The sequence below is a fragment of the Eurosta solidaginis genome, chromosome 1, assembly GCF_040869045.1.
Source record: "Eurosta solidaginis isolate ZX-2024a chromosome 1, ASM4086904v1, whole genome shotgun sequence".
In the NCBI taxonomy this organism is placed as follows: domain Eukaryota; kingdom Metazoa; phylum Arthropoda; class Insecta; order Diptera; family Tephritidae; genus Eurosta; species Eurosta solidaginis.
Window position 1 is genome coordinate 10,761,350 of NC_090319.1, and position 72,089 is coordinate 10,833,438.

A 72,089-nucleotide genomic window follows, 5' to 3' on the forward strand; every position below is an offset into this window, starting at 1 on the left:
CCCTATACTAAGCATTTGTTGAAGTTTTCAGCTTCTAACTGATAAATTGAGCAAGTATAACAAAAAAGAACTCTTTCCTGCAAAATCGGTTGTATGGGGGATATATGCCATAGTGATTCGATCCGCTGGTTCCGACAAATGTTCCAATGACAAAGTTTCATTAAGATATATCAAAAATTGAGGGACTAGTTTGCGTTTAAACAGACGGACGGACATGACTATATCAACGCAGATCATCATCCTGATAAATTCGGTATACTTATTCTCTTTTAAGGACTTACAATTTTGAGATTCGTAACAAACTTAATATACAATTTAGCTTTCATGAACGGTATAAAAATGTTTAGTAGCACAAATGCTATGCAGGAGCTTCACGGCTGCTCATCGCGGCTATCAGGGACACGTTCGCGTGACTAAAAGTGACTAAATGCAACACATATAGATTCATATGTACATATACATATGTATGTATACTGGCAAGTACGAAAAGAGCTGCTCAAATGGTTAAGAAATTTTATTAGTTATTTTGTATTTAATATATATATTTTTTAATTTGAAAAAAACTGTACCTGGTTTTCAAATATTTTGAAAAAACTTTTCCTTTTTACTAAGAATTGTTTGTGTATGCAGTTTTTTGTACAATTCAAATATGTAAGTATACACCTTTGCCAGTTTAATTCAAGTTCAGAAAATTCGAATTTAACGTCAGAAAGTTACAATCAAGTTTAGAAATTCCGGTTCCAGAAAATTACATTTCAGGTTCAGAATTTCCAATTTAGGTTCAGAAAGTTGCAATCCTAGTTTGAAGACCTACAATTCGAGTTCAGAATTTCTAATTTTAATTCAGAAGATTACATTTCAAGTTCAGAAAATTGCACTTAAATCTCAGATAATGCCAATTCAGTTTCAGAAAGTTCCAATTCAAATAAAGAAATTATAATTCAAGTTCAGTAAGTTACAATTCAGGTTCAGAAAGCTATAATTCGAGTTCAGAATTTCCAGCTAAAGTTCAGAAAATTACAATTAAAGTTCAGAAGATTGCAATTTAAATGTATACAACTACAATTTAAGTTCAAGAAACTTAAATCAAGTTCAGAGTTTTCAATTTTAGTTCAGAAAATTACAATATTTCAATATCGAAACTGTGGAATTTTAAATCTTTTTAATTAAAAAAAAAAAAAAGAATTTTAATTCTTAATCACTTTTACTGCTATTTGTTTTACTCGCTGGTGTATGTGTGTGAGTACATCGATGTATGCGTTCACGTGCCAAGACAATAATAACACATATGCTTGTGAGCACCCAGTTTTGGGTGAATCCTACATCACTATATGCGTTCTCATTAGGATGGCTCGAAAAAAGAAGTTACAAACAAAACCCCCCTTTCTTTGAATCTTATGTTAATAGGCACGATATTTGTTATTACACGGTTTTATTTAGCTTGACTTGATAGGCTGGTTGGTTGGATGGCTGGCAGGCACGAATTTTGTAATTGAAATTTAATTAACTTCCCGATAAGCTACAAGGTTGAAACTTGGAATATAGTTCAGAACCCGATGACAATGCTATAATAAGAAAAAAAATACCCGCTTTGTGACGCAAGGATGGAGATATTCACAAAAATCGTATTTGTGGTCCGATTTGGCTCACATTTGGAACACACAATACATACAAGAATAGAAAGCGACCAATAAAAATCGCCGCTAGGTGGCGCAAGGATCGAGACATTCACAAAAATCGTATTTGTGATCCGATCTGGCTCATATTTGGAACACATAATACATACAAGAATAGAAAGCGACCGCTAGTTGGTGCAAAGATCGAGATATTCAAAAAAATCATATTTGTGGTCCGATTTGGTCCATATGTGGAACATGTAATACATATATGAATAGAAAGCGACCTATGATGTCCGATTTGGCTCATATTTGGAACAAATATTACATAAAGTCCGGTAGAAGTGACATCAAAATATTTTGGAGTTGGAGGAGGGACAAGCATACGTGGCGCAGAGTGGAGGAAGGATTATGTGTTGAGGACTTATATTGTAACAAATTGTCAGGAAAGAGTCCTTGTAATAATGCGTCAGTAAATGAACTAAATAGAATGAGAAATAATGGACAATTAAATAAAGACTAAAAACTTGAAAAAAAAAAAAAAAAATTTAGTTAAACGATTTTATTGAAAACAATACTTAGATAAAGTAATAATAATACTAAAAGCTGGAAAATAATTAGGTAGGTCCTAGGTACTAGTCATTACACTCCTCATCAACAACGCCTCACATTTTTAGAAATTTCACGCGCCCTACGCTTTTATTTAATTGTCTGATCAAGGCTCTAGATTGATGAGAAGTGTGATGACTAGTACCTAGGACCTACCTAATTATTTTCTAGCTTTTAGTATTATTATTACTTTATGTAAGTATTATTTTCAATTAAACCGTTTGACTTAAAAATTTTTTTTAAATTATTTTATCTTAGGAACATTCTAAAAGGAACCAAAATTTGTTTTTATCATATAACATCGGCTTTAAACATGTGTCATTATTTGTGTCTTGAGAAGTTCAAGACTTCCTTCTAATGATATTTTGAGCATTTGATTTGTGCGATAAAAGCTAAAAAGACCATAATAATGAAATATCTTTAAAAAATCTTATCCGATTTATATCATCGGATTATTGCAGGGTTGTCACCAAACTTTTGAACATAAACATACATTTTTAAAAAATATTTTAGTTAAAGTCAAAAAATGTTCCAACACAGCGATGCGTGGATTGAACATTTCAGGAATCACTCTTACTTCATCAGACCCTTGATGAGGGATCGGCGGGTGCCAAAAACATGAAATGCACGTGTCGCTGTGTTCGAAAAAGTTTGTGACTGTACCTAAATTTTTCAATACCCAACTTAAAATTAAGAAAAAAATTTGATTGTTTTCAGAAGAAGAACAAAAATATCCACCAAAAACCTTTCATCATTAGTTTAAAATTAAGGGCTGGACTTTTACAATTTTTAATTCATATCGGGACCGATCCAATCTATTGCTCATGTTCTAGTTACCTGTTTTAAAGTCACGAGAGTATGTTAGCTGTTTGCTCGTTAAACAATTAATTGTAAAAAGCGTGGTGTTTATTACAGGATAAATAAGAGGAAACACGAGAAGACGCCTTTTCCTAATTGTGTTATAATTACAAACTAGCAAACAAGAAAAAATGCATAAATTTAGTTTTTAGCTAAGAGGTCTTAAAGTCTAAAAATGTGCACAATTCTGGTTTGGGGGTATTTTCCTTCCGTTTCAATAAATTCAGCGTTGCATATGAAAAAAGGCTACGCAGAAAAAGCTTAATTTAAACTTTTGGTAATTTGGAAAGTATGAAAAAGCACTTTTCACTTTAAAACTGTAAGGAAAAACTGTGTTTGATTAACAAGCAGCTGGTGAAATCGAAAAATGTGTCAACATAACAAAAAACATGCATTTGTGTGGTTGATGTACAAATAAACAATAACAACCAACCACAATTGTCTGGTCATAGACATAATTATTTGGTGTTTAGTTTTGGCCGGCTGCGCCATCTAACATAGGAAAAATAAAAAAAAAATTCGATAGATAATTCCCTATAATAAAAACCCCTTTAAAAACCAACGAGTTACACGCACACATATCCGTCCCGCCTAAAAAGATGAGTACTGGTGCATATATGTAACATATTTTTATTATTTTTTATATTATGGTATAACATACATGGCTAGGCCATGTTATGCGAATGAAAGATGATGCTCCGGCCAAGAAAGTGTTTCTATCGGAACCCGCCTATGGAAGCAGAGGTAGAGGGCGGCCCCCACTCCGTTGGAAGGACCAGGTGGAAAACGATTAAAACTCCCTTGGTGTGACCAATTGGCGCCGGTTGGCGGAGCGAAGGAGCGACTGGCGCGCCTTGTTGGACGGCCATAACCGTTTAGACGGTTAAGCGCCAATTAAGTAAGTAAGTAAGTAATAACATACATACAAATATATAATGTCCTCCTGCAGCTCTTACTTCCTTCAAATGCTATTAATGACGAGGCCCAACTTATAAGCATGTGATGCCAGAAGGCAGTGCCCAGTTAATATTCATATCGTGAGCTTAAAGTCTTCTCTCTTTAGAAATATAAGAAATTTTGTGCGTCTGACGTCGTAGGATTTGCACATGATCTTAGAAATTTAGCAGCCCGCGCTTCTGCCCAGGCCTTTCCTGCTTGATAGATAATATGCATAAAGGGTTAGCCCTTTTGATTTCTCCCAAGCGGCATGCGACATTTATCGTCGCACCTTCATTTAGCAACTCATAGGCATTTTCTTGACCTTCTAATCTTTATGACCGTGTACCCAGTATAGTTGTATGGTCCGGCCTCGGCGTATTTTCTCCAATGCTTCTTTGCATTTCGGGATACTTCTTGTCGAAGTTCTGTGTGAGATTATTCGGTTTAGTCCAATTAGATACATTATATTTCCTAGTAAATAATACTAGGTCGGTTATTTCCGCGTTAGCTGTTTACTCGACTCCATATACCTGGGTTGTACAATCAAGTGCCCTATCCATTAGAGAGTTTATTGTTGGTAGACATTGCGGCTTATGAAGACAGAAAAGTCATTTGCATATACCGAGAGATTGACTGGTCCTCTCTGGAACTGCCTAAGCAAATAGATGATGACCAGCCTCCACAGCGTTGGTGATAATACCCCAGCGAGCGGCGTCCCTTTGTTTACAGATTTTGTGGCCTCGCATAGACCCCGTTGCGGCGTGAATTTACTTATCTTGATACTTTGTACTATTTTCATCGGAACAATTAATTTGTTTTTAATCACTGATATCTACTGCTGCTTTGTATAAACAACCTATAAACTCTATAAGCTATCAGACGGCTTTTGTTGTTCATGCGATTATGAAATCATTGACATTTATAAAATTCATCTCATATCATTTTTAGCTCATATATTTATGAATGGAGGGTAACAGCAAAGTAGAATATTGAATGAATGGCCAAAATGCAAACAAAGTGAGCTCATCTACAAACAGATGATGTATACATATTTATATGTATGTACATATGTTTGGGCTCGTGCGAGTTTTTGTGAATTTTGTATTGATAGTAAAGAACTACATACATAGCTTTGCATCAGCCGATATTTTGTGTGATTTATAGCACCCGCGCTATTCAGCTGCTATGTATGTTTGTATGCTTTAAACTCGATTAATTACTCATCTCTATGACAATATACTGTTATGATGCTAACTTTGTACTTTTCGCAATAAAAATTGATTCGTATTTTTATTTTTATATTCATTTCAGGGTGTCTGCTGTATGCTAGTATATTTTTGTTTTTTTTCACGAGACACCTAATATAACTTTATAACTTTAGTACCAATTTAACACAGGGAGCTAATGAAATAATTTGTAAAATTTTAAAAAATTTTTCGGAGCCGATTTCCTTGATAACAGTAACTTGTTTGTATCCCGTTAATTTTTTTTTTAAATCCAATACGTTTTGTTACTTTTTTTTCTAACCGGTAACTTTTTCGATACCAATTTTCTTTGTAACCAGTTAATTTTTCAATTAGAAGAAAATTTTTCTAAGCGGGGTCGCCCCTCGGCAGTGTTTGGCAAGCGCTCCGGGTGTATTTCTGCCATGAAAAGCTCTCAGTGAAAACTCATCTGCCTTGCAGATGCCGTTCGGAGTCGGCATAAAACATGTAGGTCCCGTCCGGCCAATTTGTAGGGAAAATCAAGAGGAGCACGACGCAAATTGGAAGAGAAGCTCGGCCTTAGATCTCTTCGGAGGTTATCGCGCCTTACATTTATTTATTTTTAGTTAATTTTTTGTAACCAGTAATTTTTTATAGTGAGTAACTTTTTTGTAGCAAGTTACCTTTTTTAAATAGTTACTTTTGTGAGCACTTACGTTTTGTAATCAGTTCCCTTTTGTAGCTGATTACCTTATTTGGTCCCGGTTTCTCTTTTGTAACTGTAACTTTTTTGTAACTGGTTACTTTATTCTTTTGTATTCGATTACTTTTTATAGTCAGTTACATTTTGTGAAACCAGTTACTTATCTGTGTTCTCGGTTTCTTTATTATAACCGTTAATTAATTGCAACAAGTTACTTTTTCTGACAGGCTAATTATACTCAGCTGAGCAGAGCTCACAGAGTATATTAATTTTGTTCGCATAACGGTACCCCGTAATTGAGATAGATATAGACTTCTATATATCAAAATGATCTGGGCGAAAAAAGAAATTCATTTAGCCATGTCTGTCCGTAAACACGACAAGTTGAGTAAATTTTGAGGTATCTTAATGTAATTTGGTATGTAAGTTCCTGGGAACTCATCTCAGATCGGTGAAGTGAGCGAAATCGGACTATAACCACGCCCACTTTCGATAAACCGAAAAAGTGCGATAATTCATTACCAAAGACGGATAAAGCGATGAAACTTGGTAGGTGGGTTGACCTTATGACGCAGAATAGAAAATTGGTAAGAGTTTGGACAATGGGCGTGTCACTGCCTACTTTTAAAAGAAGGTAATTTAAAAGTTTGGAAGCTGTAATTTGGCAGCAGAGTATGTAATGTTCGATTACACCCGAACTTAGCCTTCCTTACTTGTTTTTATGATAACCCCATTTTTCTGGCCAGTTACTCAACCTTTTTGTATACATTTATTTTTATTTCCAATTAATTTTTGCTATCCGTTATTTTGTGTAACCATTTACCTTTTGAAACCAGCTTCTTTTTGTAATCTGTTACTTCTTGTAACCTGTTACTTTTGTAACCTGTCACTTTTTTTAACCTGTTACTTTTTTTAACCTGTTACTTTTTGTAACCTGTTACTTTTTGTAACCTGTTACTTTTTGTAGCCTGTTACTTTTTGAAACCTGTTACTTCTTGTAACCAGTTATTTTATTTATTATTATTTGGTAATCATGAACTTTTCGTAATCAGTTACTTTTGGTGACCATTTACTTTTGTAACCAGTTCCTTTTTGTAACCCATTTGTTTTGGTAGCCAGTAACTTTGGTAGCCAATTACTTTGTTTATCCAGTTATTCTTGTAACCTGTTACTTGCTGTAATAATGTAACCCGAAACTTTTTGCAAACATTATCTTTACGTAACCAGCTACTTTTGGTGACCAGTCACTTTTTATTGCCAGTTACTTTTTGTAACCAGTTACTTTTTGTATCCAAGTTACTTTTTGTAACCAGTTACTTTTGGTAGCTATTTTCTATGTGTATCATGTGTACTCAACATTTTTGTAGACAGTTATTTTTATTTCCAATTAATTTTTGCTATCCATTATTTTGTGTAACCATTTACCTTTTGTAACCAGCTTCTTTTTGTAATCTGTTACTTCTTGTAACCTGTTACTTTTGTAATATGTTACTATTTGTAACCTGTTACTTTTTGTAACCTCTTACTTTTTGTAACCTGTTACTTTTTGTAACCTGTTACTTTTTGTAACCTGTTATTTTTGAAACCTGTTTCTTCTTGTAACCAGTAACTTTTTGTATTCAGTTATTCTTGTAAAATATTGGTAATCATGAACTTTTCGTAATCAGTTACTTTTGGTGACCAGTTACTTTTGTAACCAGTTCCTTTTTGTAACCAATTACTTTTGCTAGCCAGTAACTCTTGGTAACCAATTACTTTGTTTATCTAGTTATTCTTGTAACCTGTTACTTCTTGTAATAATATAACCAGAAACTTTTTGCAAACATTAACTTTTCGTAACCAGCTACTTTTGGTGACCAGGTAATTTTGATTGCCAATTACTTTTGGTAGCTATTTACTATGTATATCCAGTTATTTTTGTACTTGTTACTTCTTGTAATCAGTTACTTTTTATAACCATTTACTTTTTATAACCAATTACTTTTTTTATCCAGTTATTCTTGTAACCTGTTACTTCTTGTAATAATGTAACCAGAAACTTTTTGTAAACATTAACTTTTCGTAACCAGTTACTTTTGATAGTTACTTTGTGTGGAAATCTTTTTCCTAAATTTTTGCAACCAGTTACTTTGTGTTTGCTATACGTTTTGTAACTGGTTACTACTTCGTCTATCTTTTTATTTACGGTCATTATATTAAAGGACTTTGCTGGAGAAAAATAACGCAAAACTAATACAAACTATAAATCGACAAAAAATTATGCCAACCACACAGTTTGCCCTACTCTACAGCTGTTATTACCAAAATGTTTAATTAATATTAAACGACAATCAAAAACCATAAATTATACAAAAAGCACATAAGCAGCACATACATACATACAAAGTTTGAACAAAGTCAGTTTACTTGGCGCTGCGCCAAAATAATGTACTAAAACACTCCAAATAACGCGGGACAAATACATAAATCCAACTAAGGGAGCGCAGGAGTCTAAACGGCGGTAGAAAATATGTTTGTGTATTAAAGTAAGCGTCTGCAGACAGCGTTGTTGCGAAACTAATGTAACGGTATTTTGACAGGAACTAAGCAATTTGTGAATAGATAATGGCTAGGAAGATCTAAGATTGAATTTTACAAGATGGAATGTCTTATATTGCAACACGTTAACAGCAAAGCAAAGACCTATATAACGCTGAATTTTTTATGTACTGCCCTTGAATATGAAACTGGACAGAAAGCAGAGAAATTGGCAGAAATATTGGGTTCATAACTAGTCGATTTATGATCCTCTGAACGCGCTTCGAAAATCTTTAGGAATTTCTTTGGGCTAGCTCTTTTAGAGATGACGTTATGCTCCGATGCGGCGATATATACCGAGCGGGGTCCTCGTCACAAAGGCGGGGAGACGCTCTCTTTCCCAAGGACTTTAGACTAAAAAGCCTGGTGGAGGAAGCGATACACTTCTGAAAAAGTGTTAAGAGTTATTTACTCCGTGACTGACCTTAGTTGCGAACTTTCCAGCTTTCCTTTGTGATGTCGCAAGCGATGTTTAACCCTTGCTCAACCAGCTGCTTGGAGTTTATGAAGTTTTGTTTTAATTGTGAAACGTTTGACTTAGAGTGACAGAAAGTGCCATAGCAGATAATGCGGGATTTCCTCCTCTTCAAAAAAGTGGAACACGAGAGTAACTGTTCGATCTGATGCAGTTGTCATAAATATTCCTGTATCCAAGCATCTTTATATTGCTGGAAATGAAGTGATTGACAGCCTTTTTAAAAGGTCTGCAGAATTGATAATGGTGGAGATTATGAAGAAGAGAAGACGAAGAAGAAGTAAGAAATGAAGAAGGGCTCCAATAAAAGGAAAAGTTTTTCACTGCCAGCACTTCGTATACGGGTGTGAGCTGAGCTGTCATACTGGCTTATGTGCTATTTGAGCATTAAAAAGAGTGAAAGTTATTTCGTTTCTTCAAGCATAAACGTTTCTTGACAAGCAGTTAAGATTATCTTAGCTTGGCTTTGTTGAAAAGTGAAACACAATTTTCCTAAACACGAATTTCTTAAAATTACTACTAAAAATACCCTTATGCAAATCTGGGGTAAAAATAAGTTATTTTTAAATTAAATTTAGGAAAATCGGCACAGCAGATCCGCTGTTTTGCACTTTTATATGAAGTAGAAATACAGATTAAGATGAAATGCGTGTATCAAATTATATCATGACTTCTATGAAAACCACTCGGGTCAGTTTATTCCAATGAGCTTAGTCAATTATCTTTACAGTTCATACTTTGTGACTGGTACGATGAATATGCTGCGTTCTTTTTAAAAATATCGAACTCTTACCATTCATCGGCATTCCCACACATTTGTATGTTTTTTTCCTTACGATTCTAGCAGATAAATTAAGTCAGAACAACTTCAACCCACCGTGATAAATTTATGTAATAACTGAGTACATTTACAGCAATTTATTGGAAGAAATCGATGAGTTATGTACCTGCAAAAAATGCTATTATACTAAGATGAATCTGGGATCAGTCGCAAAGGAGTATGCGACCAATGCCTTGTCCTATGAAGAGACTAATTGTATCCATTTATACTGGAAAGGGATCGATAGGACCAATCCCTTTGTACCCGTATGGGAACATATTGTGACGAATATTAGTGACACTAAGTGAAATTCACATCACTAAACTGATACTAAGTAAATAAAGCCACAACAACAATAAAACGAGCTGCCACACTTATATGTACGTAAACAAATTAATCATTATATCTACACATATGTTCATACAAGCAGCGGAGAGAAACGCACAAACACATGCATATATCTGAGATACTCCCAAAAGTAGGCAATCATCGGTGGAAGTATCACTCACATATACACGCGCATATGGGTATGCGAGAAGCTATAATTGTGCATCTGTAGTTATAGCTGATGAGTTTATAGCTGGTAAACAGGTAGTAAATTCTAGAAGATAGAAACGCCTAAAAGTATGCGAACGAGACATCAGTAGTCTAATAAAGACCATTTTGCATTATTGAACATTGGAGTTATTTATTCAACAGTTTAGTGATTCGAACGTTAGCAGATGGTTGCAAATAACCGGAATTGCACTAGATTCGTCACAATATGAAATGGGCTACATAGATTTCAAATTGACTAACCAACTGTACCCAAAAGAAACTAAAGGGGATCAATTGTGCCTTAATGTAGACAAAAGAGATCAATCGGAGATCAATCTCTTTAGGGATTAATCGCACGATTTTTTGCCGGGGTATTTTACACAAAGCTAGAGCATTGCCAAATAAGACGCTGCTCGTATAACAGAAGGTAGAAGGCTAATAAGCAAACGAATTGGTAAATAATGTGCGACGACCTTTACGACGTTGGCCATAACTACCAGCAAAACACGAAAAAAATATTTTGGTTTTTTATGGCTAAATATAGACTAAAAGTCTTAAAGGAAAGTATATTGAGGATAGCAGAATATCGTTTAAGAAATAAAAAAAATATGTGGAAAATGTAGTAACGAAAATACAAAGGAAATAATAATATATTGCGAAAATAGAATTTATGATTGAAAAAGAAAAGCATTTTGTTGAAGGAAATGCACTTGCAAAATTTCCGTAAAGTAGCTATTTATTTTCGTAATTTTCCGCAGTAATATGATTAACGGAACAATCCCAACAGAGCTATAAGCGCTGGAAAGGAAGTCGTTAGCAAAAAGAGCAGGGAAGAAACATTTAGGCTATGGCAAGAACGGTGGGAAAATGAACAAAGAGGAAGATGGACAGCGAAACTAATAAAAAATGATTGAAACATGGTGCACCAGAAGGTTCTGCGAATTTTAAGTTCGTTTACAGCGAGGTAGACGAGGGCGGTGCCAAACACACTTTCTACAAATGCTCGCAATGGAGCAAAACCGACAATTGCTCGAGGATAGAGGCGAATAAATCACTGTCGACAATGGTACAGCAAAAATGCGTCGCTGCCTAGAAGAGTGGCAACAAATCAGTAACTTTGTAGAAACCATACTCAGAGCAAAACAAATTGGGACGTAGATACATGAGCAAAAAAGGCTATTAAAAACGAGAAATATGGATACGATTCATAAAGGTTAGGTTGAACTGGCTGGTCAATAAAAAAATCACAGAGACTGAATGTGTCCATAGTGTTACTAGAATTTGTTTGACGACCAAACGTAGAACTCAAAACAGGACTTATATTATATATTATAACCACGTCCTCTTGGCAAATACCCGTAATTTTCTAGGACCTATCTTAATTGCAGCCTCGAGATATTTGCAACTCTGCTGCCTCTTATAGCTGTAGCCTCGACCTGGCGAGCGAAGAATACGAACACAGAACGTGCTCAGCCGTTTCTTCCTGTAGCTCGCTCTTCTGTCCACCCTTTTCCTGCTTGATGGGTTATATGCAGCTCCTGTCGCATTTTCATTTCTCCCCAACGGATAGTGACGTATAGCGTATATTCAGCGAGTGCTGCACCCTCCATTGCCAACTCGTACGCCTTTTCGTTACCTTCTATCCCTTTACGACCGGGATCCCAGTATAGATGTATTTTCCGGCCTAAGCGAAGTTTTTCCAATACTTCTTTGCATTCCGCCTGAAAGATGCTGCAGTAATCTGTCAGCCTATGGGACCTAATTGTTTTTGGGTCGGCACAGTAAACAGCAGACCCGATCCCTTCCACTAGTAAGTAAGTAAGTAAGTAAGTATACACGTACACATACTATGTATAGTTCTGCCATTACTGCACCCTGGCACCAACCTACCGGCTCAATTGTGGCCCAAATTGATGTTTTAAATTTGATTATATACGTACTGAACTATTAAGTAAATATATTAAGGAAGATACATATGTATATTAGGTTGTGACACTCCATTAACAATGGATGGATGAGCTTTAGTAAGTTCAGCGTTTGATTAGCATTTATCTGTTCTGATGCAGAAAGAAAGTGACCAGCGGGATCCCAAAGTCTTCACTTCCAGACATGTTGAGATCGCCAGGACCTACCCGGGCTAAGAGATCAGTCTGACAGCCGCAAGAGATATCCGTATGCCCTAGAGTCCTGATAATTTTTTTCAAAAAGCAGTTAGATGCCACTGCAAGTTGGGTCAAGCAATCTCCTATATCTACCGCATCTTTTATAGCAGCGACCTTCGGTTGGAGGACGCTACATTCATTGGGCAACACGAATTTCGGGCTAACGCCGAGATCATGTAAGAATACCATCCTATTGTCCAGCCTGGACCCCTCGATGAACAGATTGACCAGACTCCCCTCATATAATAATTCTCCACTCTATCCCTCCCTTGAGGAAATACATATGTGTGATAAATGTTCCTCGTCACGAAGCCATACAGTCACCGGGGATACGCACATTTTTCTCGGGATATCAACCGGATACAGATTCAGTATTGCGTATATATCTTGTATGAAGGGCGCCGCTTATTCCAGCCATTCCAAACCGCTGTCGGGCTTCCAACCTTTCGACCGTGGAAGAAGTATCTAACGCTTTCCACCAAACTAAAACGGCATAGAAGAGAGTCGGCTTGATCATTAGATATACAAACAATGTACAACCCTTGAAGAGAGCCCCCAGCATTTTTTAATATCACTATGGCAGCAGTAGAAGGCAACCGAAGCATTTCTGACACTTGCTTGCAATTCGCAATTCGCAGAAATAAGTTAAAATAAAAACAATCCCACTTAATGCGGGTGGGAGGAAGTTTAACCTTCAAAAAATGAAAAAGTCTGCAGAAGCTGAAAATCAAGCAGGTGCCAAAAAAAATAAATATAAATTATTAAGGCAAATAGGTTTACTGAGAAAGTGCAAAGCACATACGGATTTAGAAGATTTGCGTCAGTTATTTACACACATACACACACAACATATACAGCCATCGCCGGAAACGTGCAGTCATATATGCAACGGGGTTTAGTTTAAAAAATCCAGTAAATATTTTTGTAACTCGGCTTGTGCGTCAAAATGACAATCAGCAAAAAAGCGGTCGGGTTGGTGCAGGCATGCCACACATCTTCCGCCGTTTTATATGAAGGTGCAATCAAAATTACGCATAAGTGGACCATTCTGGAGGAAGCGTGCTTAAGCTGCAGTCGCATCAGTATATATTGTGGTGAATTTTAACATCACTGAATAAATGCACAACAACAGGGACATTAAAGCAAGCCGCATAAACACATTGGTCGTTATTTACACACATTACTCACGCACACACATGTGGTCATCGGCAGAAGTAGTTACTCACCCATACACACGCATATGGCTATAAGAGAAACATATACTACAAATAGGTATACTATACATGCATATATAACCGAGCAAGGGCTACAATTGTTCTGGAATACAGTTCGCGAAATGGCTGTACATTGGGGGAGGTGGATGAGCGAGAGGACTGAGAGTGTAAAGGCGACGCAGGCTGAGGAATCAATAATCAGTTTGATTTAAACACGCAATTAGTTGTGGAGTAAAGTGTTATTGTGAAGTACTGTCAAAGTAGTCTAATAGAGACCATTTTGCATTACTGAATACTGGAGTTATTTATTCAACAATTTAGTGATTTAAACGTTAGCAGAAGGTTTCAAAAAAGTGGAATTTCCCAAAATTCGTTACAATATCTATGCTATCACCTTTGCTGTGGACGCTGCTCATCAACCAACTGCTCAGACAATTCGATGAGGGACCCGTAAAACTTACGGCTTACGCAGATGACGTTGCAATTGTCATAAGTGGAAAGTGCCTTCCAACGATTAGTTCTTTGATGGATCGGGCGCTTCGCGATATTCATACCTGGGCATCTAATGTCGGGTTGAAAGTTAATGCGGAGAAGACGGGTATGTTCTTGCTTACAAAGAGGTACAAGGTCCCAAATTGGACCATGCCTAAGTTAGGAGGGGTGACCTTACAGGAAAAACCCTGCACAAAATATTTAGGAATCATCCTAGACAGTAAGCTGTCATGGAAACTCAACGTGGAGGAGAGGGTCAAGAAGGCCTCAACGGCACTCTATGCATGTAAAAGAATGCTGGGGTGTACGTGGGGCCTATCGCCCTCTCTTTCTCATTGGGTTTTTACAGCGATTGTAAGCCCTATTCTATACTATGGAGTTCTTGTTTGGTGGAAAGCTACACAAAAAACAACATACCTCAAAAAATTAGAGGGGGTATGCAGACTATCGATGCTTAGCATTACGGGAGCCCTGAAAACAACCCCGACGGCTGCACTGTATGCCATTTTGCACATCCCACCTGTAGACCTGGTAGCAAAGAACAAAGCGTTAACGACCGCAACCAGGCTCGGTGCTTGGGGCAGCTTGAGCGCCGACCATATGGCCATAGTAGTATAGCGTCATCAATCACAAGACGAACAGACTACATGATTCCCTATCTGCGCTTCGAGGGAGATCTTAAGGCCAAAATAGAGGTGGACGGTTGGCGAAGGGTGCGCAAATGGCGGAAGAGACATGTGTACACCGATGGTTCCAAAGTATTGGAAGGAGTAGGGTCTGCGGTATACTGCGCTGATCCGGAAATAAGCAGATCCTACAGGCTGCCGGATTACTGTAGCGTTTTCGAAGCGGAAATATTAGCCGTAACCAAAGCAGTAGAAATAGCTTAAGCTGCAACCGTGCTAACTTTTATATTGACAGTCAAGCAGCAATTAAGGCAATAATTTCGCATATCACAGCATCTAAATGCGTGTTAGAGTGTAAGCAGTCTCTGGAGAGAATCGGGACAGGGAGAAGCATACATCTATATTGGGTCCCAGGGCATATGGGAATAGATGGGAATGAAAAAGCGGACGAACTAGCTAAAAAGGGCGCATCCCTTGAAGCTTGCTCCGTAGATGTCCCAATTAGATTGGGCGAGATTAAGCGAAGGCGAGAAGTGCACATGATCGACCAAGCGTGAAAGGCGTGGGTTCAAGCGCGGGGCTGTAAAGTGTCGAAGATTATGTGTAGGTCTTACAACATTAGACTAAAACAGTTGCTCCTATCATTAAAAAGAGAGGACTGTAGACTCATGACGGGTATTCTGACTGGACACTGCCTTCTGGCGTCACATGCCTTTAAACTAGGCTTGGTCAGTGATAGCAGATGTAGGAAGTGCGGGTTGGAGGAGGAAACGATCGAGCACATTCTGTGCTCGTGCCCTGCACTTGCCAGGCTAAGGCTCCAGCTATTAGGAGTGATACAGCTGTTAGATCTAGAAGCAGCAAGTGGCTTAAGTCCTAGGAAGCTTCTAGTATTTGCCAAGAGGTCGGAGTTATTTTATAACATAGGTCCTGGTTTTTGATAGGGATTTTCAGTTTGGTAGTTAAAACAAACTTTTGGTAACACTACGGACTTAATCAGTCTATGTGAGGTCCTCATGGACCAGCCAGTTCAACCTACCTACCTACATATATATATATATATAGACAGGCCGAGATTAGAGAAAAGGTGTCCTGGAATGCAAAAAAGCTTTGGAAAAATATCGATCAGGCCGGACCATACTGGGTTCCCGGCCATAAAGTGATGGAAGGTAACGAAAAAGCCGGCAAGTTGGCAAAAGAGGGTACATTACTCGTTGAATCGATGGTAAACGTCCCAACCCCTTTGGGAGATATCAAAAAGGAGACAAGAGTTTCATATGATCCATCAAGCAGGAAAGGCGTGAACAGAACCGCGGCGCTGAAAAATTTCTAAGATCGTGTGCATATTCTACGACAAAAGACTCGCAAATTGGCACTTATCTCTGGAGAGAAGATTTAAGGCTCACGGTGGAATAACTAATGGAGGCTGCCTTCGGGCGTCACATGCTTTTAACTAAGGCCTCGTCAATAGCAGATGTAGGAAGTGCAAGCTGAGGGAAGAAAAGGTTGAGCGTTCAGTGTTCGTGCTCTGCGCTCGCTAGATCAAGGCTCGGGCTTGGGCTCGACAGAATTGTCACATCCCAAGGTAGCAATTAAGCTGGGTCACAGAAAATTTTCTATATTTGCCAAGAGGATGGAGTTATTCTATAAAATAAGTCCTGACACTTGATTGGGATACTTCTGGTAATACTATGAACACATTCAGTCTATGTGAACTCTTTATGAACTGACCGGTTCAATCTTACCTAAACCTTGTGAATTATTGTGGCGAATTCTTTAAGTGCTCTACAGAAATGCTAAGTAAGCTTAAACTTGCTTAACCGACCGAAAAACTTCTAGGAAAAGTATAAATACATAGCTTACACATTCTCTGTTATTGGTTTAAGAAGATTTGAGAAAACGCAATCAATTGACCATGAAATTTTGCATTATCCCTCCATTATGGGGAGTATGAATACAAAGCAAAACGAAAGAGGACACATTAGCATAACTAAGAAAGTAAGTGTATATAGATACTTCAACTTGGACAATGTTTCCAGTAGCAGTGAATTTATGTACATATATTATGAAAATTTCACTCAGTTGGTTCTAATTATATAATTCATTTTCAATATCAGTTTCACACTGGGGCTTTGTGAAATTGAATTTTTTTAATGAAATGTTTATTATTTCCCTTTCCCACAGGGCCAATTCATAAACGAACATCTATCACCAGCTAAAAAAAATATTAACGTTTTTTCCAAAACATTGTTGAAAGCAGCTTTTTCAGCAGCTTTGAAAATAGAAGAAAAAAATGCATCCGAAACACCAAGCGAAACAGACCATGGTATAAAAAAGGTAATACTCTTGATTTTTTTGAAGTCTCTCATGATCTCAAAATTTAGCTAAGCGTGGCCCAATCCAATATAAATGTGGTATAGGGTAATTTTAGAATAAATATTGGTTTTCTTTCACAAAATGTTTATACAAAGAGCGACCGCAGTGGTGTGGTAGCGTTCTTCTTACCATACCGAAGATCCTGGGTTCAATCCCCTGGGAAAGCGACATCAAAGGTTTAGAAGCAAGATTTTCCAATAAGAAAACGGTTTTTATAAGCGGCGCCTACCTCGATTTCCAATTTTTGTTCTGCGTGACATTTAGATTTGACGTTTGCATACATGTTTTACATTATCGCAACGTATACTTCTTTCGGTTAGGGCAAAAAACGCCGGTTGTTTGTGTGCGCTAAAAAAACGCAGTGCGGTTTTATTAGGTTGGCATGTCCGGCAGTGAGTGTTCGAGTGTTTTTCTGTCATGATAAGCTTCTCAGTGAAATCTCATCTGTATTGCAGACACCGTTCGTAGTCAGCATAAATCACTAAAATTAAAAGCAGCGTGACTAAAATAAGAGAAGCTCGGCCTTAAATCTCCTTGGAGGTTTTAGCGTCTTGTATTTATTTTATTTCATACTAAGAGCATATAATATTTGCAGTACTGAGAACTTAAAAGATAAAAACAGAATAGTCGGAAATAAACACCTTTCTAGTTTCTCTATTCTTTTATGCAAATATATTTATAAAATTTTCAAAAGACGTTAGCAGAAACTGATTGCGAATTTGATAATAAGAATACATTTCTAGAAGCATTACTCTATATTTATATATATCAGACTTGAATCTTGCCGGTTGCTTTCCCGAAAAAATTCGCGAATTTTGAAGCACACAAAATACAAATGCAATAATTTCTGAAACCAATAATAATATAAACTATTTTTTTTTTTTAAGTTGGGATGGTAGCGCGAAATGTCATAATCTATTTAACAATAGTCTAATAGGTAGTAAATATGGCAACCGACAACTGACAATAGTTACCTTCATTCTTATACCATAAAACCTACTAGATTTTTGACTCGATTAGGCATTCAATAAGAACATAATAGAAAATTTGTATTTTGTATGGAAGATTGAGTTCAATAAGCGCTTAAATGTAAAAAACTTGACTAATTATATCATTAAATCTCTATGTGAAATTCGTATTACTTGTTTATTGACAAATGTCACGTATACGCCATGGTGCAGCAATTTTAAATAATTTTTTCTAAAATGAAGAAAAAGATGGCCATGAAATGCCCACAACTAATAAAATTTCGAACTAAGGGGCTTTTGATACCTTCGGGACAGAAAATGAAACGAAAGCATGTAAAGAAAATTACTAGTAAAGTACTGCAGTGAAAGAGTATTACTTCCCTAATTACATACAATCATTCATTGTCGGAAACCTACTTGCAGGTTGCGTTTTCGGCGTCCGCTCTCACTCCTACTTCTGAGCGCTCTGCAGTTTGTTGGCAGTGCATTTACGAAGAAGCTTCCACAAGGAAGGAGGCAGTTGGGTGAACTTGAAAGTTAAACGTGGCCATATAAAATCGTTCTTACGATGGTGAGGCTAGTCCGGAACGTATCGAATAAATTTCAGGCAAAAGATCATCAACATCGGCAAAACTACCCAAAATCTTTGGAGAAGCCTCTTTATTGCAACAAGAAGAAGTAGAAAAAGTAGGAGTGAAAGTTGGAGTAACAGCATCTCATCCAATTTCCGCGATATTGTTTTTAATTGCAATAGAAATTTGAACGATCTCCATACCGAATGCCGACTACGATTGGCATCTGCCTAAACATTTTTCTTATAGGCTTGCAATCTTTCTTCGCAGTACTAATATGTTCGATTTTGGCCAAACGGCGTTACTGTTTCAGACAACAAAATTTCAAGGTTTATGTATCTGATAGATTAAGCTTTCCTAGTTGATAGTGGTGTAGAATTGAGTATCGGCGTAAGAATCTTGTCGTAATATCTGCCTTAATAGATCAGTTTGACTGCAACTTTTGGGGAGTTTAATTCACAAAGGTGCTAACCAACAGACTTTTCGAAACTGCGTTTTTCACAGATTTTGGTATGATATAGTAAATATTTGAAAGCGTTACAGTCAATAACTACGAAGTTATGCGACTTTGAAAATCATATATCTGCTTATTATAGAATGTTTTATACATCCTTCCTCGTCCACCGTTTGGTCGATATGTCTGTACTCAAGTATTTTAAGATTTTAAAGTCATAAATTACTGCACATATCATTGAATGTTATTTGGATTATTTTATCACTTCTAAATATTCCTATAACTATCGGGTTGTCCTATGATACCACAACATTGTACATACATAGATGGGCAGAATGCTTTAAATTGTTAATTTGATGCTCACAATTATGTGCATTATGCTAATCTATTACAGCAATAAAAATACTCTTTTAACTTGCCATGATAAATGTTTGTATGTAACCTCTTCATGTCTTGGAATCCTTTACAAATCATTATGCGGTCAAGTGTTTAAGTTGTTAACAGTCCTGACAGCTGTCTCCGAGTGTGAAATGTAGGCGTTAGTTAACGAGTAAATTGTTTAGTTTTGCTTGAGTTGTTGATAAGTGCTTACCTTACATATGTATTTTGGATTTTTGCATGAAGTTTGCTTTCTATGGCTAACTTGCGTAAGGCCATATATAAAAGAGAATAAAAATCATTGAAAAAACATTTAAAGGAGTGGTTTTTCAGTGCAAGTTCAACTCAGTTTCTAAGTTAAACTACGTTTGAACTTAGTTTGCAGTTTTACAGTCTCTTCATAGTAGGCTGAGCTTAAGCAGTCTATCTGGTAGGTTTAAACTAAAGTTAGAATATCAGTTATTTATGTTCTTTTGTAACTATCATCAAGTGAGTTTTCAAGCTCCGTATCACGCTCGATTCTTACGGGAATGCTCTGGATCATTGTGCGACTTGAGAATTCCTTTTCTGCTCTTCGCTTTATTTTGCGAATTTTGTCGACTATTTTAATATTTTTTTCAAGATATATGTTGGAAAAGTATCCTGGCGTACTATATCCAGCAGAAAGGGAAGCGCATCTTAACCCTTTCGCCCCTACTCGGACAATACGTCCCAGCAAACTTCAAACATGTGTATAACTTTTAATTTTTATCTAATTACACATTGAAATGTGCCCAATAAAACCTTGAAGCCTTCTTTGATGATCAAAAACCGCATTCCGTTATTATTGATATCAAATTTCCCGTTACGCAATATTTTGCACAGACATGTCGCGAAATTTCATCAGTAACACATTGTATTTCAGTGTGAAATGTCTATCTGGTACCGTTTTTATTCGTAATATACCGCTTGCTGTAAAATTTAGGTGTGAATAAATATTATTCCTTCGAAATTGGAAAGATATTATAATGAAAAAAGTAAGTTGTTTATATTTATAACTGCATTGGGACATATAATCCCAATAATGCATTTGTTTGGGATAATAATATCCCAATATTTGTTTATACCTTTAGATGTGTACACATTTTTGGGCCTTTTGGTATTATTGGGACTTATGCGTCCCACCTATAAATGTTATTGGGATGATATATCCCAGGATAAGGGTAAGGATTCAGGTATGCCAAACATCTTATATTTTAGCCATATCACAGGATTAGCTGTCTTAATGATGAAAAACCCGCCTGATTTCGAAAAAAAAACTCAGGGATGAAAGGGTTAAGGTATAAAATATGATCACTTGCAGAGAAAGGGTTTAAAAATCAGCAATAATCTACAGTTCCCTCATAAAACTACGTGAGAGCTAAAACGTTTTTGCGTGTGCAACCGCTATATTGCCATTACATGTTTGCTTTAAATAATGAACTTAACTCTTTAGTATGAAGTTTTCTTTTTCTCATCATTAGTAACTTGGGAAGGCTGCCTTACAAACATGTAAAGTAGCTCTGTATTCGGAAGATTGAAACACATGATTTATCTGAGAACTGAATGCTTACACATGAACAAAAGTGCGATATTTTACGCACGTTTTATTACGAGTAAATACGACTAAAAACATTTTTTTTTCTGAAATACATTGTTGCCTAAGTAAATGGTAAAGCTTTAATAGTGTTACTCCTACCCCAGAAAATTGTCAACATTTATAGTGCATACAAAGAACATTTTATCTCACCATATTCACTCATATCACAAATCACACAAGAAGATTGCGCATTGCGCATGTAAACATTAGATCATCTCTTTTTTATGGGCAATTCTTACGTCATTTTCCTTTAGCTCTTGTTTTTTTCGCTCTTTCTTTCATTCGATCAAACAGTCAACTGTTACGTAGATGCGCGGAACGAAGCAATTTTGAACTCATGAATGCGCAATCTGGGTAGGTGATTTGTGCACTCATATTAACAGAGTATATGTGGAACTCAAGAGCGAATTGAGAGTTTCACAGAGTTGCACTGCCACACCGCTATTTTACACAGGGTAAAAGTGTAACGCTTTTGCGTTGCGGGCAGGGAACAATTTTCACAAAAGAACGAAATACCCCGTAAAGGCGTTGGCTATTTTTTAGAATAGAACAACAACCCTTGCGCGGCGTACAAAAAGCGTAACACTATAGCCAGAAAAGAAAACGCTATAAGTAGAGAGCACGTGCAAGTATGTTCTAACATGTGCAAGTATGTTCTAAAACATGCTAAGTTTAACCCTCTGAAATGACAAGTTCCATTTGTGAGTGCAATAAGACGACACTAGATAAACACAGGTGAGTGGACATAAACTAAAACAGAACAACAACAGCAGCGTATTCCGATATGAACAAAAAAAGAAAGAGAAGGCAATCAGAAGGTAAATAGAACCGAACGGGAGGAGTAAACGGAAATGAAAAAAGAGGAGTTATAAGTTAACATTTAAAGTTTTCTTTTTCTTCGTACGCGTTTTGATGCTTCCGCATCCTCTTCAGGGAGTATAGATTTTATCAAACCGCATAGGAAAGAAATGGATAATTTAATATATAAAAACTTAAATTTAAACCCAATAAAAAGTTATAACGAAAAAGAGAAAGTAGAATAAGATAATTATGAAATTGGCACGATATACCTACAAGATTAAGACTGGGATTCTCATACAATTTGTAATCTGCTGCTTTTTAATTTTTCTTAGCAGACCTACATGTTTTATGCTGACTTCGAACAGCATCTGCATTTGCCGAGAAGCTTTAATTGACTGAAATGTACTCAAAGGACTCTCAAAACTATAGCCGAAGTGTGTTTCTGCTTAGAAAAACTTTCTCTTATGTGTTGTGATATAATTTCTTACGTGACTTGAACCCAAAAATTGTGGTCTTGTAGGCAAACACGCTCCATGCTAAACCAGCCTATAATTTCGACTTGTTTTGAGGTTTTTCCTTCCCTTAAAACTTTTCAGAGTCTTTAATAATTCGTTGTTGCAAAATCTTGCTACTCGTTCAACGCCTGATATTGATTACAAAAAATTTAAGTTATTCAATATTTGTTTAACTAAACATTTAATGTTAATAAGTGTATTTTATCGCAGATGGTTAGCCATAACATCGACCAGCTATGGGCAAAGCAATTGTAGCAAGTTCACTGTGAGAAATGTCACAGCGATTAAGGTGAATTAGTATGGCTTTTTCTCACATAAATAATTGAAAGTATACATAAATAGGAATGGTAAGTACATATACGTTGGTGTTAAAATGTTTTCCCCTACAAGTACTTGGTTTATACTTCTTACATTGTACATACATACACACTTATTTCATAATTTGTTGAAGGATGTGAACAGTTAATATAGATTGAACACAGATAGTAAAACAGTGTCGAGCTGGACAAATTGTCTTACTTAAATATCGCAATGGACTTTTTCTTTTGAAAAATTTATCGATGAAGTAAATAATATTTTGTTTGACCTTTCGTTTTTGTCAAATCTGAGGCATATCGGAAATTTCAGTCAACAAGGACTAAATTTCATGGTAAGGGAAATTAGGGTTGAGATATTTCAAAAATTCGTGTTTTATGTTCTGATATTTGGAGCGTTCCATTGATTTATCGAGCTCTGTCTCACGACCAAATCTCATTGGAACGATATGGATCAACTTTATGAGAGCTGGCAGCACTACTATAAAACATATGTTTTGTTGATGGTGGTGGTCCACATTCTCTTTTCCCTAACCGGGAAATTTATTTTATTAACTTTTAAACAGTTCACACGTAAACAAACTATTTATTTTCCTTCTGATTTCTTCAAGTTTTTACACTTTCCGTGTTTTTGCTTGTAAGTGTGGCGAAATCTTTTATGTATATACATCTGTACACATATTTATTTCAGTGCTACTAACTCAAAAGTGGTTAGCTGTAAAAAAATCTACTACAGAAAACAAAGCGAACAGAACTGCTATACGGATCAGAAATTGAACCAGATAAATATCAGGATCACAGCATTGTTTTTGCATTTTCATGTTAAATTTCTATCAGTATCTGGTTCACGCCTCAATGGGACGTTACTATTGTGTCTCACTCATCCTATCGCAAAGATCCTGAGCAAGATAACTAATTTTGCATGCAAATGCAACAACAACGAGTTGAGCCAGCTAAATTCAGATGGAAGTTTGGTTCAATTTGTGAGCCAGATATTTTGTTAATTTCTTGTCTTTGGTTTGGCAACGCTGCTTTTAATAGACCCACTTTTTTCAAAAATAGATGGCGTTGCTTGTGCTTCAGCCGTTTCTGTTAAATGAAACACAACGGCGAAATCTGCCTATCACAACTCATATGTCACAACCTCTGCTTCTCAATTCTCACAATGATCCAGAATATTCCCGTGAGAAGTGAGTGTGATACGGAGCTAGAAAACTCAATGGATGATGGCTATGATACAGTAACTCAAACGTTTATTAGTTTTAAAAATAAATAAAATAATCTTTCCAGAAATAATGAAATTTTTTTGATATCTCAATAGCTAAATTCGAAGGACTATCTCCGAAAATTAGTCCTCGTTATTAGAAATCTAACTTTGCCTCACGAGCAGAAATTCACTCCATTTATCAGTTATTTCATTTACATAACATAAATAGTCAAGTCATTTTAGGACGTAAAACTAAATTTTGCGATTTTGGACTTTGAATATCTTAAAACGCTTACACGGGATATTTTTAAACTTTTAATGACTCTTTTTTTTGTACTTAATGGGGTGCTCTCGACGCTATGGCTTTAGTTTGTTATGGCTTATAGTCAGAGTTAATAAAATTATGCCAACAATATACTCACACATACTTCTCAGATTAAGAGTCATTGACAATTCCGTTCTCGTCTTTTCGCGCGAGTAGACGTGTAGTGTCATCCTCAACTCAACGTCAATTTTCGGGTTTTTTTGCGTTGAGTGGAAAATATAAAATAGGCCTCAAGGTTGGCTACTTTGCTTCCCTCGGGCGTTTTGGCGGTGTTAGGAGATGCAGTGCCTCCCTGACTTGGAGTTAGGGCGGTTTTATGCAATCCTAATAGGAATCAGTGACATTGGAAAAATGGCATAGTGCCAATTAAAAACCTAATCTTAATATTATACATACATACATAAACTAACGGAAAACCTGGCGTGACGCCTTAAAAATCAAATGTGTTTTATATATGAACGGGACTTTTACCCGAATCAGTGACAGTGGAAAAATGGCGTGGTGCAAAGAAAAAACCTAACCTTAATATTATACATACATAAATAAACTGTTGGAAAACCTGGCGTGACGCCATAAAAATTAAATCTTTTTATATACGAACGGGACTTTTACCCATAACGAGATACTGGAAAAAACATGGCAAAAAGCCATATATGAAATTGAAAGAAAATTCTCGGAAGTGAATCAAAAAAATTAATAACTGGTGTGGTGTCACAAAAAACCATGAATACATAATTGAACAAAACTTTAAAGTGAAATTAACAATTATAAGTAAAATAACGGAATAACAAGCTACTGAAAATAACGGAGCTATTATAACATGCCAAACATGACGCCATCGAAGGCGAACGGAACATATGTATAACTGTTCCCAACATTAATAATGGGATTAAAATTTCCCGTGTGTAGTGTCTCTACAACAGTCAAGCAGCTGTGTCAGCGTTTGAAGTAGATGACAGATACACCCACAAATTAAATAACCAAGACAATAAATACTAAATAAGAGGGACAATTGGCGTTTTAATGCTTTTGAGCTAGCCATATGAAATTCAAATCACTAAAAAAAAAAAAGAGTCATTGAGCGTATATTTTGAGTGAAAATCAAACTAATTTTTATTATTCGCGACAGCTGCATTCCCTATCTAGAAATGTGTTTTATAATGCAGTTATTAGCCTTATCAATCAGCAAAACAGCCTTCGATAGTGCATTTTACTCAATATTCTTGCTAATACCACATATTTTTATAAATGTACTGATATAAGTGTGTATGTTTATGCTGAAATATATGCATGAACAACAAAAATTGTGTAAGCTATTATAAGAAATAAAGAGCATAGTAAAAGTTATATCTCAGAGCTAGAGTGTGCCACGGTAAACCTTTATGTAAGCCTTAATTGGACTGGCTTGAGAGCAGGCTTTTTGTTGCTTTTGCATTAAAAGACATTCGATAAAGAAGATAAAACATTTGTTTAGTCATTTTAACAGAGGGGAAACTATTGGTCCCAAGTTAAAAATATTGTGTAAAAATTATATATTTTTGATTAAAATAAATAAATTTTCTGTTAAAATAACTAAAAAGATTTCATTGGTCATTTCAACAGCGAAGAATTGTCAATGTTATGCAAAACCATTACGCGGTGTCACAGAAATTTCTGTCATAACAAAAGCCTTCACTCTTATTTAAATATTGACGAAAATATGTTATTTTAACAGTTTTCATTGGTACTCTTATGTCGACAGTAATGATAATTAAGTTAAGGGAGTTATGACGTATTATGAATATATTTTTTTGTTGCTTTCACCGTTGAAACGGTCAGTTAAGAATCAACAATTTATGCGATGTTGTTTCAACAGCTATTAGGGAAAAACAAAAAATTAACCAAATTTCGGTTGAATTGACCCGTTGCTGGCGAAATTTATAGGTTCCCCAACACAATTGGCAACCTCACCCAATGGTGCCGAATTCTGTTTCTTTACCAGGCCTAAGTTCCTCATGGAACTAGGAGGTGGGGGCGCGATGGCCTTGAAGGTTAACATAGGTCATATTAAATAGCTCCCGAGTAAATCGGTTGTGTACTTTAATGGTGATTGTTACCGAAACGTACCGGATCTTTACCCGGCAAAGGACCATTAACATTGATAACACTCCACAAAATCTTCGGGGATTTTTTTTATCACTACAACAACAATCAGATCTTTAGTACAAATAACAATTGAAATTATTCTACTATAAGGTGCACTTTTTTCCCAGGCAACTATTATTTATATGGCTTAATCGACCTTGCTAATGCGGGCGGCTTTATTATGAGTAAATAATAGGCTCAATAAACACTTATCTGTGTTTGCAATGTTCAAAAATGAACATGAGAACTTAAATGATTATAATATATTTAAAAATAAAAAAAATTCGATTGTAGTATCAATGTGGAAAGCAAAAAGCCAGCACCGGGAGAACGTGAAAATATACAAACAAAAATCATTTCAAGCATGATGAAGTTAATATTCAGGAGTTCTCATCCCGTTGACGTTTTCCCTTATTCTGACAAGTTCTGCGTGCATAATTTAGAGGGTTGTCTATCATACAGAACTGACTTTGAGTTCTAGTACGATCGTAGTAGATTTTACTATACGTTTAGAAATATTATAACTATATAAGCGTTACTAGAATTGTTTAGCCAAAAAGATTAACGTAACTTTGTATTCCCTAACAGAATATAGACAATATTTTGCAGAAAACTAATTTATTTGAAGAATTTGTTCTATGTTTTAAAGCTCTGGCAAAGTTGACATAGCCATATCCGTATAAAACAGCGGATCCAACCAACCATATGAAAATCAATGTAGTTGGTAAATGGTGCCATACCATAACGCCCTAACCATAACCATACCACACCAACCAATCGGTTTTTGGAATTTCGCCATATCCATAACCTATACATATTTCACTTGGTGAATTCATTAAATTTTTGGATATATGATTTCTTGTTTTGGACACGTTTTGACTAAGTGACTTATTATTTGTAGAATAAGTTCGTAATTTTTTGCCGTTTCTTCTTTCCTATGAAATTGTCACATATTTTAGGTTAAGTCTGTTGACTTAAGAACTGATGCCAATTGATATAGATAAGTAAAAACATGGTTATGACTACGGCGTTATGACTATGTCAACGTTTTCAGATCCTTTATGCTCATTTAGCAGAGATATGACAGCCGCACACAAACAGCAAATTACTTCTCTTTTACCGATTGGTTTGCGAGAGAACGAACTTGATGCTTTCTTTCTTGGTCAGATAGCTTCAGCGAACCGAATATAATGTTTGTGTGTCAGAGCGAAAAATTATGAGGGAATAACGTTTCAAAATAATGCAAAATTTTTCGCAATAGAAAACATATGTAAACCTTAAACAAAGATGTTATATGTATAATATATTAGAAATAAGAAAAGCTAAAACTTTGTTAGTTAATTTGATTTTCATTAGGAGATATTTAGGCTTCTGTCCCAAGGGGGAAGAACATCATACCGGTCTATTCGAGCTCTAATTGATTGTTGTTGTTGTTGTGTGTGGGAAGGATCCTAATCGCTACAACGACAACCAATTGAATTCACTTTATCTTGGCATTAAAAATGGCCGAAATCCTGCTATGACCACGCCCACTTTGTCGATATCGAATATTTCTAAAAATTTTTAAATTGCCATAATTCTATACCATATACGAAAAAGGGGATGAAACATGGTGATTGGATTGGTCTTTTGACGCAAAATATAACTTTAGAAAAAACTTTGTAAATTGCGTGTGATACCTTCCGTATTAAGTAGAAGAAAATGAAAACGTTGTGCAGAGCGAAATGAAAAGCACGTGGAATCATGGCAAGAATACTGTCACCCTATTCCACATTCTGGTCGATATCTCGAAAACGCCTTCACATATACAACTAAGGGCCTCTGCCTTTTAAAATCCTCATTAATACCTTTAATTTGATACCCATAGCGTGCAAACACATTAAAGCGACACCCATGGTCCACCTTTATGGCGATATATCGAAAAGGCTTCCACCCATAGAACTAAGGCTCCCTCCTTTTAAAATACTCTTTAACACCTTTCATTTGATACCCATATCTTACAAACACATTCTAGAGTCACCCCTGGTCCACCTTTATGGCGATTTTTCGAAAAGGCGTCCACCTATAGAACTATGACCCACTCCCTTTTAAAATACTCTTGAATATCTTCCATTTGATACCCATGTCATAAAAAGACATTCCAAGGTTACCCTAGGTTCATTTTTCTACTTGGGGATTTTCCCTTATTTTGTCTCCAAAGCTCTCAGCTGAGCATGTAATGTTCGGTTACACCCGAACTTAGCCTTCCTTGAGACGTTTCTTTAAAAAGATGTCTGGTTAATAAATGCAATTAGCGCAGATTGGCTGTCTTGATATTCAGGAAAAGCATACAACTTAAACTACTCATAGCCACCTTGCGCAAAACAGAGCGTCATCGACAAGATATAGACGAGTTAGCGATATGCTATCGAAGCATTATACATTAGCTATCGATAGAAAAGCTATCGATAGTTATAGATTTTGTGTGGACAAATTATCGGTTTGTATTTAAGGATTTGTTACTGAAAAAGTATCGATTTGTTATTAAAAATGTATCGATTCGCTGTTGAAAGGTTGTTATCGGCGTGCTACGAATTTGTTTCAGACTTCATATCGAAAGGCTATTTATTTGCTATCAAAAAATGATCCATTTTTTGTCAAAAATTATTGATTTGTATCCGAGAGTTAAAAATTTGTTATCGGTGTGTAATCGATTTTTTATCAAAAATATTTTTTATAAAAAGCTATCGATTTTCTATTAAAGTTTTTCAATTTGATATCCACTTATTAATGACATCTCATCGGTTTATAATAAAACAGATGCCGATTAAACTTCAATATAGATATCACATCCCTAACACGTAGATAACAAGCCCATAATAAATAAATGAGAAGCCGATGGCGATACAAATCCGATAAATCGACGATAATTGCGCTATCGATAGTAAAAAATTGCTATTTTTTATACAAAATTTATTATCATTTAGGCAATACACAAGGTCTCATTTTCGCCGTATATAGCATGCTTTAATCCATTGGTCTCTAAAAATTGAAGGTGATTTCTTTTTCGCATACACAATGAGAGCGGCTTTAATAAAAATTTTTATTTGAAACCATGAAAACAACCCAAATTTTAAAATTTTACATGAATACCACAGTCTTGTGAATTGGTCAGCTGAGTTTTTAAATTAACAAACAATAAAACAAAAACTAAAATCGAAATTTCAACAGGTCCCAAAATTAAAACTGGACCCGTGTTCGAAGCCGTTGCTGAAAACAAAACTGAAACTGGGAGAAATACCAAAAACAAAGCCAGAGCTAGATCCCAAAACCAGATCTGACAACTGATTTACGAATATGAATTTTATAATTGTCTTGATAAATTTAAATCACGAACTGATCAAATTGATAGCTTTTATTTATATAAAGTTGTTGCGGCCTCTGGCCTTGAAGCAATACGGCGAATTTCTTTATAGCTTAGCGTCACTAAACAGGCAGGAATAGGTATAAAAGTTCGCATTTGCAATCGTTTTTTGGTAAATATTTGCATATTTGTTCACTTTTAATATCTAACTGAAGCTATTATCGAATAATAAAATTTTCTTTTTTCATTAATAGATTTTGTCTCTAATCACTTAGTGCCATTGAATTTTTAGACCGCGCCATTATATATGGACATATTTATGTGTATGTACGGAAAAGTATTTGCATATAAAATTGTGTTCCACGTAGTCTTAGTGCTTATCGCTGACTTTGCTCGAAATATGAGCATTATGATATGGCATTTCGATGAATAATTATATATATAATTACACTAATATTTATACATCAACCGTCAAGGAAATCAATGGGTTTCCCCCAAATAGGTCCAGGATCTTCTTTAAATTTCCTTTTAAAGCTAAAGTTAAACAAATTCAACTGCAAAGAAGGTGTCATTTGAGCTTTAAGTGAATTGGAGCGGAAGCTAACATTAAAGGTATAAGAAATAATGGAACATGATTCGTAATCGGAAGTAGAATTCAAACTGAAGGCTAAATTGGAACCTAGCTTTAAGTGAATGCATAACAAAAAGAGTAACAACAGCCTTGAAATTGAAGGCTGAAGCAAAAGCGGAACTAGAATAAAACTGAAACAACAGGAACTGGAACCTAAGCTTCTATCGGAACTGAAATCGGAACAACGAAACTTAAACATGAACCGAAAAATTAAAAGAAAAATTTTGGAAAGAAAAAATTGGAACTTCAAAATCTGAACTAAAATTGACTTAATATTAATTTAAGCCGAATGTGAAGCCGGAAACTAAACTGAGGCGGAATCACAAACCTGGATAAGGTATACGAAGAGAGGCAGAACCGGGACGAAAACTAGAAAACATATGTGAACTGGAATATGTAGCATCCAAAATTTAAAAGGCGAACAGAAAAGATACAGGAAACGAAACGATACTAAACCTGTACCGGAACCAAAATTGATACCGGAACAGAATTATAACTTGAACAAAGAAAGAAAAGAAAGATACTGAAACAAAACAAGGAACCGGAACTGGAACAGGAACAGATACAGGAACCGAAACGAGACCTAGAATATATACTGGAACTGAAAAAGTAACTGAGACTAGAACAAGAAAAAATACTAGGAATGGAACTATAACTGAAACTAGAGCTAGGAAAGATACTGGAACGTAAAAAGTAACCCTAACTGGAAGTAGAACAAATACAGGAACCGAAACGAGACCTAGATAAGATACTGGAATTCACACAGTTATTGAAACTAGAACTAAAAAAGATACTTGAAATGAAACAGTAATTGAAAGAAGAATTAAGAAAGATAATCGTCGAAAAAAGTTACTCAAGCTGCAACTAGAGCAGGAGCGGAATCGAAAGCAGACCTAGTATGGATACTGAAACTGAAACACTAACTGTGCCTAAAATTAGAAAAGATACTGGAAACGAAACAGTAACTAATAGAAGAACTAGAAAATATACGAGAACCGAAACGAGACTTACAATAAACACTGGAGCTGAAACCGTGAAAGAATGTAAAATAAGAATAGATGCTTAGCTCAAAACAGCAATCCGAACAGGAATTAGAACAGATATTGGAAAATGAATATAAATGAAAACAGTCTAATGCGCAAGTATTTAAATATGTTAATAGAAATCCAAAGCGTTGCTTTCCATTTTCTAAAAACAAACTGCACTAGAGTTGTACTTTAAACACTTAAGTATAGTTTTTGCAATTGCATTTTCTTACTTTTGCTTACTTAGCTATTTTTTACGCTGTGATTTTTGCATTTGTAATTGAAAATTACTATATATTCAGGTCAAATAATCAGTAAACAGAGCATGTAATTTATTGAATATGTACAGAATTTCATTTTACAGTGATTAATATTAATTATAATGCTTGTACGTCAAATGGACGCAAGTGGGAAATAGTTCAAGTATAATGCGCTCCTTAAATTTATGGGAGCTCTGTATATAATTAGACTTTATATTATTATTAGTTATGGCGTTGAAATTTCTTAGAAATAAATTTCTTTAAAACGCTGTATAGGTATGTATATATATTCTTTATAATTATACAGATATTTTTTAAGTAGTTATCATTTTATTATTCAAGGGGAAATCTGGTGCTACTTGATCTTTTGTTACATAGTTGATAACGAGCGCTTTGCGCGATCCAATGATTGCCATTTGATTAATTAAAATAATAATTGGAGGATTAACCAAAAACATTACTTACTACTACGATACATTTTCAAACTGTTACTCATAATTTCTTAAATTATTGAACTAACTCATCTTAGTGGTGATTAATTAATTCTTTTTTGATTAAGCATGCATTTAACTCACTGTGCCATTGTTCACTGATTTCTTTACCTTACTATAAATAAACTTATTTTTATCATTTTCTGTCTGATTATATATTACTTAATTTAGTTCGTTATGATTAGGTTAAATAATTATTTTCCAGGTATAAATTAAATGATTATTAATCGATTAATTCAATAATGTTTCAAGAGGTCGATGGATAACACAGTCTAACAAAAAGACAAAATTGAAAATACCTGGGTAGTGATGCAATTTCTCTTGCAGTTCCTGAAGATGTAAAAAATGACTGCAGATTTCCCACGGACACCCCCAAAATTAGGACTTACGAGTAAAAACCCGTTTTTTGGTGACTTATGAACCTAAAACTTAGGTGGTTATAAACAAATTTTTAGTATATTCCCTGATTTTATTAGAAAACATATTAAGAAGAGAAGGAGTTCGGGTGTAACCGAACATTATATTTTTTTTTTTATAGCTTATTTTATTCGTCCACGACCCTTTTACAAATTTTTTATATAAAAGTGGGCGTGGTCATTAACCGATTTCGTTAAATTTTGTTCAAAGCATTCCTCGTAGTAAAGGCAACCTCTCTGCCGAATTTTGCTACGATAGGTTTCACGATTTTTAATTTATGATTAATAATATTTGTAAAATCTACTTTATCACAAGTGGGCGGTGCAACACCTCTTTAAAAAATGTTTTTCATATTTTTATCAAGAGTCTCAATATCAGTCCACACGTCAAATTTCAACGTTCTAGGTGTATTATTTAATAAATAATCAGGTCTTTGTGTTTTCCAAAATGTTATATATATAAAAAGTGGGCGTGGGTATCATCCGATTTCGCCCATTTTCAATACTAATCTATTATGGGTCAAGATAAGCTCGCGTACCATATTTGGTAAAGATATCTCAATATTTATCAAGTTATTACGCACGGACGGACGGACATGGTTCAATCAAATTTTTTTTCGATACTGATGATTTTGATATATGGAAGCCTATATCTATCTCGATTCCTTTATACCTGTACAACCAACCGTTATCCAATCAAAGTTAATATACGATGTGTGCCAAGCACGCTGAGTATAAAAAATATTAAATATTATCAAAACGACTCAGAAATGTGTACTTTGCCCATTGTTGTCTAAGTGCAGCACCACACTTCGCAGACTTATATAATATAGCTATTAATTATATATTAATTAATTGGTTTGCCTTGCTAATTTATTATCGAAAGACTATCGATTTTCTATAGAAAAGTTATCGATTTTTTATGAAAAATGTATTGATTTGATATCGAAAATTTATCGTTTTTTTATAAACAAGTTATCAATTTGCTATCGGAGTGTATCCAATTTGTTACCGGCACGTTAGCGAAAAGTGATCGATTTCTTATCAAAAAGTTAACCATTTGATATAACGATAAAACTTCAATACAAAATCCATCACACATCTTTAGCCCGTCGATAAGAAACCGATAAGAAACCAATAAGAAGATAATAACGATAAAATTCCGATAAAAAAACCTAAACCTGACGGTAAAAATTCGATATTGATACCAATTAGGAACTGACGAAGCTCTTCCTAAAAAACTGAAATTATTTGTTTCTGGTAAAGTTACCTCGGCTTTGGTTTAATGTCAACCTCGGGACGAGCTCTAAACGTTTTCCAGTTTTAGTTCAGAAAGCTTGAAGCTATTTTTTTTTAACTCGGATCGAAAAAAAATATTATTAAAAACCATATTATTTTTTTATTTATAAATTTCTGGCTCTATATTAAAACGGCCTATTATTATTCCTATTATTCGATTTCATCTTATATCAAATATACGAGATGATTGTCGTTACCATTGCCTCTAAAAAGGTAAAAAAGGAATTTAAAAAAAAGGAGTAGTTTCTGTATGTACTGAATTATTCTCTTGTTGCTGTTATTTTACTGCACTTTAAACCACTATTAATTTCAATTTATTTATCACCTTCGTTATCACCAGAGGCATTAATTTGTTTAAACCAGGGATCCAAACTGTTATGACTTTTGTAATAAATGTTCTCCAAAAAAAATTATTTCTAGACTTTTATTTTTTTATTCCAAAAGGAAATATTAAATCCGGACTTTTATCTTATAATTTCGAAAATAAATGTTAAATTCGAACTTTTGTTTCTTAAGGACAGAATAGAAGCCCGGCTCTATATCTATGGAAGGGCTCATCCAAATGAAACGATTATTTTTCACACAGAAACCTTCTTGTTTCAACAGAAAGCGCTGTGCCTGATTTCAAAACAATATATCAATGGGATCAAACTTAATGGCGAAAAAAACAGGCGCAAGTTCACTATCGAATAGTGTAAAGGGCCCATTACTGATACTTAGCATAGACTTGACTTGGCTTGGTGTAAACTTGGCAACTTAGCCACGATTATACTCCACTTAGCGCATAAAATCTGGCATCATAATCAATAAATGTCAATTTGTATGACAAAATGTCGAAATGAAATGGGAACAAACAAATGACATCTCAAAATGTAAACGTCACTTAGAACTTGCGTAGAAAATCGAAATTCAACAGACTTCTAAGTAAAGTTAAGTGTTGCTAAGTTTTGAGTAATCAGTAACATGCAATGTTCATTTAACAGAACTGTAAGTGACAGTTCTCAAGTCAAGACAAGTCTATGCTAAGTATCAGTAATGGGGCCTTAAGTGTGTGTTACGCTAATTGGTTATAATTTTTGATGACAGATTTCTAGTATTAGTAACGAAAGGTTTGAAGTGTCCCTACAGGTTTCAAATCCAGATATTTGAAAGCATCGATTGGTATAATATTAATTTCATTTGAGCCGCTCTTTAGTTAAGGGACAGACTTTTATTCTGTCCAAAAAAAAGTATGTATATATACAAAACAAAAGCCCAGACTTAAAATTTTTGAAAAAATTCCGAAAAATAAAAAGGAAGGATGACTCCTCATGGAAATGTTATGGATATCCCGAGGTTCCATAAACTTTCCACTAGGATAATTTTTAACACAGACTCTTTCGACTCAAAAAATATGTAACTATTAATATGTGTCCCTGGTTTAAACTAATTAAAATTAATAAATATTTTACAACACCAAATCTGGAAAAAATAAATGTTTAAAAAGATGTAGAAGGGATTTTGCTTTGTAATTATTTTATTTTTAATCAAATGTAATACATAAAATAAGTATATGTGTACATTAGACCATTTCAGAAATTTATTTTTATACAAAGTCTTCTCTGACTCCAATTAGCGCTAGCACTAGCAGACTGATCAGACGTTATTCTGCCCTAAATTTAGTCTATCTGTATACATTGCAATAAGCTTTTCCTGTCTAACTCTGCCCTCCCCCCTCTTCACTTTTTCTTAATTATTTTATTCACTCCTTCCTCCATATTTTTCGTTTCATCTATCTCTATCTCTTTCTCAGTCTCCTTCCCTCTTGTCTCTTCTCTCAAGTTTTTCCCATTCTTCTTCATCCCTTATTGCCAGTCCCAGAGCATGGTATGTATTTTGTTCCAGTCCCATTCCGAGTCCCAGTCCCACTCCGAGTCTCAGTCCCAGTCCTAGTCCTAATTCCAGTCCCAGACCGTCTCTGGTTTACTTCCCGGAAAAAAGGATTGTTAATACTAATATAGGCAAATTTATATACCAAATTTCAGGCAAATTGAATAGGACGTATATAAATAGATATGTGGGTATTATTAATTCATGTCTTTATTTCGGCTTCGCATGCATATTTATCAGTTTTGCCAATTTAATGCGACTAAATCGAATATCAAAATGAAAATTACTTTAAAACTCTCAGCAACAGCCTTCATTTGATATCCATATTACACACATATTCCAGGGTATCCGGGTCCACGTTTTGGCCTATATCTCCAGCCTCTAGCCACCCAGCGGTATAAGAATTACTCGTACTAAAGCACACATCAACAGCTTCAATTTGATACCCATAATGTAAAAATACATCCTATTGTTAACCTGATCCACGTTTTGGCCTATATCTCGAGACCCTAGTCACAAATAGGTATGAAAATTACCCTGTACTAAAGCACTCATCAACAGCTTTCATTTGTTATCCATATTGTATAAACATTTTCTAGGGGTACCCGGGTCCACGTTTTGGCCTATATCTCGAGACCCTAGTCACCAATAGGTATGAAAACTACCCTGTACTAAAGCACTCATCAACAGCTTTCATTTGTTATTAATATTCTATAAACACCTTCTTGGGGTACTCGCGTCCACGTTTTCGCCTATATATCTCGAGACCCTAGTCACACACGGGTACGAAAAATATCCCGTATCAAAGTACTCATAAACAGCTTCCATTTGATACCCATATTGTACAAGCATATCTCAGGATTACCCGGTTCCACGATTTGATCTCAAGACCCTAGCCAGAATAGGATAAAAAGTATCCTATGTCTGTCTCCTGGTTCTAAGCTACCCCTCCACCAATTTTCATCCAAATCTGTTCATTCGTTCTTGAGTTATAAATAGTGTAACTAAGAGGCCGGACAGGATCTACATGTTTTATGCCGACTCCGAACGGCATCTGCAAGGCAGATGAGTTTTCACTGAGAGCTTTTCATGGCAGAAATACACTCGGAGCGCTTGCCAAACACTCCCGAGGGGTGACCCCGCTTAGAAAAATGTTCTTCTAATTGAAAAACCTTATTTCTAAAATTTTGATGTTGTTTTGCCCGGGGTGTGAACCCAGGGCATACGGTGTGGTAGGCGGAGCACGCTACCATCACACCACGTTGGCCGCACTATTTAATGGATTTTATTATACATATAAACATTCCTCTTCAATCACTCTATCTATTAAAAGAAAGCGTATCAAAACCCATTGCGTAGTTTTAAAGGTTTAAGAATTCAAAGGGACATAGGGACAGAAAAGGCGACTTTGTAGTGATGATAACTTCTGAAAGCTTGCAAAGTCCTCGCAAAGCTCGCACTAAAATGAGGTTTAGAAGCGTATTTCATTTGTATTACGGCCAGATACCCCTAGAAGTTGTACAGGGCTGCGATAGCTTCAAGTCCTTGGATGTGTCCCACGGGAGTTTCTCACAATATCAAAAGCATATTTTGCCCACAAAAAAGTAAATATACGAGTGTCATAGAAGTTCCCACTCCAGAGACCGTTTTCGATTTGTGAGCCATCTATTTTTCGAAAGCTTCCTCATAGGAAACAGAATCCTAAATTTTGTACCGTATGCTTTCATTGGACAGGTACATTCTGTTTTTGATGTAATACACTAGCACTTCTTTTTGAGATCCGCGCTAGGTTCTGCGTTTTACGCCGATTACTTAGCGTCCTCAATAAGAAGCCAAATAGCAAAATATTACTTTGTAGTCTAGGCTAAAACTTTAAGTGCTAGTGATCGCGGTATGGATAAATTTTCGATAAAAATCGATAGTTTTAGATGATTAATTGTTTTTCCCATTCTTCTTCATCCCTTATTGCCAGTCCTAGAGGGTGGTATGTATTTTGTTTCAGTCCCATTCCGAGTCCCAGCCCCACTCCCAGTCTCAGTCCCAGTTCTAGTCCTAATTCCAGTCCCAGACCGTCTCTGGTCTACTTCCCGGAAAAAAGAATCGTAAATATTAATATAGGCAACTTTATATACCAAATTTCAGGCAAACTGAACAGGACGTCAAGATCATTTACTAAAGGAGAAATTAATAAAGCAACAATTGAGAAAGAATTAGCAGCCATTCATTGGGCCATAACATATTTTAGACCATACGTTTACGGTAGAAAATGTTTGTCAAAACAGACCACAGACCCCTAACATTCCTATTTTCGATGAAAAATCCGTCATCAAAATTAACTGGAATCAGATTAGATCTGGAAGAATATGATTTCGAAGTGGAGTATATCGCAGGTAAAGAAAATTATGTAGCCGACGCATTATCACGCATAGATATTAAAGACCTAAAACAAATATCGGTAGAAGCGTGTAAAATATTAAAAGTTACGACTAGATCAAAAACTAAGAAAAATTACAACAATAAAGATTCCAGTAGTAAAAATGAAGAAATAAAAAGTCACAATGAGAACCCAATAATATTTGAAGCGCTAAATAAATGTGAAGTAAAGAGACTAGTCCAGCTCGTTTTCGATCCTCCGAAATTACGTTTCAAAAAAGGAAAGAAAATTTGTAGCGAAATTAATATAAAAAATGTAATTGTTGAGGCGAAGATTGATTTAGGTCAAAACTTTGCCAGGCGTATAAAAGAAGCCGGCAATATAGGAACTAGAATATAGTTGTCCTTAGGAGACAAATTGTTTAAAGATAATTATGCCCGGGTAGACACATTTAAAGAAATTGGTACCAAAGTTCTCAAAAATTTCGATGATTAATAGTTGAATTCCCGATAACGAGTAGAAAACACAACGATAATAAAAAATATAACTTTCTGATAGCGAACTCATAGCAAAATAATCGTCAAATTTTCGATAATAAATCGATAACAGCCGATAACTCATTGATAGAAAATCAATAATTCATTTATTATTTTTTATATTGAAATTTTTATCACTCGTCGATTACAAACCGATAACTCGTTGATAAGACATATATAACACGCCAATGTCCCGTCGACAACAAGCCGATAAGTCATCGACAACAAACCGTTAACACTTCGATAGAAAATTGACAGCACGCCAACGGATTTCTTCCTCATAAGTAATCGGTTTGTTTTTCTGCTTCCTTTGATTTCCATTACTTAATTGGTTGTTTGATTTCATTCATATAAAATCTACCACGTACATTGTTACCACATTATGCTACAGTGTTGTAATTAACACTTACGCTTACATTTTGGATTTCCCCATACCGTTTCGACAGATGTTTACACAACCACAAGACTTACTAGGGGTTGAAAATTTTGGTTAAGAAAATTTCTTAACAAACCATGCTAGCTAAGGTTGTGAACGCCACATTTTGGGGTGAATGACCGAAATCCCGTTTTTGACCAATCTTGTTGTCATGCCGCGGCGTGATAATTTTTCTACCATAGGTAATTGTTGAATAAATAAGTGTGTAGATAAATTAACGCTTTCTTAAATGTTTTTATAAATATCTAAGTATTTAAGATAGAATTAGGAATTAGTAGTTAAATTCTTATCACTTCATTATTTTGGCTTGCTTTTCCATTTGTCACTGTAAACCGCTTTTATTTTTATTTAATTTATTTATTTAACCTATTTATTTATTATAAGATTATATCATTTATTTATTTAGGTACAACCATTTATTTATTTACACTACTTTGGATTTGCCTGAATTTATTCAATGAAATTTTAAAATCCGCTATATCAACGTCAAATTTCTTTATCACGGTCAATGAATACTTATTTGCTGTGTCGCGCATCTAACCGTTCAATGTGCTTTTAGCAATTCGGTTCGAAAATTCTCCTTCAACTGCTGGCTTTACGCTTGCTGACTTGTTGTCTAGTTGCAACTTGGAATAACTTTGTCAAATGCCGGCAATTGCATTTTGTTGGTAGTAAGTCGAATTTTCAGAGATTTTTTTGTCGTTTTCCTATACAGTTGCTTATTGTTTTGTTCTTGCTTCAAAAAGCTCCAATAAAGTGCATGTGCTTTCTCCAAGTTTTGGGGGTGCGAAAGCTGTTCATTGCTTGTCTGTGCTATGTGTGTGTGATATTTGTATACCCAGTGGAGTAGAAATATCGGTTAGAATTCGAATAACTAAAGCAGAATCGCTTCTAATAGAAGCCCCGATATTAGTCATTGTATTGAGCCGGAAGTAAAAACGCGATTTATATTAAGAGTGAATGAAAGCGAAACGTGTATTAGTAAAAGCGCCTTAAAAGGAAAAAAGGGCAGTAAAAACTGGTCTTATAGTTTTTGGACTATAATTAAGACACATCGGTTATTTAATAAGAGGAAACATAATAGATCATTAAATTAAAGGTGGATACATTCTGTTATTCAGTGAAGGGGGAATGCGCATGCATATCAACTGGCTAAGTGCCACCTTAGCCCATGCATAATGGATTGACGGGCTTTGATCGAATTTTGAAGGGAATAGAATTGTACAATTTGGTATGACTACAGGAACACTTCGGGATTGTTTTTAGAAGCATTTCGATTCGATTTTTACTCGAGAAATTTCAGGATCACTTTCGGACTCGTCTCGAGACTATTTAGGGAACAAATTGGAATAATTTCAGGGCCACTTTGGAATTTTTTTAGAATAATTTCCCATCTATTTCGGAATTATTTTAAGATTTTTATAGGATTACTTCGGTATTATTTTCGGCAGTATCTTCCAGACTAATACGAAAAAATTTCTTACAGGCCTACTTCGGGACTTCTGCATCATTTCGAAACTGTTTTCGGAATTATTTTCAAGACTATTTTGGAATGAATTTGGAACAATTCCAAGATATAAGATATCAAAAAGCGCAGCTCTCTGAGAGTGTTTATAGTAGAGCTGCAAAAGTATCGATATTCGGCATACTTGATATTTTCGATATTTAAGAGGGAGGGTATCGATATATCGCGATATATATCGAATTTTTTGTTATAGTGAAAAGCGCTTACTCAATTTAAAAGCAATATCAGGTATATATCAGACATTTATGTAAATATAATATATACGTAACTTCGAAACGATCATAAAACACATTTTGCATAGTTGTCCGCGATGGTAGCTTATACAGCGAAGCGAGGGTATATACAAAGTTACGCCACCCTTTGTCATCCACTATGGGAAACGGTCGATCGTCTGCGGTAGCTAAACCCCAGTAGGGTGCTGGCAGAAGCCTTTTACGTGATGATGGATCTTCATATGTTTTTATACTCAGTTGAGGAGAGCTCACAGAGTAAAATAACTTTGATTGTATAACGGTTGGTTGCATAGGTATAAAGGAATCGAGATAGATATAGACTTCCATATATCAAAATCATCAGTATCGAAAAAAAATTTGATTGAGCCATGTCCGTCCGTCCGTCCGGTAACACGATAACTTGAGTAAATTTTGAGGTATCTTGATGAGATTTGGTATGTAGGTTCCTGAGCACTCATCTCAGATCGCTATTTAAAATGAACGATATCGGACTAAAACCACGCCCACTTTTTCGATATCGAAAATTTCGAAAAACCGAAAAAGTGCGATAATTCATTACCAAAGATGGATCAAGCGATGAAACTTGGTATGTGAGTTGAACTTATGACGCAGAATAGAAAATTAGTAAAATTTTGGACAATGGGCGTGGCACCGCCCACTTTTAAAAGAAGGTAATTTAAAAGTTTTGCAAGCTGTAATTTGGCAGTCGTTGAAGATATCATGATAAAATTTGGCAGGAACATTACCCCTGTTACTGTATGTATGCTTAATAAAAATTAGCAAAATCGGAGAACGAACACGCCCACTTTTAAAAAAAAAATTTTTTTAAGTAAAATTTTAACAAAAAATTTAATATCTTTACAGTATATAAGTAAATTATGTCAACATTCAACTCCAGTAATGATATGGTGCAACAAAATACAAAAATAAAAGGAAATTTCAAAATGGGCGTGGCTCCACCCTTTTTCATTTAATTTGTCTAGGATACTTTTAATGCCATAAGTCTAACAAACATTTACCAATCCTTGTGAAATTTGGTAGGGCTTAGATTCTAGGACGACAATTTATTTCTGTGAAAAAGGGCGAAATCCGTTGAAGCCACGCCCAGTTTTTATACACAGTCGACCGTCTGTCCTTCCGCTCGGCCGTTAACACGATAACTTGAGAAAAAATCGTTATATCTTTACTAAACTCAGTTCACGTACTTGTCCGAACTCACTTTGAATTGGTATAAAAAATGGCCGAAATCCGGCTTTGACCACGCATACTTTTTCGATATTGAAAATTACGAAAAATGAAAAAAATATCATAATTCTATACGAAAATACGAAAAAAGGCATGAAACATGGTAATTGGATTGGTTTATTGACGCAAAATATAACTTAAAAAAAAAACTTTGTAAAATGGGTGTGACACCTGCCATATTAAGTAGAAGAAAATGAAAAAGTTCTGCAGGGCGAAATCAAAAGCCCTTGGAATCTTGGCAGGAAAACTGTTCGTGGTATTACATATATAAATAGATTAGCGGTACCCGACTTATGATGTTCTGGGTCACCCTGTTCCACATTTTGGTCAATATCTCGAAAACGCATTCACATATACAAATACTACCACTCCCTGTTACAACCGTCATTAATACCTTTAATTTGATATATATATCGAACAAACAAATTCAAGAGTCACCCCTGGTCCACGTTTATGGCCATATCTCGAAAAGGCGTCCACCTATAGAACTAAGCCCCACGTCCTTTTAAAATGCTCATTAACAACTTTCATTTGATACCTATATCGAACAAACAAATTCTAGAGTCAACCCTGATCCACCTTTATGGCGATATCTCTAATGGCGTCCAACTATAGAACTATGGCCCACTCCCTCATAAAATACTCCTTAATGCCTTTCATTTGATACGCATGTCATACAAACACATTCCAGGGTTACCCTCGGTTCATTTTCCTTCATGGTTATTTTCCCTTATGTTGTCACCATAGCTCTCAACTGAGTATGTGATGTTCGGTTACACCCGAACTTAACATTCCTTACTTGTTCATATAACAATTAATCTTATTTGGCGAGCTATGTGAATCTAAATTTGCAGTTGTATGCGATCGTTCTAGATGGTGAAACAAATTGGACGTATTACCACTAGTTGTATAACATTTTTTGAAATAGTATTACTGATTTTGTCAAAATGGGTCCAAATGCTTGACTTTGTGCTTCGTAGCTTTTTGGCAACAAAATTTTCGTCTTCAAACTCAATGATGTCTTCTGTTGCGTGTATATCTACATATACGAATACATGTATATATGTGGATATAATAAAAAAAAATAACGTAGCTTTCACATTGAACTTTTGTAAGAATTTTTCAATATTCAGAGCCACCAACTTGTTAGTTATTCATATAAAATAAACACAAATCTGACATAATGTATGTAATTTTATTTATTTATGTTTTATTTGTCTTACCAAAGTTTTAGACGCTGGTAATTCTGCCGCTAGAAAAAGGAATAAGAAATGGGAATAAAGTACTCGATATTTAGAAAAAAACATCGATAATCGCACCACGAACCTGGTATCGATGTATCGATATTTATATCGATACTTTTGTAGCTCTAGTTTATAGTGCCTTCAGAACCATTTGACCTTTTTCAGTGGGCTGACTTCGTGGTGGAAAATGCCCTAGACAATCTTACTTAACTGGGTCGCTGCTATAAAATATTTCGAAAATCCCTCCGATTGTATTTGTGCCATAAAACGGTTCTCATAAAAATTCAGCAGAGGCTGGTCAGAGCAGGCAAGAAACGTGTAAAAAGCAAAAAACATGGCAAATTGGGAAATAGCTAGGCATTAGTTTCCTCGAATATACAGATATATTTCAGGGGGTGGGTACTTCTGAAAAAATCTATTGGATATCTCATAGCTTATGGTATTTTTCTTAGTTTTGCTTAAATAAGCTCTCGTCTAGCAGCGGTTTTAATGGACCCGCACTGTCTAGGCTGCATTTTAGTAGAACCGCTAACTGTTACTAGCCCAGCGGCTACCTTTAAAAAAATGCGACATTAATAACCACTTCCACGGCTTGGAAAATCTATAGATCTGAATGCGCATATTCTAAATGCAACGCCGCGCAAGCAGCTATCCACGCTATAACCGAACATTTAGAGGAGGGATTGCCTTCAATGATTTTCCGTTCAACGTCTTTCTGGACGTAGCCACAATCAAGTTCCATCTACATTCCTTCAATGTAGAATTCGTAATACAAACGCGAACACTAGCGAGAGTAACCATCCAATGAAGTCTTCGGGAATGCTCCTTAGCACGGTAACCAACAAGGGCACTTCTCCAGCAGCTGCTTAATGGTGTGGACATTACAAATGAAACTAGAAAGGACTGATTACCATAAACTGATGACAGCCACATTTTTTGGGCAGACTTCCCATAACACCAACCTTTGACCCTGTATAATGTATTAGAATACATTTTCGAAATCGGTCAAGTCGTTGTCCCATGAACGGATGACCAACGAACAAAGTAAATTTTTTGACGTTAGTTCCATTGACCCTATTGCACGTAACCGCATCTTAGCTGGTATTTTGCGGCATATTGATTGCGAAAAGAAAAATGTACCAATAAGAAATAAAAGTACCAGCTAAGTTGCATTTCAATCAGTGAAGTGAAAGTCAGTTTTTACCAGGGTGCTTCGCTAATTTCATATCATTTAAGAGGGGAACACCCCAAAAAAGAACTAAACGAGAGTGACACAATTTTCCTTGTCGCACCTAATTCGCGTATAATAAGCGCCAAAATACCAGATAAGTGGCAGTTTGATCAGTGTAATAGTTATAAGTCAGTTTTTAGGGGAAGTTCGTATGAAACTAGAGAATCACCCAGAAAAACCACTTAGAAACGCGCGAAAAAGTTGTTTCTCTTCGCAAAAATTTAGCTCATAACTCTGGGAAAAATTCCGAAGGTTCTTTGCTTAGTTCACCTTAATTAAAGAGCCCTCTCTTACTTCCCCCTTCTACACCCTCACACTTTTCACATAAGCTTTGCAGTTATCTCTATAGATACACATGTCATTCAGCAATTTATTCGTAATTATTTTTTAGCATGTAAATTGCCATCACAATAAATAATATAATTTAATGTTTTAGGGCGAATTATAAACTTTAAATTTAATCTCTCACAAAGCTTGGAAATTGTGATAAACTTTAGAAATCGTTACAAATTGGTTGTTTAAGCTGCATGGGAAACTGCAAACTAGTGCGATTGATTTCAATAAAGTGCAGATAAAAGCTTTGGCTGATTAACATATCACTGTGAAATTAAAATCATCTTTTGGTTCGCGCTTTGCTTTTTCTTCAAGTTCTCTGTTAGAATTTGAATGCTTAAAGTTATCAACATAACACTCTGCAGTTCTATGTTAGCATTGTTGAAATGTAATTAACATTATGTTATCAACAGCGTATTAATTAAATAAAATTTTTAACTCTGCTTTACCTAAGTACAGTTAACAAAATAACACATATTAAACATTCTTAAAATCTAAATATCCCACTTACTTGAGTGTTTATTGCCAATTTCACGTTTTAGTTCCTCGGTGCGATTGCGCAGCTGCGGTGCCAAAGGATACTGAGCGAATGTCAAATTTAAATTTCGCATTTCAGCGCTGAAACTTTTCATCATCAAAAAGCAGGTTTGCTCGCCTACAACATCTTCACGACTATTGGGTTCATAGACGGCAATGGGATTAGACCAATTGTAGCTAGAAAATTGAGGCGGTAGCGGTAATGTTAGAAAAGATTTTGAAAAACGACTTGCATTTAGGATTTTATTATAAAATTACCGTTTTAAAACTTCAATCGTCATAACGGACAGGCTTTTAAAACTAAGCAGGCCACTGCGCAATAGCATGTAAAATTCATCGGCACATGTAGTTTTCTGAACCTCAAAGCTGTCTGTGGCGCCACCTACGGATATAACCGGTGTACCGTTACTATTAAAGTATTTTGCAATTCGACTGACAGCAGCTGAAAAAATATAAACCAAACACTCTTCAGATTTTTCATATAGGGCCATAAGAATTTTTCTAACAAAGTTAATGTCACTCGCCATATATCTGGTAGCTGTCAAGTAAGCGCAATTTACATGCGTACCACTTCCTTATTTCACTTACCCAATGCATAATCACAAACAGGACCAAACACCACATGAGCACAACTTTTTGATATACCATCCATAGCTTTAAAAGTTGCATACGATGCATCACACTTCACATCATCTGTCATCCATTCAAAATTTATTTGCTTTGGTAACAAACTATTATTACGTACATATTGCTCGGCCAAATGTAATGCGGGCATGGAACTACGCATTGATGCGAGATAAGTATCATCATCGGGTAATAGTAAAAGGGCACGTAGAGTACAATTCAATCCAACATCACTACAAATAGCCTCACATGAACGTGCGGTTACATTACGACAAACAGCATACGTTGTATGGGGTAATGCCAATAGCAAGTAAAGTAGTGTAGATAATAACAAAAATTTTAAATTGCACAAACGTTTGTAGTGAGAAAAGTTAAAATTATGGCCAACATGGAGGTGCGGAGATGATAGCAATGTAATGCCCCAATGCTGCCGCTGCTTCACTGGTGGTTGTATGTTAGGAGAAGCGTAATTGTGGTAGTTGCGTTTGGTATTGGTTGGCTTGGGTTTGTTTGCGTTGCGCTGCTCGTTGCTGTAATCCTTGCTTAAACTTCGGGTATATTCTATAAAATCAGTACATTTACGACTAGTTTGAGGGCTTTTTACTTCGTTTTTAAGCTGCTGTTGTTTTGTATGTGGCATTACATACATGTTGTTGTGTAGAAAATCCATGCTTTTGAGTTGAATACTACTTTGAGGGCTGATTGAGAAACTTTGTTTTAATGTCTCACTAGTATGGTGTTTATGTTTCTGTGCATGCAATGAATACTGCTGCATTGTTTGAGTTTCGCTTTTTAGTTTTAATCTCAGTCGTTTTGGTTTAGCACATTTCTGCTGCGCTGTTTTTCGCTTGCTAAGTGATTGCTCAATTCATATTGACTCTGAACTTGTGTTTTTGGTTTATGTAGTAGAATATCTTCAAAATACTGCAGTGCTCTGACAGAGCCGCTTACTTTATATTGACTTTGATGTCGAGTTTTTAGGCTATGTATGAGAGTTCTTTGGCAGGACCACACTTTTATAACACAATTTTGCGTTGCAGTCAGCGCTATCACCTCAAAGTTATGGTGATTATTATAAAAACTATTACATTTAGCGGAAACATGTGGTTTAGTTTTGTTTTGTAAGCTTTTGTGAGCATTGACTTTATTTTCAGGAAACGGCAAATATTTTAGTTGTTTCTTGTTGCTGCGAATGTGTATCATGTTTGCTAACTCTATGTAACTTACTTCTATTGCCAGTTACTTTATCACACAGTAATCTAGTTTTTTGTAGTGAGTCGCTTTATTTCTCATATTTGCATACAATTCTCCTACGTTCTTTTGTTGTTATACCAACATTAAACTTTCTCATAATCTCAGCTCCTCTTAAAGCATATGCCAACACTATTAGACCATTCACAATTTTGTCCCTTCTAGCACAAAAACTTTCATGAATATGTCACTGTAAATTACTTGGCATTCCAATACTCCCTCTGACATGCTAAACTTTTTCAGTAGCCAAGTTTTTAGTTTAACTTCCACACATTTGATATATCTTCCTTTGCTGCTCCGTCTCATCCAACTATTTATTATTGGTCAATTTTCTCAAGTGTTTTTCATTTAATTGGTTTTTGTGTTTTTGTAAACGTTTGGCATTTTTTATGGCAATTGTGGCTAAGTCATGCTCTTTTGCACTTTTCTTTATGTCCACATACTCATAGCTTTGGTGCATTGCATTTGCATTGACTTTTGCATACTGTACACGTTCTATCATCACAACTGTAACTTTGTTGAATTACTTATTACAGTCATTTGCAATTAAAGTCTCACCATTTGATATCTCAGGCTATGCGCATAAGTTGGTATGTTCAAATGAATGATTTATTTCATTTGTTTCATAAATATGTATGTTACTACCATGCTATATATTTGCGTACGATTCCTTCATAATAAAGTATAACATAATTATCCTAAAAAATTTTTCAATATTTGCTTTAATATGCATGTTTTGGTATGTGTTGGTAATAAGTTAAGCTTTTTAGTCAACTTTTCTTTAATTTTGCTTTTGCATAACTTGGTTTCAGCTATTCGTTCTATGTGCTTAAGTTTCAAATTTCTTTAAACGCAAATTATCGCTGTGTTTTTGCTTTCAATGTCATCAGAATTTCTTCAAGCTCAAGTATCTCTAAATATGCCGTTTTCTAAAATGAAAAAAAAAAAAATAAAAATTGGTGACACAGAGTGATAAATAATTCCAAAATTTGTTTTACAAGTTGGTTAAAAATAAAAAAACGTTTTGAAAATATTTAAAATTTTAAGCTGGTAAATGAATAGTTAAAAATTGAATTGCTGACTTACATCGAAAATAATATAAGCAAAAATTCTCTTGTATTCGGACTTAAATATGTATTAAATCTAAGACACTCAAAACAATGTAAAATAAAAACATATTTTATGCCGACTTCGTAAGGCAACTGTAATGCAAATTAGTTTTTACTGAAAAGCTTTCCTTTGCAGAAATACACTGGGAGTGTTTGCCAAATCACTTCCGAGGGGCTACCCCGAACAGAAAAACTTTTTTCTGAATTTTTTATGTTTTTCGGTCCGGGAGTTGAACCCGAGACCCACGGCAGAATACGCTACCACCACACCATGGCGGACGCCGTGGATTTAATGGCCGCATCCCACCATATCAACTAACTGTGCACTCAAAATATAAAAATACGAAAAATGAGGAAGCGCAAATCCATAAACAAATGAGTTCAGATCAATCATTCCGGAATAGTTGTATTTGTAACAGAGTTTTGAAATTTTTCGATTTTTTACATTTCTCTCATATTTCGCTACCAGTTTTCGATGAACTTAAAATTGCTACCTGTGTAAAGGACTACGCAGTAGTTCGTGTTAAATTTTGGGAGTATATTTTGTATTCAAATTAATTTGGTTGCTTGGCAAACCCTTCGATTGTGTTTCTGCCATGAAAAGTTTCTGAGTAAGAAAGTCATCTGCCCCATCAGTTGCGTTCAGAGTCGAGCAAACACGCGTAGGATGACCAATAATTGAGAACAATTAAAAACAGCAGAAGCATGGATCATGACAGCATCCGATGAAGCGGCGCTTGAACTGTTCGAGAGAAAAGTTTTTCGAAAGATTTACGGACCTTTGCATTGGCGATGGCGCGTATCGAAAGAGTTTTAATAAGTAGCTGTACGACCTGTACGCAGACATCAACATAGTCTAGCGAATTAACACGTAACGTCTTCATTAGGTAGGCCATTTTATGCGTATAAAAGATTACGCGTCGGCTAAGGAAGTATTGAAGCAAAGGAAGAGGGCGGCCTCCACTCCGCTGGAAGGACCAGGTGGAAAACGATTTAAATTCACTTGGTGTGACTGATTGGCGCCAGTTAACACAGAGAAAAAGCGACCGGTGCGCATTGTTGAACTGCTATAACCGTTTAACTGTTAAGCGCGAATAAAGTGAGTAAATGTAGGGCTCGATTAAATTTTTCCTAGAGGACGAAGTGGTGGAATTATCAAATCACCTAATGCGTAGCTATAATTACGAAACAAACTTTACTAGCAGCTACTCCACCAAATATTTTCATTGACTTATAACTTTTAAGCTAAAATATTTACTATTGGTGAACTTGCAGATGATGACGTTGTGACATTTAAGCATTTATGCTTTCTACCGTAGCCATTAATCCACAATTTCATCACCTGCGCAATTTTGTTAATAGCTTTTGTGCTTAATTTCATTAAACTGAAATGCATTGAATTAACTACACGGTCAAAGATTTTAGTTTATTTTTATACTCAGCGTGCTTTATATTAACTTTGATTGGATAACGGTTGGCTGTACAGTTATAAAGGAATCGTGATAGATATTGACTGCCATATATCAAAAACATCAGTATCGAAAACAATATTTGATTGAGCCATGTCCGTCCGTCCGTCTGTCTATCCGTTAACACGATAACTTGAGTAAATACTAAGATATCTTCACCAAATTTGGTACACGAGCTTGTCTGGACCCAAAATAGATTGGTATTGAAAATGAGCGAAATCGGATGATAACCACGCCTACTTTTTATATATAAAACATTTTGGAAAACACAAAAACCTGATTATTTAGTAAATAATACGCCTAGAATGTTGAAATTTGACATGTGGACTGATATTAAGAGCCTTTATCAAAATTTCAAACAATTTTTTTAAATGGGCGTGGCACCGCCCACTTGTGATAAAATCAGTTATACAAATATTATTAATCTTAAATAAAAAATGGTTAAACCGATTGTAACAAAATTCGGCAGAGAGGTTGCCATTACTATAAGGAATGCTTTGAAGAAAAATTAAATAAATCGGTTAAGGACCACGCCCACATATATATAAAAAAATTTTAAAATGGTCGTGGACGAATAAAATAAGCTATGTCTTTGCAAAAAAGAGCTTTTTATCAATGTTATTTCATTTCCCAAGTGGATTTATAACAATAAATAGGAAAAACTTCAAATTTAAAAAAATGGGCGTGGCACTGCCCTTTTTTTCTATGTTTCGGGAGCCTTAACTCGAAGAAAAATTAACGGATCGTAATAAAATTGGGTACACAAATTTCCCTATAGCAAGAAATATTTCTAGAAAAATTGGACGAAATCGGTTAAAGACCACGCCCACTGGGTGTTTCACTGCCCCTTTTGTGAGTAAGCAATTGTCTATGTTTCGGGAGCCATAACTCGAAGAAAAATTACCATATTGTAATAAAATTGTGTACATATATTTTCCTTATAGCAGAAAATATTTCTAGTAAAAATGGTTAAAGACCACGGCAACTTAGATACAACATAAATTTAAAGCGGCCGTAGACTAAAATAATAAACTATAACTTAGCAAAAAATATTTTTGAATCAATGATATTTCACTTATCAAGTTTTATTATACGAGCAAATGGGGAGACATTTTTTTTAAACGGGAGGTGCAACGTGTTATGTTGAAAAGTAATTTATCTGAAATGAAATGTTCAATTGAAGCTCACGCTGGGTATATAATGTTCGATTAAAACCGAACTTAGCCTTCCTTACTTGCTTAAACCTAGCAAAGTTTTCTGCTGATTTTAAGCTTTTTAATACTACTTTAAAACCCACAAAATAGATTTAAGCAATTTCTAAGATACATAGCTTGGTTTTAATCCTAGTCCAGATACTAAAAAAATATAATTTTCGATTAAAAGTTTAAAACTAAAACCAAAAAGTTTTACCCACACCGCGCTTTTAAACTTTTTTGGTTTATATTGTTACGAATATTAGCAACACTAAGGGGTACTGCCATCTCTAAGCCGATGCTAAGCAGCGCCTTGTATACATTCCATAAATCAATCATTATGTATCTACATAAACGAATCAATCATTATGTCTACACATATGTACGTACACGCAGCGGAGGAGAGATGCACAAACACATGCAGATATCTTATCTGAGATGCTCCCGAAAGTATGCAATTGTAATTGTGGTAGTGTCGCTCACAAATACGCGCGCATATGAGAAGCTATACACGTGCATCTGTAGTTATAATTAAATGGCAGTAACTAAGAAAATTCTGGAAGCGCCTAGAAGATGCGACGAGGAAATCGCAGAGTATAAAAGCACGAAAGGTAGAAGCGCTACCATCAGTTTCGATTAAGCACGCTAATTGTCGGGCAATAGTAGAGTTATTTACTGTGCAGTACTTGAATAAAGGCCATTTTGCATTATTAAATATTGGAGTTATTTATTCAACAGTTTAGTGATTCGAACTCAGCAGAAGGTTGCAAATAAGAGGATTTGCAAGCAAATTCGTTAAAATTGGTGTCAGAAGAGGAATTGCTGAATAAATTCCGAAGATTGGGAATAAAACTTGGACATGGAAAAGTTGAGTGAATTGAGGATCCAGCAACTGAAAAAGGAGTTGGAGAACCGTGGTTTGAATATAACCGGCAATAAGATTGAACTTCAAGCACAGCTACGAGAGGTAATGGAGTCGCAAGGAATTGATGTGGACGAGTATGTATTTTATCCTTATGGGGACGAGACAACAACAAATATTGAAGAAAAAAACGAAACATCGTAGACAGTTACGGGCACAGACTTGAACATGATTTTGGCTGCAATATCTGCACAAATATCGACAGTAACATCAATGTCGTCGCAAATGTCAGAAATGTCTTCAGAAATAACATCGAAGATTGAAGCACAAGAAACGTGTATGTCAAAAATCTCGACACAGATTACATCGAAGATTGAAGCACAAGAAACGCGTATGTCAGAAATGTCGACACAGATTACATCAAAGATGGAAACACAACTGAAAGAACAAGAGGCACGCATAACAGTACAACTCGAAGCGCAAGAGGCGCGTATATCATCAAAACTCGAAGCGCGTATGGACGAGAAAATAACGCAGTTTGAGGAAAAAATCGAGGAGTTGCAGCTAAATCACTCAGTTGTTTCAGCAAGCAATACGAAGGTAAAAACTCCATCTTTTGACGGTTCTGTTCCTTTCCAGGTGTTTAAGATTCAGTTTGAGAAGACCGCAGCAGTGAGCAACTGGAGTGCTGAAGATAAAGTTGCTGCACTATTCGTGGCATTGAAAGGATCTGCTGCTGAAATCCTACAGACTATTCCCGAGGGGGAGCGGAACAACTACGAAACATTGATGAGTGCTCTAGAGAGGCGATACCGAAGCGAACACAGGAAGCATATACACCAAGTAGAGTTGCAAAACGGCTACCAAAAAGCTAATGAGACTTTGCAAAAGTTTGCTTCGGATGTTGAAAGGTTGGCTCATTTGGCAAATGCGGACGCACCCGTGGAGTACACCGAGAGGGTAAAAATCCAGAGTTTTATAAATGGCATACGGGACGTAGAAACGAAGCGAGCGACATATGCAAACCCAAAACCCACATTAGCAGAAGCGGTATCCCATGCACTGACTCAGGAAACTGTCTCACTTTTGAGTAAGCCAGCGTACAAAGCCCATCGTGTAGAAGTAGAAAGGCCAGAGTGGGTAGACGCAATATTGGAGGCGCTGAAAGGATCGCAAAAGCGGAGTTAAAAAGTTATCAAATGCTTCAAATGCGGAAAGCCCGGTCACATTGCACGTCATTGCGATCTTGATAGTGGTTTCAACAGCATGGTTGGTCTTAATAACAAAGCTGGAGGAGATGAGCAAGAGCGTGTAAGATGTAGAGATCGAGAGCTAGCTCCAGCTGTTGAATGTTCTGTGATATCTGTGTAGCAAATTGGTAGAAAATCGAGCAGTCTTACCGTCAGGGGGAATGTGGATGGCAAAGAACGTATACTGACTGTAGATACGGACGCATCTCATTCCTTAATTCGATCTGACTTGGTCAACAGGAGAGTAAAACCGTTACCTGGAGCAAGATTGCGTACGGTCACTGGCGAGTATAATCAAGTCCAAGGAGAGGTATTAATTGGAAAGGTCATGGTTTTACACAAATTCATTGTGGCGGAGATTGTTGATAAAGTCATATTGGGAGTGGACTTCTTGGTTGACCATGACATCAAGATCGATATGCAAAGAAGGGTGATGTGTTATGAGAACCAGGATGTGCCACTTAACTTCAGTTTGGAGAAAGGGTTCAGTAGTAATCGAGTACTGATGGAGAAGACTCGATAAAGACCACGAAAATCAAAGGAAAAGGTCGATAGATCGAATGGGCCAAATAAAGCAAAATCAAAAGTACCTGCGAGAGAAACACTGGCATTGACAAAACCTAATGGACGCACAAAAACGAAGCAACGAATTTCCCAGAAAAAATGAGAGGGTAGTTTCAAGCCGGAGCACACTACTGTTGTGAAACGTGGGAACGATACTGATTATGCGAAGCCAATCCGTCAAGCGCGAGCTCTACGAAGTAGTTCATTGGCCAAAAAACAGAGTGTGAGGGAACGGCCCAGAGTAATGAGTAGTAAGATCAAACACTGGCATGATAAGGACTTTAATTCGGAAGGTTTCTTGGAGGGAGATTTGGTACTGCTATACAACCCTCACCGGCGGAAAGGTATTCCAGCCAAGATTCGGTGCAGTTGGAAAGGCCCGTACAAAGTTGTGAAGAAGATCAGTGATACCATCTACCGCATACAAACCATTGGGAAACCACGGGGTAGAAGAATGGTACATTTGGAGATGCTAGCGGTGTTTAGATCGGGAGATTTGTCAGATCGGGGCGATCAGATTTAGTTGGAGGGCAGTGTTACCAATATTAGCAACACTAAGGGGTACTGCCATCTCTAAGCCGATGCTAAGCAGCGCCTTGTATGCACATCCATAAATCAATCATTATGTATCTACATAAACGAATCAATCATTATGTCTACACATATGTACGTAGATGCAGCGGAGAAGAGATGCACAAACACATGCAGATATCTTATCTGAGATGCTCCCGAAAGTATGCAATTGTAATTGCGGAAGTGTCGCTCACAAATACGCGCGTATATGAGAAGTTATACACGTGCATCTGTAGTTATAATTAAATGGCAGTAACTAAGTAAATTCTGGAAGCGCCTAGAAGATGCAACGAGGAAATCACAGAGTATAAAAGCACCAAAGGTAGAGGCGCTACAATTAGTTTCGATTAAGCACGCTATCTGTCGGGAAATAGTAGAGTTATTTATTTGTGAATTTATTGTTTTTTTATTATTTTTTTATTTATTGTGAAGTACCTGAATAAAGGCCATTTTGCATTATTAAATATTGTAGTTATTTATTCAACAGTTTAGTGATTCGAACTCAACAGAAGGTTGCAAATAAGAGGGTTTGCAAGTAAATTCGTTACAATATTATAAACTATATTTTTAATATATTTGAGAATAATTTTAGCGCAGAAGTTTGAAAAATTAAAATTGTCGGCACTAGCATTTGAATCAAAATGTTTTAATTCAAAACCAGTCATATGGCTTCGCTTCGTTTTAAGCTTTGCAAGGTTTATATTTAAAACCAAAAAAAGTCGTAGATGTAGACAAAAATGTTTAATTAAATTATTTGGGAAAAATTTAAACAACGTGGCATCAGGAAAACTAAGGCATGACGTGGCTGAATGCGTTTGTAACACTTCAACCATCATAGGAGTGCGGGTTCAAATCCCACTCCCGGGAGAAAAGGCTTTGAAGAGATTTACAAGGTATAATCGTCACGTTGTTTAATTTTTTGCCAAATTATTAAATAAATTATAAATTGCTACAAATAAATGTTTTCATAAATTTAAAAGCAATGATGGCAGTCCCTGTGTGTACTTCTTCTACATATGTTTAAATCTTGTGAAACTTTTGTCATATCTCCGTGTGGGTGATAATAAGAACATTCGCAAAATACGTATATGTGACATGGTCTATGAAAAGGTGGTTTATGACTCAAAAAAGAAATTGCGAGAAACAGCTGTTAAGGATAAACAATGCATTTCTTCAGTTTCTTAGTAGTTTTTCTTTTGCATTATGAACAGTCATGCCCAAAAGGCAAAGCACAAACCAGTTTCTGACCGGTTTTTTGGCTCCATTGCCATCGAGATAGATGCTATCAAAAAACTCTGAGGATGCTTCACCAGCCACCAAAGTGGCATCGAAAGAACCAAAGGCTTCATCGTCTTTCATTTGTGCTCTTTCTCTCTACATTTTTAGTACACTTCTAAGCAAGTTAGGATTTTCTAGTTTTTACCACGCGAAAGAGCGTCTCAAAAACTATCGAAACAAAAAAAAAAAAGGAAATTTTTTTTGAGTCATAAGCCACCTTTTTATAGACCGGGTCACATATACATATATTAAAGCTATTTAAAAAGAGTGCATTTAATTTGGTTCCACATATTAAGTAGGTAAACAGATCTTGCTTGCTGATACTGTGAGGCCAGCGCCGGTATTAACGCAATTTCTTAGCGCAATTTCGTAAAGTGAATTTATGGCGCTGCTCCAATTTGTATGTCAGTTGTGAGTCTGATATTAGTGTTATTGGCACTGCTGTCGCTATTGAGTTAAGTTTTGGCCAATTTGTATATGTTCAAAACAGAGTTCGTACTACATTACTCGTAAACATTAACTGAAATGAGAGCTGAAATGTACTAGTTATATATATGCAAAAGTGGGTCTTGTTGTAAATGAGGCCAAGACGACGGACTTGCTGTGCCAAGAAAGAATGGGCGAATTCCCGACTTGACTGCCATGTCACTACTGACGGATATAAATTCGATATCGATCTTTGATTATGAATTATCGCATTTTTAACATTTTCAATACCAAGCTATTCCGGGCCCATTTTTACTCCAGTTATCGTGTTAACGGACGGACGGACATGGCTGTATTAAAATCTTTTTCGATGCTGATATTTTTTATATATGGAAGTTCTTAACTATATCGATTTATTTGTAATTGCCTTGCGTACAAGTAAACGCTGGGTACTAAAAATAAAAGAAAAGAAATTTTTAGTTCTTAGTAAAGTAGAAGTCAACCGGCTAAAGTTCATGGAGCAAAAGTTGTTTTGTGTGCTTAATAGTCTTACAAGGCTGCGCAATAATACATATACATGTGGTTCTATATGGAACTAATTTTCTTTCGAGTTATGGCTCCCGAAATATAGAAAATTTCTTAGTCATAAAAGAGGCGTTGCCACGCCCATTTTTTAAAATTTGAAGTTTTTCCTATTTCTTGTTATAAATCCACTTGTGAAATGAAATACCATTGATATAAAGCTCTTTTTTGCAAAGATATAGCTTATTTTATTCGCCCACGACCCTTTTAAAGATCTTTTATATAAAAGTGGGCGTGGTCCTTAATCGATTTCGTAAATTTTTCTGCAAAGCATTCCCTAGAGTAAAGGCAACCTCTCTGCTGAATTTTGTTACGATAGGTTTGACGATTTTTGATTTATGACTACTATATTTGTAAAATAGATTTTATCACAAGTGGGCGGTGCCACGCCCATTTAAAATTTTTTTTTTTATTTTTATCAAGAGTCTCAATATCAGTCCACACGTCAAACTTCAACATTCTAGGTGTATTATTTATTATATAATCAGGTTTTTGTGTTTTCCAAAATGTTATATATATAAAAAGTGGGCGTGGTTATCATCCGATTTCGCTCGTTTTCAATACCAATCTACACTGCGTCCAGATAAGCTCGTGTACTAAATGTGGTGAAGATATGTCAATATTTACTTAAGTTATCGTGTTAACGGACAGATAGACGGACGGACAGACGAACGGACGGACGGACGGGCATGGCTCAATCAAATTTTTTTTGATACTGATGATTTTGATATCTAAGTCTATATCTATCTCGATTCTTTAATACACTGAAAGAAATGGTGCTAGTAAAATCAACAAATCGGTTCTGTTGTTCTTGACTTAAGGGAGATTCGGTGAAATTGATCGAATTATGGTTAATTCGACCTAGTTCTTTGTCAAGCGAACAAATTAGTTTAGTAATTTCAACAGAAGAGAAATTGTCGCTCTTAAGTTAACAAACCTTGAAAATTAAAATTGATGGATTCTTTATCAATATAACTGATTTTTCTGTTAACACAACTGATCTTACAGGTCATTCCAACGGCGATCAACAGTCAATACATGAGCAAATTTAAAAGAGAATTTTACGCTCACTGCGCTCTTATGATGATGGTGCCACTTGATAAACCCCCCCCCCCCCCCCCCCCCCCCAAATAAGAAAGCCACCAAATCGAAAAAACACAAGATGGGAAAACAACAAAAAACTAGTTTTTCAGTTATCTATACAAAACGTAAAAACAATTTTTTGAATTTACTGTGCAAAAAATTATGAGATACCGGTACAACTATTTATCGGCTACAGTGTTGCACCCTCTCCTCCAAGCGAAATTCAAAATTGCGCCATCTTGTTGCAAAAGTTTTGCTTGAACGAATAGGATTTTTCCAAAGTTAGTAACATTTTGTTCAAGTTTTTATGAATTTTCACTCACGCGAACGAATCTAATAAGATAATAAAAACCATCCGTTTTCAATGTTGATGTTTGCGACAAAGTAGAAGTTTGAGTTGTTTTGGAATCGTTTCAACTTAAAGTCTTACTAAAATTTAACTTGCCGAATTACATGTAAAGTTACTCCAGTGCTGAATTACCTTCCTGCGATTTGATTCTTTACTTTTCTATAACTTACAAGTTCTCTTTTTAAAATGTTACGTCAAACATTTATACTACAAGTTTTGTTCGAAACAATCAAGTGTGGAAACTACATGCGAGAGAAGAAATTGAGAATGGGCTGAGCTGCAACTGAAAGAATTTAGAATCAGTTTTGTGACTACTATTTTCATTTCTATATTCATATGTATGTATATGTAGCAAGCATGCGTATTTATGTATTCACATATTTACGTATTTATATGGCGGCCGCCGTGGTGTGATGGTAGCGTGCTCCGCCTATCACACCGAATATCCTGGGTTCACAGCCCGGGAAAAGCAACATCAAAATTTTAGAAACAAGCTTTTTCAATATAAAAATGTTCTAAGCAGTGTCGCCCCTCGGCAGTGTTCGGCAAGCACTCCGAGTGTGTTTCTGCCATGAAATGCTCTCAGTGAAAACTCATCTGCCTTGCAGATACCGTTCGGAGTCGGCATAAAACAAGTAGGTCGGGTCCCGCCAATTTGTAATAAAAATTAAAAAGGAACACCACGCGAATTGGAAGAGAAGTTCGGCCTAAAATCTCTGTTATCGCGCCTTACATTTATTTATTTATATGGCATAGGTACTTTCATACAAAGCTGTCGCAGCGACTACTAAAACGGTCAATTACGAATTGACGATTTGTGCGCAGTTGATTCAACATCTTGTTGCGATGGATTAAAATTGAGAGAAATTTCGGTTGAATTGACCCGTATTTCGGTTGATTTTACCAGTCTTTTTCTTTCAGTGTACCTTTACAACCAACCGTTATACAATCAAAATTATAATATCCTGTGTACAAGTAGAGCGGGGTATAATAAGAATGATAACTATGTGAGAAAATGGTAGCGGGAGTGGAAGCTGGAGATAAGATAAGAGAAAAAGAGAAGGGCACTTCACTTTTTTTTTAAGTATGGAGGTAAGCTATGTTAGGGAATTACAATGGGGCAGCTTTTAACATCAAGCTAAAAGCTGCCCTTTTACAAGCTAATTTTTTTTTGTATCTTTAAAAATTATTTTAGCAGCAAGAAACAAGAAAACGAAATCAGTTTTTGTATCCACCCTAATGTACATATATAAGTGCCTTAAATATAAGAATTAAATATTATTTTAGGCGATAACAGGTCGCACCAAGCTTTTGGGTAAATTGACTTATGCTGATGCATTTACCATGCTAATATTCATATGTAAAGTAAATTTATGATCTTGTGTGAACTTTTTAATTGAAAATTGTAAAATTTTCGTTGGAAATAGCGAACTTGCACTTCTCCTCTGATCGAGCACAACCAAATAAGTAGATTTTTGAAACTTGCGTTAAGATAAGGATTTGTCCAACAGTCCGACCAAATATTTGGTTACAATTATCCAAATAGGCGCAATATTTTCAACTTCGAGCAAGTAAGTATAAAACACCACACGTATTACAAATTTATATATTTTTTTAGGCCGAGCTTCTCTTCCAATTTGCGTCGCGCTACCTTTTATTGTTTTCGGAACATGAACCCAGACCTTCCAGGTGTATGCAAAGTTATAAGCAAAATGAAACTGTTTCAGAAAGGCACAGATTGAGGAAATGTAATACAAACCAAAAATGTTATGGTCAAATCACTGAGTAGCGGAACATTCAAGAACCCTATGTAAAATGTGAAAAAGTTTTCTAATAGCTTTCTCCTTCACACTAGGTTTAATTTCTGTAATAGGAAATGTGTTCAGATACTTTAGGTACCACAATAGGTCGCGTTGGGATAATTGCGAGGCTTCCAATTTTTTTAATTACCTAATACTTTTAATTGATCAATTACCGTTAGTAAGTATATTAACTACTGCACAGCTGTGGTTCCTACTTAGCCGGAGGTCTGTCCGAATTTGGTTTTCGGTTTCGATTTATCGTGTCTGAATTTTGTGTTTCAGGTTTGATTCAGTCGGAATAATTTACGTAGGTGAGGTAAAGGTATATATTGACACATCAACCTTAAATTTTGTTTCAAAAAAATCATTGATCTCGCCTTCGGTTATCGGCCGAGTGGTTTAAAACAAAATGTTCGTTTCAGCTTCGGATTTGGCATAGCTTCATTTTTTCGTTTTTATATATGTAACTCTTATTTGGACTCAGAGCATTCGCTCATTAAGTTATTCACTCATTTGTACAAACATATATTTCGACCCGTTTTGGAATGTCTTAAAATACATTTACTCTTATATACATATTAATACATTTGTACATACATATATTTTGGCTCGCTTTGGTATGGCCTGAGATACAATTGACACATTCATTCATTTGTACAAACATATATTTTCTACACCGTGCACCGTGGTAACCTGAACATTGGTATGCCACTGTTTGGAGCTTGCTCGCGACAAGCCTTTAGCTGTAAACAAATTATTAACACGATTCATTTGTGCTTGCGTTGCAGATTCCACAGCCAATTTTATTTATGCTTAGAATGCAGTTCCCAGGGAACTGAATTGAATGTGTATGTATATATACTTAGTTTGTAAGTATTAGTGTAAGTAAGTATTTTAGCTCATAGAAATTTTGTATAAAAAAACAACTTTTGAATAAAGAAATGAATTCAATCGGCTGCCGCTTCATTGGCAGTCAATTCTATCTGGTGCCGCTAAATGGGCACTGCAACCTAAATTACGTTATTCTCATTATCCCCAAATATTACAGTGGCTTATTACTTATATGAATGAACGGCTAACTTGGCTTTAAACAAGTATCCGGTTGTTAGAAATTATCCTATTCTAAAAAAAAATCGGCTCCGAAAAAGTATCCGGTTCTTAAAATGCACTTGATTTAAAGAAGGACCCAGTTTTAAAAAAGTACAAAGTGCTAAGGAATTGACCGACCGAAAAATGTATTTAGTTCTGAAAAAGGACCCGTTTCAACAACGGTTCTAAAAAGGTACCCGACTCAAAAATCTACCTAGTTTTAAAAAAATGGCCGGTTAAAAAGCAAACCCGGTTTTCAAATGGTATCCGGTTGTAAAAAAGTACCTGGATACGAAAAAGTGCCCGGAATAAGAAAAGTAGCCGATACTTAAAAAAAGCGATCGGTTTTTAAAAATCACTCGGTCCAAAAAACTGCCCGCTTATAAAAAACTCACAATGTTAAATATTGCGTATACGCCCTGTCAGCCCCACTATTCTCACGCAGTTTGGTTAGCATTTCCAGGCTAAAAAATTCGTGCCGATATCAAAACAAAAGCAGTAAAGGGAAACATTGCTTTTACTAGATTTATTTGAAGATAAAACTCCGAATAGCGCTGGATATATTTTTATACTCAGTTGAGCAGAGCTCACAGAGTATATTAAGTTTGATTGGATAACGGTTGGTTGTACATATATAAAGGAATCGAGATAGATATAGACTTCCATATATCAAAATAATCAGGATCGAAAAAAAATTTGATTGAGCCATGTCCGTCCGTCCGTCCGTCCGTCCGTCCGTCCGTCCGTCCGTCCGTCCGTCCGTCCGTCCGTTAACACGATAACTTGAGTAAATTTTGAGGTATCTTGATGAAATTTGGTATGTTGGTTCCTGAGCACTCATCTCAGATCGCTATTTAAAATGAACGATATCGGACTATAACCACGCCCACTTTTTCGATATCGAAAATTTCGAAAAACGGAAAAAATGCGATAATTCATTGCCAAAGGCGGTTAAAGCGATGAAACTTGGTAGATGGGTTGACGTTATGACGCAGAATAGAAAACTAGTAAGATTTTGGACAATGGGCGTGGCACCGCCCACTTTTACAAGAAGGTAATTTAAAAGTTTTGCAAGCTGTAATTTGGCAGTCGTTGAAGATATCATGATGAAATTTGGCAGGAACGTTACTACTATTACTATATATGTGCTAAATAAAAATTAGCAAAATTGGATGAAGAACACGCCCACTTTTTAAAAAAAATTTTTTTTAAATTCAAATTTTAACAAAAAAGTTAATATCTTTACTGTATATAAGTAAATTAAGTCAAAATTCAACTCCAGTAATGATATGATGCAACAAAATCCAAAAATAAAAGAAAATTTCAAAATGGGCGTAGCTCCGCCCATTTTAATTTAGTTTGTCTAGAATACTTTTAATGCCATAAGTCGAACAAAAATTTACCAATCCTTCTCAAATTTGGTAGGAGCATAGATTCTGTGACGGTAACTGTTCTCTGTGAAAATGGGTGAAATCGGTGGAAGCCACGCCCAGTTTTTATACACAGTCCACCGTCTGTCCTTCCGCTCGGCCCTTAACACAATAACTTGAGCAAAAACCGATATATCTTTACTAAACTTAGCCCACGTACTTATCTGAACTCACTTTATCTTGGTATAAAAAATGGCCGAAATCCGACCATAACCACGCCCACTTTATCGATATAGAAAATTACGAAAAATGAAAAAAATGCCATAATTCTATACCAACTACGAAAAAAGGGATGAAACATGGTAACTGGATTGGTTTATTGACGCAAAATATAGCTTTGGAAAAAACTTTGTAAAATGGGTGTGACACCTACCATATTAAGTAGAAGAAAATGAAAAAGTTCTACAAGGCGAAATCAACATCCCTTGGAATCTTGGCAGGAATACTGTTAGTGGTATTGCATATATAAATAAATTAGCAGTACCCGACAGATGATTTTCTGGATCACCTGGTCCACATTTTGGTCGATATCGCGAGAACGCCTTCACATATACATCTAAGGGCCACTCGCTTTTAAAACCCTCATTAATACTTTTAATTTGATATCCATATCGTACAAACACATTCTAGAATCACCCTGGCCCACCCTAATGGCGATATCTCGAAAAGGCGTCCACCTATAGACCTAATGCCCACTCCCTCTTAAAATGCTCAGTAACACCTTTCGTTTGATACCCATATCGTACAAACATTCTAGAGTCACCCCTGGCCCACCCTAATGGCGATATCTCGAAAAGGCGACCACCTATATACCTAATGTCCACTCCCTCTTAAAATGCTCAGTAACACCTTTCGTTTGATACCCATATCGTACAAACATTCTAGATTCACACCTGGCCCACCCTAATGGCGATATCTCGAAAAGGCGTCCACCTATAGACCTAATGCCCACTCCCTCTTAAAATGCTCAGTAACACCTTTCGTTTGATACCCATATCGTACAAACATTCTAGAGTCACCCCTGGCCCACCCTAATGGCGATATCTCGAAAAGGCGTCCACATATAGACCTAATGCCCACTCCCTCTTAAAATGCTCAGTAACACCTTTCGTTTGATACCCATATCGTACAAGCATTGTAGAGTCACCCTTGGTCCACCTTTATGGCGATATCTCGAAAAGGCGTCCACCTATAGAACTAAGAATTACTCCCTTTTAAAATACTCATTACCACCTTTCATTTGATACCCATATCGTACAAACACATTCTAGAGTCACCCTGGCCCACCCTAATGGCGATATCTCGAAAAGGCGTCCACCTATAGACCTAATGCCCACTCCCTCTTAAAATGCTCAGTAACACCTTTCGTTTGATACCCATATCGTACAAACATTCTAGAGTCACCCCTGGCCCACCCTAATGGCGATATCTCGAAAAGGCGACCACCTATATACCTAATGTCCACTCCCTCTTAAAATGCTCAGTAACACCTTTCGTTTGATACCCATATCGTACAAACATTCTAGATTCACCCCTGGCCCACCCTAATGGCGATATCTCGAAAAGGCGTCCACCTATAGACCTAATGCCCACTCCCTCTTAAAATGCTCAGTAACACCTTTCGTTTGATGCCCATATCGTACAAACATTCTAGAGTCACCCCTGGCCCACCCTAATGGCGATATCTCGAAAAGGCGTCTACCTATAGACCTAATGCCCACTCCCTCTTAAAATGCTCAGTAACACCTTTCGTTTGATATCCATATCGTACAAACATTCTAGAGTCACCCTTGGTCCACCTTTATGGCGATATCTCGAAAAGGCGTCCACCTATAGAACTAAGGATTACTCCCTTTTAAAATACTCATTACCACCTTTCATTTGATACCCATATCGTACAAAAACATTCTAGAGTCACCCCTTTCCCACCCTAATGGCGATATCTCGAAAAGGCGTCCACCTATAGACCTAATGCCCACTCCCTCTTAAAATGCTCAGTAACACCTTTCGTTTGATACCCATATCGTACAAACATTCTAGAGTCACCCCTGGCTTACCCTAATGGCGATATCTCGAAAAGGCGTCCACCTATAGACCTAATGCCCACTCCATCTTAAAATGATCAGTAACACCTTTCGTTTGATACCCATATCGTACAAACACATTCTAGAGTCACCCCTGGCCCACCCTAATGACGATACCTCGTAAAGGCGTCCACCTATAGACCTAATGCCCACTCCCTCTTAAAATGCTCAGTAACACCTTTCGTTTGATACCCATATCGTACAAACATTCTAGAGTCACCCCTGGCTTACCCTAATGGCGATATCTCGAAAAGGCGTCCACCTATAGACCTAATGCCCACTCCATCTTAAAATGATCAGTAACACCTTTCGTTTGATACCCGTATCGTACAAACATTCTAGAGTCACCATTGGTCCACCTTTATGGCGATATCTCGAAAAGGCGTCCACCTATAGAACTAAGGATTACTCCCTTTTAAAATACTCATTACCATCTTTCATTTGATACCCATATCATACAAACACATTCTAGAGGCACCCCTGGCCCACCGTAATGGCGACATTTCGAAAAGGCGTGCACCTATAGACCTAATGCCCACTCCCTCTTAAAATGCTCAGTAACACCTTTCATTTGATTCCCATATCGTACAACTAGAGACACCCCTGGTCCACCTTTATGGCGATATCTCGAAACGGCGTCCACCTATGGAACTAAGGATCACTGCTTTTCAAAATATTCATTAACAGCTTTCATTTGATACCCATATCGTACAAACATATTCTAGAGTCACCCCTGGTCCACCTTTATGGCGATTTCTCGAAAAGGCGTTCACCTATAGAACTAAAGCCCATTCCCTTTTAAAATACTCATTATCACCTTTCATTTGATACCCATATCGTACAAACACATTCTAGAGTCAGCCCTGGTCCACCTTTATGGCGATATCCCTAAATGGCGTCCATCCATAGAACTATGGCCTACTCTCTCTTAAAATACTCTTTAATACCTTCCATTTGATACACATGTCATAAAACCACATTCCAGGGTTACCCTAAGTTCATTTTCCTACATGGTGATTTTCCTTATTTTGTCTCCATAGCTCTCAACTGAGTATGTAATGTTCGGTTACACCCGAACTTAGCCTTCCTTACTTGTTTCATTTATTTTTTCACATAAATGAAATTACTTTTGCACAATATGAATGGATTTTTCCACTAAAACTTATGCTTTAGTTTAAAAACCGAATTATTGTTTGTTTATGTGTTTAAGTTGTATGTGTTTGTATTTTCATTTGATTTATGGTGGGCATAATTTGATATCGCAACTGTTTGGAAATTATGCTACAACATATTTTATGTCAATAACTATCTACATTAAATTATTTTTTTTCCAAGTAATATCGAATTTGGCTACAACTAAAAATTTACAGATGCGCGTGTAGGTATACGCCTGGGGCTACTGCTACTTATAAATACATGTGTGATCAAACCACAAATTCAATCGAATTACATATCTTGTAACCGCTCGTACATGTGTAATCACTTATATGATTGCGGGGGAATTTGTAATAATTTATTATTATTTTTTTTAAGTTTTTAATTTATTTAATTTATTAGTTTTTCGTTGTCTCTTCATATCTAATATTCAAAATCAAGCAATAAAAGTTATTTATCGTACCCGTCTAGCAAATATGACGTAGAAGTCTGGACGCAAACTACTTATTGCATACCTATGTAGATCAAAACAGCTATTAACTCAAATAATCACAATGTTCAAAAAACGCGACAAACTGACTGCCTCTGCCATATGTTCCAATAAAGTTTGAAATTTTTACACAGCGTTTTCTCGTTGTGGAGGTATTAATGTATCGATTATATAGTTCGGTACGTTTTTAGAAGTGCATTATAGCTTCGAAATTTCAAACTTTTGAGTTAGCTCGCCACTGATTTCGTGTGCGTTATATCAGAGCAGTCGTCTTTGCAAGAGTTCGAGCGAAAGGATTCATATACCTCTACACGTTGGCTGTGCCTTGTTGAGCGATTGGTTGAAGATGCTGGGGCACAGAAGGTTTTTTTTCGGAATGTATATGCAAAAGGTGACGATCTAGCTCAGAAGGCCACTATTTCGATACCTGTATATGGAATATTCCTCGCTCAACAATGCAAAGTAACCATCATCATTGCATAACTTTCATTACTGACTTACATACTTTATTTGCGTTAACCGTTTAAACGTTTACGGCCGTCCAACAGTTTGTGCCAGTTGCTTCTTCGCTGGGGAATTTAAATCCAAAACGAACATATCTATCTATTTAACTTCATATCTAAGCGGTCCAAACTAAAGTTCTTGTTGAATTTGTTGTCGCTAATAACTCTGGTTCTTAAGCAGGAACAGAAAAGAGAATCTAGATCACTAATTTTGTAGCTTTAATAATTGATTTTTGTTCGACTTAAATACACAATGAGCCCTCAAAGGGTTAAGGCACTTATTTACAATTATGTGAAGTAAGAGCTCTTAAAAAAAAATTCAGTTGCCATTTCCATCTTGTTTCACTTGCCTTGGTCCTGTGTCGTTTTGTTCCCCAAAATATTGAAAAAATTTTACAGCTATGTAAACATTTTTAAATTGTTTGCCTTTCAACAATTTTTCCATTAAAAAAAAAAACAATAAACAAATTTAAACGCTATATCCTCCGAAGAGACTTTAGGTCAAGCTTCTCTTCCAAAAGCGAACGGCATATGCACAGATAAGTTTTCACTGAAATACACTCAGAGTGCTTGCCAAACACTGCCGCCGGGCGACCCTGCTTTAAAAATTTTTCTTCTAATTGAAAAAACTTGTTTCTAAGATTTTTATGTTGCTTTGCCCGGGGCATGAACCCAGTATCGTCGGTGTGGTAGGCGGACAACGCTACCATCATACTACAATAACCGCCAAAAAATTTCTAATTTTACTTTACAATTATTATACATATTAGTGTTTTGACTTTTACAATAAATGTCAAAATGTTGATGCTTTTTATTTTCAAACATTTGTAGGTTTTCTGGATTTTCCAGAAACTGACACTACCAGTATTGAAATAAATATAAAAATTTACTATTTTACATTTCAAGATTCATTCCATCGTCTCTCGACACCGTCCATCATTCCAAGCCATTCATCAGCACAGGTATGATAAGCGACATGTAGATCGTAATTTGTTCGTAGAGAGAGAACTTTACTTTTCAATTGCTTACTCAGTCCAAAGTAGCATTTGTCGGCAAGAGTTATTTCCGTTTGATTTCTAAGCTTGGTTTTTGTATTACTGCTGGTGCCCAAATAGACGAAATACTTTACAGTATCGAATTTTGCCACTGCTCTGTTCCTGCTCGTTGCTGCATGTCGCCATAAAAGGATGAAATTTTGAGAGACCTTTAACTAAAATTGATTGTGCTACATCAGTGCACAATCAAACAAATTTTGAGAACCCCAAATATAAAGTTAGAAATTTTTGTAAAATTTTCACGAAAACATTTTTGAGATAAATCTTAAATAAAATATTTCATTCCACATTGAACAAACATCTAAATAAACAAACATAAATAGCTAACATTGTTTTAGAAATTAAATCACTTGCTTCAATTTAACTTATCTTAAGTGGTTGACTGGCTATTTTTAGATATCTTGACATTTATGTCGTCTCATTGAAATTGATTTGATTAAAAATAAATAATGGCATATAATCAATAGAAGTGGACACGAACATTTATAAAGTTAGAAGGAGGTGGAGCCAATCGAACATATTCAATCAAATAATAAGTAAATAAGTTTATAGAGCTGTGAGTCACCACGAAATATCTTCCGATCGAATGTGATAACCAATATTTGTGTGCAGCTAAAAAATCAAAAGTTGAATTAGTAAAAATTTAGCTACAATAGTTCTTAAGGATTTGTAAATATTCATTCAAGTGGCAGATACTCAGACAGTGAAACTAACAACAAAAAATTTACAACGCATGTTTTCATGATAAAAACATTGGTTTGATTTGTTTACGTTGATATATAATATTGGTAGAGTTCGAATATAGAAATTGTTATCAGCGTGGAATGTCAATAAAATGACAGCAAATTGGTTGCGGTGCGAAACGTTTGTTTACCAATATTTTACGTCAATATGTGTTTTCGATCAATATTAGAGACAATTTTTATTTACATAAATATATCGGTATGCCCAACGAAATTTGAGTCTTCCGATTCCAAATTCAACTCATACTATTTCAGTTTTTTACGCGTAACATTCGTGAGCTATTATAAGCGCAATAAGACAGAAATACAGTTAATAGAAAAATAGAAGCTAAATTAGAATAAGAAAATCTAACACAATGACGATGGCTACCATAAACGGAAAGAAGTAGATGAAGACAAATTAAAATAAAATGAAATAAAATAAAATAAATTAAAATAAAATAAAATAAAAATTGCAAACATTATAAACGGCCATGGTTACTGGGGCATGTTTCTGAATTTCACTTCTTCATCAGCTAGCTTATCGGGAGCTGAGTATTGAACTCGAATTTCCAACATTCATACCAGTGTAAAGGCAGTTGACTTTAACCACTCAGCCATATGAATGCCACGCTGCTCGCTTTGCAATTGGTCTCTACGAAATGCATTTTTGTTTTTATTCCTTTTTTATTCACTATTGGGTGCATACACTCTGTATTCTGTTTAATCCTAATTGTGTGGAATGTTTTAGGCGTACTTTTGAAAAGCTTAGTAACATTTTTTTTTTACAGCATTTGTTTTTTCCACTGTTACCTTATATCCATGTAATAATATGTATGTAATTACCGAGACTTGCTCATATTGCTTAATACAATGGGTTTTGTTATTTATATTAGAGAATTACATACATAAAATAAATTAAAATAAAATAAAATAAAATAAAATAAAATAAAATAAAATAAAATAAAATGAAATAAAAAAAATAGTATAATACAATATAAAATACAATAAAAAAAAAAAAATAAAATGGAATAAAAAAAAAAATAAAAAAAAAAAAAAATAAAAAATAAAAATAAAATAAAAAAGTATAATACAATATAAAATAAAATAAAATAAAACACAAAAAAAAAAAAAAATTAAATAAAATAAAATAAAATAGTATAATACAATATAAAATAAAATAAATAAAATAAAATAAAATTTAAAAAAATTAAGTTAAATAAATTTATATTAAATTGAATCAAAATACATAAAATAAAATAAAATATTCATCTGTATTTCTAATTGTTTCTAATACAATAAACTAAAATAAAATAAAATAAAAAAAAGAAAATAAAACAAAAAAAAAAAAAAACAAGTAAAGAAGGCTAAGTTCGGGTGTAACCGAACACTACATACTCAGCTGAGAGCTTTGAAGACAAAATAAGGGGAAATCACCATGTAGGAAAATGAACCTAGGGTAACCCTGGAATTTGTTTGATTGACATGGAAGATATGAAAGAGTATTTTGGAAGGGAGTGGACCATAGTTCTATAGGTGGACGCCTTTTCGAGATGTCGCCATAAAGGTGGACCAGGGGTGACTCTAGAATGTGTTTGTACGATATGGGTATCAAACTAAAGGTATTAATGAGGGTTTTAAAAGGGAATGGCCCTTAGTTGTATATGTGAAGGCGTTTTCGAGATATCGACCAAAATGTGGACCAGGGTGACCCAGAACATCATCTGTCGGGTACCGCTAATTTAGTTATATATGTGGTATTTCATCCCATTTCGACCAACTTAGACCCGATTTTGCAAATTTTGTTTAGCACATATGTATATAGTAATAGGAGTAACGATCCTGCAAAATTTCATCATGTTATCTTCAACGACTGCCAAATTACAGTTTGTAAAACTTTTAAATTACCTTCTTTTAAAAGTGGGCGGTGCCACGCCCGTTGTCCAAAATTTTACAAATTGCCTATTCTGCGTCATAAGGGCAACCCACCTACCAATTTAATTCGCTTTATCCGCCTTTGGTAATGCATTATCGCACTTTTTCGGCTTTTCGAAATTTTCGATATCGAAAAAGTGGGCGTGGTTGTAGTCCGATTTCATTCATTTTAAATAGCGATTTGAGATGAGCGCCCATGAATTTGTATATAAAATTTCATTAAGATACCTCAAAATTTACTCAAGTTATCGTGTTTACGGACGGACGGAAATGGCTAAATGAATTTTTTTTTCGCCCAGATCATTTTGATATATAGAAGTCTATATCTATCTGGATTTGTATATGCCGTTACGGATTACCGTTATGCGAGCAAAATTAATATACTCTGTGAGCTCTGCTCAGGTGAGTATAACAAGAATATAACAGAAACCGCCTAAACTGTTTTGTTTCTTAAAATTGAAATCTCATGTCAGAAATACACTCGGACTGCTTGCCAAACACTGCCGAGGGGGACCTCGCTTAGAAAAATTTTCTTCTAATTAAAAAACTTGTTTCCAAAATTTTGATGTTGCTTTTTTCGGGGCGTGAACGCAGGACCTTGGGTGTGAATGACGGTGCACGCTAACATGATACGACGGCGGCCACCAAGAGCCAAAGAGAGCTAAGACTTAAGGTATATCTCAAGTATTCTAAGAAAGGCACACTGTCACCGATCAAATCCTCGACGACCTGATTTACAACATACACATAGTAAATGGCGATCATTTTAGACATCTACGTACATGGCATTACGCTTCCGACTTGTCTTACATGCAAACATACTGGGTGTAACGTTCGATCAGGATCTACATTTTGGCGAGCACTTGGGGAAAAGATAAGGAAACGCGCATAATCACTTATAAAACAATTCGCCGGCCGCTTGTACGCTACCCGTCCTCAATATGGTCACCGAGCCTAAAACAAACACACTGGAGAAGAGAATACTCGCCATAAAAGAGAGAAAAAAAATCCTTAACAAACAAACAAACAGACATCTGATTGGAAAGACACCGTCTCGCAGGAACTTAATAAATCATCTCCGTAAGCACTATGAAGAAATCTGGCACCTGCGAATTAGGCCCTATGAATAAAAGAAGCATGAAAGGGCCTTTATAGACTTGGACAAAAAGGCGTCGGACTACTATGCAAGAGATTTCCCGGTAAACTCCGTTCTTAAAGACAAATACCCTAAGCTCGCAGTTGAGAGGAGGAACCTGTCTAGGGAGACACAAGTCACTTATCCAGAGTCAACCCCGATATACCCAATATATGTCCTGCTTGTAACGTGTCCCCAAACCCCTCTAGCGGCCTTTTACCTCTTATCGAACCTTGTTTAAAGAGCAAGTTTCCTCCGACTCCCGTTAGAAAATACTGATGACAATTTGCGAGTGTTCGCACATATTGGATGAGGCAAATCACTGTTCCAACAACAACAAACAAACAAACAATGAACGGACAGTACCTCTTGCAGGGTAGCGAAACTCTTTTGGACGAAGTAGATAGCAAGCAATCTGCTGAAGTTATTGGGTTTAGCGTGGCTTATATTTTAATGGTTGCTGGGGTTTGATGGGTCGTTATCCAATGGGATTCCATGTGGTACGCCCCAACATACTGGAGAACCCCTTTTCCTACAGCTGCATTGAGGATGACGAGGTAAAA

The 72,089-nt window shown here is 35.8% G+C and overlaps 1 protein-coding gene across 1 annotated transcript; it reads right to left on the reverse strand.

Moving 5' to 3' along the window:
- Positions 1-18,740: 18,740 nt before the first annotated feature.
- On the reverse strand, positions 18,741-46,912 carry LOC137233850 (uncharacterized). The gene is made up of 4 exons (XM_067757364.1): positions 46,102-46,912; positions 45,772-45,955; positions 45,488-45,690; positions 18,741-18,835 (listed from the first exon to the last, which is right to left on the reverse strand). The coding sequence occupies exons 1-4, from the start codon at positions 46,910-46,912 to the stop codon at positions 18,741-18,743; spliced, it is 1,293 nt and encodes a 430-aa protein (XP_067613465.1).
- Between the last annotated feature and the right edge of the window lie 25,177 nt (positions 46,913-72,089).

What these genes read in the sequence shown, in the direction of transcription:
- LOC137233850 (XM_067757364.1), bottom strand. Translation starts at nt 46,912, where the DNA reads ATGCAGCAGTATTCATTGCATGCACAGAAACATAAACACCATACTAGT. An exon ending in TGTTTGTGATTATGCATTGG is followed by an intron (nt 45,956 to 46,101) that starts GTAAGTGAAATA and finishes ATATTTTTTCAG; the next exon opens with CTGCTGTCAGTCGAATTGCA. An exon ending in AATTGGCAATAAACACTCAA is followed by an intron (nt 18,836 to 45,487) that starts GTAAGTGGGATA and finishes GTTGCAATAAAG; the next exon opens with AGGCTTCTCCAAAGATTTTG.